General features: G+C 39.3%; 1 protein-coding gene across 2 annotated transcripts; it reads left to right on the top strand.

Annotated features, from left to right (window-relative positions):
• The first annotated feature begins 38,741 nt into the window (after positions 1–38,741).
• LOC147897161 (mechanosensitive ion channel protein 6-like) lies at positions 38,742–50,331 on the top strand. Of its 2 annotated transcripts, XM_087381552.1 has the most exons (5): positions 38,742–40,119; positions 40,364–40,487; positions 48,307–48,600; positions 49,002–49,204; positions 49,693–50,331. In XM_087381552.1, the coding sequence occupies exons 1-5, from the start codon at positions 38,870–38,872 to the stop codon at positions 49,985–49,987; spliced, it is 2,166 nt and encodes a 721-aa protein (XP_087237678.1). In that variant the 5' UTR covers positions 38,742–38,869; the 3' UTR covers positions 49,988–50,331. The 2 variants fall into 2 exon arrangements, with proteins under 2 accessions (XP_087237678.1, XP_087237679.1); XM_087381553.1 differs by lacking the exon at positions 48,307–48,600.
• The last annotated feature ends 21,758 nt before the right edge of the window (positions 50,332–72,089 follow it).

Below are 72,089 nucleotides of genomic sequence, written 5' to 3'. Positions count from 1 at the left end.
ACCATTCTCTAGGTGCTTGCTTAAGACCATAGAGACTCTTCTTCGGCTTGCAAACTAAATGCTCTTTGCCCTTTTCTTCAAAGCCTTCCGGCTACACCATGTAAATTTCCTCATGCAAGAAATCTGTCTTGACATCCATCTACATAAGCTCCATCTCCTCTGCTGCCACTAGTCCAAGCGTGCATCTAAGTGTGGTCATCTTCACAACCGGAGAGAATATTGACAAAACATGTGTGCCTCAGGATCTATGGAGCACTCTAAGGTGGATGGAACCTGTGTGGAAACATGATGAAGAAAGTGCTCATGACATGTATCTCAAGTCAATTAGGTTCCAAGATAGATTAGCTTGGACTCATAAAGAGAATCTTGAGATAGTGCAAAGTGCTTGATTGATATTCCTTCAAATGAACCTCCCTTTTATAGGTGAGGGTACTTACATCCATTTGCTTGCTCACATGTGGGATATCTCCTCTCCATGCCATGTGGCAGCTTATCCTTTGCTCATACCTTTGCTCTACATGTGCTCATGGCACCACAACTCTCAACACCTCCCCTTGGTGCCATAATCCTTTGGCTACTGCAAGGTGGTCAGATGTGAGTTACAAATCCATCACCTCCCCTTAGTGCATGCATGCTACTTAAGGTGGTCAAGTGTGGCTTCTACATGTCAATACCTCCCCTGGGTGCTTTCATAGCTACTCTCAGGTGGTCAGGTTTGATTTACAAAACATAGGCAAGGTTGGCAAGGTTTTTGTTTCTCAATACATTCCATTGATGTCACCTTTTGGCTCATGGCTTGATGACGATACGTTTGCTTCTTTGCTTGGTGTAGCTACCTGCATGATGCTTTCTTCTTCCATGTGCCTTAATGCTTTGTGTGTGGATGCCATGTTTCGGGCTATGGTCATCTCATGCACTTGTGCTTTTGGCATGCTTTTTACATCGATGTTTGCATTCATGCTTTGCTTTTTCCAATGGTTGCAAAGGTCTTACCAATTGATTTCTTTCAATATTGGCAGTGTCTAATTGCATACAATGATTCTGATCTGACAAGCGCGTAGAGCTCGAAAAGACGATCACTTTTCCTTTTTGGAGCATGTCCAAATTCTTCCTGGATTGCAAGTTATGGCTTGTTGAAGCTTTTATGAAGAAGAGGGGGGGGCCTTGATGATGTGGCATAGACATTCATATGCAGAATTGAAACTGTGCTTACAAAGGGACTGTGCTTGGGTGGCACTTAACTAAACCTGAACTTAACCCAGCTTTAAAAAAAAAAAAAAACTTGACTAGTGAGTTAATATAACCAGACATACTCAACCAAGGTTATAGACACTCAACCATGGTTACTTTCTATCTTGCCACGTGTCATTTTGTGGTGAGACCTTGGAGAAGAAAGAAAGAAGAGCATGGAGCCTTCTGCGACGACGGCGACGCGGTGGAGATTCGGAGAAGGCGACGCTGTTTCGTTGAGGGAGATGCAGTACAGGTTGTCTGTTCGTGTTGACCATCATGTTGGCGGGGAGTCACCTATGCTTGCTTTGATATAAGTTGTCGTCGTCCGTGTTCTTGTAGGTCATAGTTAGACCGTCGTTCGGAGTTGTGGCTGTCGTGGATAGAGGAGCCGTGCGTGGGCTGATTGTAGCTGTGTAGCATGCGGGCTCTATGTGATGTTGCTGGAGCTTGGAGGCCGTAGGCTGATGGAGAGGCTTTTGTAGTCAGCCGTGAGTGCCGTATGAAGGCTGAGGCAAAGATTGGACCGTGGCTGTAGGAAGCGGTCGTAGAAGATGCTGTTGGCTTGCTTCAGAGTAGTTGGAGATGAGCCGCGGAGGTCATATGGAGTTGCTGTGTCGATGGCCACTGCTAGTTGCACGGGAGGCACATTCATCTAATGGTCACTTCTGTTGTAGATACAGGAGTCACCGGGATGCAAACGGGTTGGAGGTCGCTGCTCAAAAGTCCTGTGGGCTGTTGCTATTGTAGTGCTTGCTGCTGCTGCAAGATGCTTTGATCGTTGGGAATTGAAGCTACCGCGAGTAGAGGTGTGCCATTTGATAGTCAGAAAGCTCACTGTTTGTACTTGCTAGCAGAGAACAAATCCATATCTCTCTTTCTTTCTTAGACTGAATACCTCTCTCTCAAAAAACACAGAACTACTTTGCACTCTTCATATTTCTCTCCTTGGAGAATTGAATCCCTCACTATGGATCTCTCTCACTTTCTCAATGACGGAATTCCCTCAATGCAATGGAAGGAATCAATGGACGGAAATTTCAAAATCTAAAACTAAAACTAACCTAGGAGAAAAATATGAGTTCCTAAGGCATGCCTACAACTAATCTAGGAATGGAAGCAATCCTAGTGAACTACTAATGAGCTAAACTAGGATAGCTAAACCTATGCTCTGATACCATGACAAAACATGTGTGCCTCAGGATCTATGGAGCACTCTAAGGTGGATGGAACCTGTGTGGAAACATGATGAAGAGAGTGCTCATGACATGTATCTCAAGTCAATTAGGTTCCAAGATAGATTAGCTTGGACTCATAAAGAGAATCTTGAGATAGTGCAAAGTGCTTGATTGATATTCCTTCAAATGAACCTCCCTTTTATAGGTGAGGGTACTTACATCCATTTGCTTGCTCACATGTGGGATATCTCCTCTCCATGCCATGTGGCAGCTTATCCTTTGCTCATACCTTTGCTCTACATGTGCTCATGGCACCACAACTCTCAACAAATATCTCATCAAAGTCGACACCCTTCTCTTGCTTGAACGCTTTAGCGACCAAACGGGCCTTGTACCTAGGCACATCATCACCTGTGACCTTCATCTTGTAGACCCATTTACATGGCAATGCTTTCTTTCCATGTGGCAAAGAAACCAAGTCACAAGTCTTATTCTTCATAAGTGAACTCATCTCTGATTGCATAGCATACTCCCACCGTTGATCCTCGCGCATCATAGCCTCTCTGTAGCAAGAAGGCTCCTCGCAATCAATAAGCATCACATAGTCTACCCTTGGAACAAACCTATCAGGCAGTCTAGACACTCTAGATGATCTTCTCAAGGGCATTTCAGCTTGCTGTCCCACCTGCATATCAGCCACAATTGGCTCATCATTTCCACTAATAGATGATCCATCATCTACCCTTGATTGTATACCTGTGGGAGTACTTGGTGTTACCATTTCTTGCACATTTGATACATGGACAGCTTGCTGTCTATCAACATATGCAGGTGGATTCACATCCTGGAAAGTGATTCTCCTCATTTCCACATCCCTCATGGGTGTCTTATGCATCTTCTTCTCATTGAAGACTACATCATGGCTGCGTATGATCTTCTTTGCTTCTGGATCCCAGAGACGATAGCCCATCTCTCCACTTTCACCATAACCCAGAAAGATGCATTTCCTAGACTTAGGATCTAGCTTCTTTCGAAGCTCTTTTGGCACATGTGCATATGCCTCACACCCAAATCTCACCCAAATATATGCAAATCAGAGTAAGAGGGCTTCTTGCCACTCCATGCCTCTTCAAGAATACCACCATCCAAACTCTTACTAGGTGATCTATTGATCACATGCACTGCAGTCTTCATTGCCTCGGCCCAAAAACCACCAGAAAGAGAAAGCATGCATTTCAACTTTTCTTGAATAGTACGGTTCATCTTTTCTGCAACTGGATTTTGCTCTGGAGTACAAGGGGATGTGAGCTCCCTCTTAATCCCATGTGTATCATAGAAATGCTGAAAGTCATGAGAGAGATACTCTCCACCATGCATTTAAGTGTTCTACCTGACTGATTCTCAACCAAGGCTAGCCATTTCTGAAATACCTGGAACACCACTCTTTCGAGCTATAGCATAAGCCCACACTTTCCTAGTTGCATCATCAATGAATGTCACATAGTATTCAGCCCCGCCTAATGACTGTGTAGGCGTGGGACCACATATGTCTGAATGCACCAAATCAAGCTTTTCAAACTCTTCCTTACCCCTTCTTTTATGGGCTGATTTAGTCTGCTTCCCATAGAGACATTGCTCACAAAATTCAAAATCAGAGAAACTCAAATGCGGTACATAACCCAAACGGCATAAGAGTCTCATTCCATTCTGGCTCATGTGCCCCAACCTGCAATGCCACAAAGAAGTGCTTTGTTGCTTGGTTATTGCAACAACATGATCAAATACCCCTGATACATGTAAGGGATACAAAGTCCCACACTTGGCACCCCTGGCCAAAAGCATAGAGCACTTCTGAATTTTCCAACTCTAAAAGCCAAAAGTGGTGTGAAAACCAGCATCATCTAGCTGACCCACTGAAATAAGACTCTTGGTCAACTTAGCACATGTCTCACATGTTTCAAAAATAAATGCAGACCCATTTGCAAAAGAAAACTTTATGTCACCTACTTCCACTATGTCACATGCATAGTCATTTCCAAGATGCACACAACCTATCTTTCCACTGTCATAGGTGGAGAACCATTCCCTATGGGGAGTAACATGGAATGAAGCACCAGAATCCAAAATCCAATCCTAGGAATATGCATCATCTGAAGTGATAAGCAACTTTGCAGATAAACTAGACATGAAGAGAATGTCATTGTCACTATCATGTGTGACTGCATTGATCTCCTCGATCTCCACTTTTCCTTTGTCCTCCCTTAGACTCTCTTCCTTTTGATTTGCACCCCAATTTGCATTCTTTTTCTTATCCTTTTGCTCTCTTTTCAGCTTGTAGCAATCCTTTTTCATATGGCCCTTCTTGCCACAGTGGTAACACTCAATGTTCCGTGCCCTGGATTTGCTACGAGACTTCCCTCTTTCTTGGGACTTCCCCCTAAATTGTGATCTGCCCCTTTGCACATTTAAGGCTGCATCCTACTTATTGCCATCCATAGACTTCCATCTAATCTCCTCGGCCAACAAGCTACCCACAACATCATCAAATTTCAGTACTCCATACTGACAGCTATACAGAAGGTATCCCATGAGGATGGCAATGAACATAAGAGAAATATTGCCTTAGTCTCCACATCAAAATTCATCTTCTGAGCCTGAAGTTGGCTGAAAATAATATTGAATTCATTCAAGTGAGAAGCAATGGAGACCCCTTCCTTCATCTGTAGCTCAAACAACCTCTTCATGAGGTAAACTTTATTAGAGGCAGTTTCCTTTTCATAAGTGGCACACAGTTTCTTCCACAAATCTTCCGTAGTCTGCTCATTTACTACTGTGAAATAAACTGACTCTGCAAGATGAAGTCTAATAGTAGATTTTGCTAATGCATCCAACTCATTCCAATCATCCTCAGACATATTTGCAGGCTTAGCTTCAATCCCTGCCAAGGGTTTAATCTGCTTCTTTTGAATAAGCACATCCCTTATTTGTTCTTTTCACAAAGAAAATTTTGTCCCATCAAACTTTTTAATGCTAAAAAACTCCTTTTCAGACATGGAAGAGGATGCCATGATGCAAATGAAGCAAAAATCCCAAATGCTAGTGCCTACAAGAGAGAATCACACAAAATACCAGGTGCACCCAAATGTGTATGCCAAATAGAGTGAAATATCACCCAAACTCATGTCTCAAAGCATCTGACTCATGTCCATATACTATGCATCTATATGAGCAAATCTGGCCCAAAACAAAATGCCAATTGCAATGGCAATCCAAAATGCCAATAAGTGCCAAATGACTCAAGCATAAACACCGTCCATTGGCATATGCATTAATAATATCTCATCCAAGAGAGCATAGCACTATCAATGCATCACCTGCAATGTGTCAAAGCTGTCCCTCAGCATAAAATAGCATCCATGTGCAAAGCATCCATTAAAATAGCATCCCACAAGGCAATTTGGGCCTATCAGTGCATCCAATAAGGACCACAATGCATCCAAATGGCCTATAAGTCATCCACTGCAACCCAATGCACACCACGAATGAGCGCACACTGCTCAAACTACAACCAGAGTGATCTGCATAAGGTATGCTCAAGTAATCATAGTCCCATGGTAATGACCGATTCTAAAAATAGAACCTGAGATGCCTCAAAACATGGGTGCCATTGCATAATCAGACTCAACAAGAAAATCTGCAAATATCTCTCTTCTGCTGGAACTCCAAAATCCCAACCGATGAGTGAGAAATGGGAGTCAACACTTATCCACTGCCATGTGGCATAAATCTAAGGTTTCAAAACCTTAGAATGAAATATGCATAACTGAGAGATGAAATCGAATACACAGAGATCTATAACTCTAAAAATCCTCCATCGAATCACGTAAGAACTGATAGGTAGGGGTTTTTGGGCGTCCGAAACGCAATGGGATAGACAGTTTTGGAAACCGTGGTCTCAATCACTAGGTCCAGCACACGGACTGAAAATGAGCAACATAGAAGTTTTAGGACCTCCTGAGTCCACGAGAACTGACAGATCTGCAAATGGTTGCTCCAAACTTGAGTTCCAACACCCGGGCAGAAAAATGCAAAAACTAACACAGTGAGTCAGAAATCCAATGAAATGATCCTAAATTCAAGAATGAAGGTGTTTCCAAGCTCCTAAAGTGAAGTGGACACTGAAAGCAAGTAATAGTTGCCTCTACAAGTCAATATGGAGTCTCTGTCATCGAACGGAATAGGGAAAAGCTCAAAAAATGACTTTTTCTTTGAAAACACTTAACAGGCTCTCAAAACCACTTCGCAAAACCAAAGTGACGTTTCCAAAGGTTCCTCCAAGGTCTTGACACACTTGGATGCAAGTAAAGTCACCCACAAAGCTTCCCACAGAGCTTCTCCTTCCTCCCACAGAGCTGTTAAGCTTCAAGCATTCACGCACACTCAGCTAGATCACCTGTGCTTTGATACCAGTTGAGAGTGCTCTCAATGGAAGCAAGAACGGAAGAGGGAGAGAGAGAAACAGAGAGCCACACAAGTTTTATTGGGTGCAAAACCACCCTAATCTTCTTTTTCATTCATTTATATATGTGTTTGAGTATTGTACATAACCGGGGTAAAGGCACAGTGACCTTTAACCCCCACACTCTCAACCTCTCAATGAACTATAAGCTCTCCATCAAAGAATAGGATCTCTCTCTCTCAATGCTAGAAATATACATCTTATCTAGGAGAGCTATGACCTAAGCTCTGATACCATGTTAAAGTGCATGGATCGAGCTCTCCTATGGACGCTAATCTACTCTAATGATAGCACTACTCTAAGGTGGATGAATCCTAAGAGTGATCATGATCTATAACTCAAGTCAATTAGGTTCCAAGATAGATTAGCTTGGACTCATAAAGAGAATCTTGAGATAGTGCAAAATGCTTGATTGATATTACTTCAAATGAACCTCCCTTTTATAGGTGAGGGTACTTACATCCATATGCTTGCTCACATGTGGGATATCTCCTCCATGCCATGTGGCAGCTTGCCCTTTACTCATACATTTGCTCTACATGTGCTCATGGCACCACAACTCTCAACAACATATTCCCATGTTTATTTGCAAAATAACTGTGACTAGAATGTCCACCACGATGATTTCCTCTTTCATGGAAATTCCCTTGATTACTGCTAGATTGATTGCCTTGGTCATACTGCTTCTTGCATCAATCTCTTTCATAGTGTCCAAATGTATGATAGTAGTTGCACTGGATGTTTGACACGGTGGATACATTCCCTCGTCCTTGGAATCTTCCACGGTTGGAATAATTTCCTCTTTGTTGATTCTGATGTTGTTAAGGATGATGATGATGCTGATGCTGTTGCTGATGATGACCAATTCACTGGAATGATCTACCTCTACCACTGCCTTTGCTTCTAACTGAAGCTGTGAATGCCTGATCATTAGAATGACCTTTGCATGCATGAATGGACTGAGTCATGAGTTCTTCAACAAGTAAGACTAACTGAAGTTCTTCCAGTGTTAGAATTTGCCATTGAATGGCAATACTTTGGACTAGATTCTTGTATCCCTCTACTAGTCCATTCAGGATGACTTGAACCATGTTTGTCAGATTCATGGTCTTTTCTGTTGTTGTGAGTTGATTGTTGTAGTCTTTGATTGGGAATACATAAGCATGACCAGTTTCATTACTATTGTGGAAACTCTAGTGGATTTGGTTTCTTAGTGTGAGAATCCTGGATGTGTTCTTGGACACATAGAGAGTTGCAAACATATCCCATGCTTCTTTTGATGTCTTGATTGTGTTGAGCTGTCCTAGCATGACATCTTGCTCATTCTTCTTGATCAGATGATATGCGTACTTATCTTTCTTATCCCATTCTGCCTATGTTCAGGCAATGGCAAGATGTGCTACAGGTGCGAAGACTATTTGTGTAGCTTGAGATCCCACTGCTCCTAGTGCTGTGACAATAGGTGGAGTAGAGCTACTATTGGCTGGATCGTCCAATGGTCTAGGTGTAGATCCATCGACATACTCCCATTTGTCTTGAAGTACAAGAATGGTCTCCATTCGGTATTTCCATGTGCCATAATTGGAGTTGCCTAACTTAGCAAATGCCTCCAGATTGAGGTTTCTAGTCGTAGACATGGTGCAAGAAATGTACTCAAAGTGTCGTGAAGATCACTATCTGAATCAACTACAAAACATTGACTGTAGCAAGTGAAATCTGAACTATCAGTGAAGGTAGAACTATAATATATAATCCGATCTAAATTACAAGGCTTGTAACAATTGATGTTAGAAATAGCCAAGAGGCTTTACAAGGCTGAAATGATGTGCACAATGCCGTGAAATAGCCGAATAGGCTTTACAATGATGGCATGTGTGTGTGAAATCAAATCATGTGCTATCTACCCATTGATCAATTGGCAATGCCTCTAAACACTCTGAAGTCTGCTCACTGAACTGATGAACATCAAGTTTCAGGTAATGTGATGATGTGAAACCGTATGTGGGCGTAGGGAATGGCTCCAAGTAGGTACTAATCGGGAATTTTGGGCATGACTTAGATTGGCAACTTGGGGAAATTCAAAGCATCCCCCTCTATGGAGATCTAGTCTACTCTGATCTAGATCTATACCAATCGTCGATTGATGAAAGAATAGCAAATAATTTATTTTCTTTGGTTCTTTTTATGTGTTGGGTCAGATGTGTCGATGTAGAGGCTGATGTGCATGTAGGAAGTGGATTTGTTGGGGAGGCAAAAAAAAAGTGATGCTTGCATCACAATGTGTGTCTAATATGACCAATACGTAGAGCATGAAAAATCGAGCGATTTTCCTTTTTGGAGCACCCTCAAATTCTTCCTGGATCAAGAGATATGACTTGATCTAGGTGGAGGGGCAAAAGGAGTGGAAATGTACTCAATGATGATGTGGCAGTAAGGGGGTCACATGCAGTGACTATGCCTAGCAAGGACTATGCCTGTGGAGCCCTGTGCTGAGGTGGTAGGAGTGGTCACATGCAGTGACTATGCTTAGCAAGGACTATGCCTGTGGAGCCCTATGCTGAGGTGGCAGGAGTGGTCACATGCAAAATGCCAAGTGTGCCAAGTAGGGCCTTGTAGGGGCTGTGTGCCATGTGGCACTGATGATTGGATTGATGATGTGGCATTGATGACATAGACTGTTGACCTGTTAGTCCTAACCTAGCTGGTCCCTAGTCAATAATGATGTGGCATGCTAACTAGGCTTTGATGATGTGGGGGATAAGGCTGATGTGGTGCTGATGTGCCATGTGTCCCTACTGTTGCTGACGTGTGGTGTGACCCTGGGTGGATAAGGTTTATGCCACGTGTCAATTTTGTGGTGAGATGCTAGATACTTCTTATCATGCCACATGTCATGACGTGGGAAGCTAGAATCTTGAGGATTGATACAGAATCTGAGATTCCATCGTCTTCTGTAAAGGTATGGAGGAGAAGCACCAAAGTGACATTGTTCATTGCCCGTGCATGGGCACAGTTGGAGCTAAGGTGCTAGTTGGTGTGAGCCCATGCGTTGTGGTGGCAGTTGTTGTTGAAGTGTCGCCCTTGGAAGCTACAGGGTCATTGGAATGCTGTGGTTGGACTGCTGTTATAAGATTGGCCATTAGCGTTGTTGGAGACAAGGCTACTTGAAGACGTTTTGAGCATCGACTAGTTGGGTGGAGATCTGTGCGCAGTTCTTTTGTAGACATAGCTGAGGTTGTCGGGAGCCGGGGAGTTTGCAAATGGAAACTTTGGCATTGTTGCGAACATAACCGGTAGATAGCTAGGTCTACTTCTGTTATTGTGGTGGCTAGTCGAGTGTTGGAGCTACGGAGTGTTGGAGGCGATGGCTCTTGGCGGTCTAGTGCTATTGGAGAGCCTGTGAGCTTATGGCTCTATGTAGCGAAAGTTTTGACGTAGAAAGCCAGTTGGTCGCAAGAGCTTAGAGCAGTGCAATTGGAGTTGCAGGGTCGTCTACTGAAGGTCACTCAGATGTTGAGGAGCTGGGAGATCCATTGGCAGTCATGTAGCGTGGGTTGGCGGACAACGTTGAAGGTCTTGTGGGTTGTGCTTTAGAGCTTTGGCAGAGAAAAGCTGGTGTTGGAGGAGCTTGAGAAGCCTAGTTGCTATCGTTCGTCTACTATTAGAGGCCCATCTGATTGTAGAAATTGCTACAGGTGCATTGTAGCCTTGGGAGGAGAGGCTGGCGAGAGTCATCTATGGAGTCGAGTGGTTGGCAGTGCCTATTAGCCTTTGAGGGAATAGAGCTGTAGCTAGCTGTAAGCTTTGGCTGGGACTGAGAAATCCCTCATTCCCTGCACGAAGAAGGAATGGTCGAAGCGTTGCAGTTGGGTATGGAGAAGTAGGCTATAGATCAGAGTAGAATTCCTCCAAATGAACTCTCTCACAAGAAAATGAAGCTATATATATCTCTCTCTCTCAAATGAAGCTATCTCTCTCAGAATGAAAAACAAATCCATATCTCTCTCTCAATGAAATTGCTCTTTCTCTCAAATCGAGCGTGAAATTTCTCACAAAATCTCTCAACAATGAAGATGTATGGACAAAAATTTGTTCAAACGAACGGAAATTTTCTCTCAAAGGAATGGATGAATCTCAATCACTCTCTCACAAAAGAATGAATGGAAATCTCACACATGAAATGAATGAAGTTCTCTCAAGAACTCTTGATCTCTCAATGGATGGCGCCTCAACGAAAGGCAAAACCATGCTCTAATGCCATGACAAAATATGAAGAGGGGAGAGGAGAAGGGTGGAGATGAGGAGAGAGGGCACAGCTAGATAGCACACCACAAATGACTAACTGTACACTAGATTTAGTTAAAAATATAGAATATATACAAACCCATTTAGGGTTAAGGTTAGGGCATCTAACCCTTTCCTTTATAGCACTCTATTGGGTTAGGCTATGCACATATGATCACATGATGTTGAGTGTGATCTCTCAACACTCCCCACCCCCCACCCCCCACTTAATTCAAACTACTCTAATTTTCTTTTTTACCTCTCAAAAATAAAAAAATTCTCTCCCATTGATTTCTAGCCCCCCAACCCTATCTTCTTCTTCTATTTCTTGTTATAAACTCTTATTATTAGATCTAAAACTTATAAGTCTTCCCCTCCTCAAAAGTTTCTTTCTAATGCTAAATTCATTTTTATTTCTAATGTTTTCTTCCCGCCCCCCTATCCCTTTACTACCCTTCCATCATTAATTTCCTCCCTTCTTTACTTTCAACTTCTTTTTACCAAATTGCCAAATTCACCCGCTATCATGCCTAAATGTAAAACTCATTCATGGTTACTCCAATCTACTTGATGTTTATAAAATTAATGACTCACTTGATAGGTTTGTGGTTATGAGTTAATTTTTATTGTGACCCCGATAACAAGGGAGGGGTGTTTATGACACTTGTCTTCCCAACTAAGGTTTAAGCAGGCTCTCACCACATTTTTCTTATTGGATGTTGGTAGGTATGCTAACTAGGACTTATCTAAGCTCTATTTTTATGCAGTTGTGCAAAATCATTTTTACAAAATTGCCCACCGATTGGCAACTTTTAGGGGTTCACCTACTTGTTCAAATTCTTTTCCTTTAATGCAATAAGTTCCTCTTTCTTTTCCATTATCCAGCTTCACTCTTTAGTCATTTCACTATGCAAAGGGGTGTTGTCAAGTCTTCCACACACACACACACTTCCTATCCCTTCCCCCCTTTACATTGACTTTACCCTATTTCCTCCCCCCCCCCCTTGTTTATTTTCCCACTTAAATCCCCCCTCCTTTAATGCCTTGTTTTCTCCTTTAAATCCTCCCTTAAGGTATTTTAACCCTCCTTTAATCTTTTTTTCTTTTTCTATCCATTCTTATTAATTTTTTACTTTGTCAAAAACTTATCCTTCTTATCTCCTACATTAATTTTTTATTATCCTGATTCTCCTAATCTTTCCCTTACTTCCCCTCTCCTATTTTCCCATTCTCCCTTATTTTTCCTATTTTCCCTAATTTTTTCCAAATTTTCTCTTCCGAATTTTCTAACCTTTTTAGTCGAATTCCCCCCCCCTTTAATTAAAGCCTTGTTACTCTTATATTCCTAATGTTTATTGGCGCTACTTAATTTTTTAAATTTCATTATTTAAAGTTCCTCTTAGTTTACCTCTAATTTTCTTTACTTCTTTCTTACATTTTTCTCTAAATAAACTCTTTCCTTTTTACCATTTCCTTTCTCTCTCCTTATTATTCCTAATCTTTCCCATTTTACCCTTACTTCACTTATTTCTCTCTTAAACCCAACCCCCCCATCCCCGCTACCCCTTGACCCCTTTGTCTTCTATCTACCTGACTGTCCGACTTCTCCCTGACCTCTCCTTATATAAATGCCCCTACTACTCATGTACCCCTACCTTATGCTCATTGCTAAGCTCTCTAGCCTTCTCCCCGAAGTGACCTCATGCCTGTGCAAGTCTTTGCTTGTCTACACCCATCCCCCAAGGTGGCACTATGCCGGCTATAGTCTACATCTCTGCTCCCATTGTTCCGTTATGCAGTTCTTCCTAGATTGTGCCCTCTACTGGTAGTTTGCTTGACTGTGTGCTGACCTCAATGCTCTGCCTCATCTGCGGCACACTGGTCCCGGGCTATCCTCCCTGCCTCACTCGTGTGCTCACTTCTATTTCTCCCTCTAAGCCTTAGTAGTTATTACTACAGCGGTGTCTTGAATAAATCCCAAAAACATATTTGTACTGATGTATAGGGTTCCTCTATTTCTTTATCTATTGTTTCCATTGGAATACCCAAATTTATTCCTTTAAGTAATATGTAATTCATGGAGTCATTCCAGAACAACATATTGGTAGCTTCCTCTTGTAAACTGATAATTTGTCCACATTGGACTATCAAAACAATTTTACTAGAAGTTGGTCAATGCATACATGATTTCAAAATTGTTTACTGATTTAAGACAATACCAATATATCAATATATACTGGTAATGAGTTGATTTACAAGAGAGAATGAGAGGCCCTGGAATAGAAGAAATATATGGTTAGTCTATGCCATTCTTGGTTGTTATGCAATAAGAAAGAAATGGAAAATTTTGCAAAATAATATTTTGCTATTGTTGGACTTCTTCAAGGCTTATATATATCTTCTAATATATACTAACATTCAAGACACGTTGTGAAGGGAAGTAAGGCCTTAAGTGATGGTGGCATCTAAATTGAGTTATTTTGTTCTTTTGGGCTGCTATGCAATCCTTAATATGGGGTGTTGTAAGGACTTATCATTACTATAAATGATGCAAGTACATCATGAACTAAGTATGCTACAAAATGCCTCATACTTATCTTGGATGCCCCTTGATATGCATGCTTTTTGAATTGTAAATATGGGTATATATTGTAATAATTAGATCTAATATGGCTAGCTTTTTACATATCAGATCTTGTATGGCTAGTATGATTGAGATGAGGATTAAAGATAGTACACTATTATAAATGCAGCAAATTACTGCAAAGATACGTTCCGCAATCATGAAACATGATAGCTTGCTTTCATGATTTCATAAATATCGTTATGTCATAGATATTAGTACGTTATTCTGAAAATGGTCATGAGTGCTTATATAAAAACACTATATGGATTGATAAGTAAAAAATTATAATATACCTATGAGAAAAATATGGTCATGTCTAACTGGACATTACGACTATAAAATAGTTAGGACATACTAACTAAATTATTACTCCCAATATATCAATTATTTTTGCACCAATGAATGCTGGTATATGTATGACCAACTTGACAAGGTAAAGTAGTACATTCTCTATAGTTTGGAGGACTAACTATGATAGTGTTGCATAAGTATAAACCATTTCTAGGGTGGCTGCTATGATAGATATTATTAGATTGTTTGTAGAGTAAAAGGAAACTCCTACAATGATTTATTCCAAATCCAAAGATACTACTATATTGTATTCCGATGTTCCCTATTTCTCCTAAATTCTGACATAGCTTAGCATATAGTAGGGCATTACTTGTAACTCTAACTTTTTGTCATATACCATTTCTGATAGATTTTAAATGCAAAAGTATTCACCCCATCATAGCTAGTATTTGGTTGTAGAGATGCTTTGAGTAGTGACAACTTGTGCCACTTTTTTGCAGGAATTTTTGTTCATGTAAGACATATTTTCATTCACTATAGAGACATGGTAAATGATCATAGCATATTGTAAAACATCATTAGATGGTCCTTGCCACTCTAGTTTGCTCTAATATAGTCTTAGAAGTAGAAAATTTTCTTGTCATGCTATAGATGGGAAATTGTTAGATTTTAGATGCAAAAGTATTTACCATAACATCTAGCATTGGTTGTAGGGATACTTTGACTAGTGACAACTTATGCCACTTTTATTTACCATAACAACTACCATTTGGTTGTAGGATGCTTTGAGTAGTGACAACTTTTGTCACTTTTATTTTACCATAACAACTAGAATTTGGTTATAGGGATGCTTTGAGTAGTGAAAAATTTTGTCTCTTTTATGCATGATTTTTTTTTCACATAATTTATATTTCATTCACGCGTGTCTCATGATAAATAATAGCATATAAAGGACATCATTAGATGGCCAGATGACTCTAGCCTAGTCTAGTATTTTCCTACATGAATTTTTATCATGACATTGCAAATGGGAATCATTCTAACTAACAATTGGTTATAAGAAAACCTTGAGCGGCATTTACCTACGTCACTCTTATCCTAAAAAAATTTTTATAAGTCATGACTGACTTCTAGATCTAGTTGGTTTCGCTTTAGTTTTGTCTACGGTGATAACAAGCCGAGTTGTACAGCCATTACCTATTTTCCCCTCTCAAACCTTTATGTGCTAACATTTTGCCTTTTTGGGATGGTGATAGGTAAGTGCAACCCACCGATACAAAAATCGTAGCAAAGAAACGGATCTATCATATGATTAATGCTAGGATAATTACATATTTGTATTTGTAATCAGAAATTTGTATATAAAAAAATTGGTTCTTCTTCCTTCTATTAATTTTTACATTGGTCTAGTTGGGTTATGTTGTTATCTGAAATTTATATATGAAAAAAAGTAGTTTGTCTTCTTTTTGCTAATTTTTCTATTGGTCTAGTTGGGTTGTTATGATTTGCAATTTTGAGCACACACACATACATGCAAAAACACACATACACACACACGCGCGTGCGCGTGCACGCGCGCATGCATGCACGTGTTGAGAGAGAGAGAGAGAGAGAGAGAGAGAGAGAGAGAGAGAGAGAGAGAGAGAGAGAGAGAGAGAGAGAGAGAGAGAGAGAGAGAGAGGGAGAGAGAGATATGTGTGGAAATGGTTAAATGTATAATGTATACAAGATTTGGAAGAAAGATTTATTTTGGGAGATTTTCTCAAGAAAAAGTAAAGGTAAAAGCATGTTATTCTAGTTTAGGTAACACTCTCTCTATCTTGTTGCATTAAATAATAGTAATTATTTTATCCTTTTCTAGCTTTAAGGGGTTTTAAGGCACCTATTCTTATATATTTTATGGTCAATATTATTCCCTTAAAGTTTCTCAAATTAATTTTTCTCATCATATTTGACTTGTTTGCCTTAATTATCTCCTTTTTTGTAAAAAAACCTCAATTACATCCTTGATAGGACCAAAATGTCTCCTTCTCATCCTAGGCCACTTTCATTGTCACTATTTGATAGTGTTTTGTCTTTGAAAATCACTAATCTAGCCCTAGAACATTACAACGTTGGATTTGGAAGACTTCTTGTTAAGATCACTGAGAGTTGTATACTAGAACATCATGCATTCTTTGATTATTAAAGCATTTACTCCATCACCCTATGATGAACACCAAATGGCTTGCAAGTGTGCATGCATGGTATCATCTTCAATAAGGAAATAATCAATTATATCAAAGGAGGAAGATTATTGGTAAAATTAATTCTCTTATCCTTACAAAAAATAAAATCATTTCTCTTATATAAGTCAACAATGTGTCTTTCTGAGCTATGTAGCTTGTTTTTCTATAAAAGTGGCTAATATTATGTCCCCACTTTAAGAAGATAGTTAGCTTGTGGAGAGTTTCAAGATCTTCCTTTGTATATTGGGTTGAAATTTTACCTCATCAAAATTCTTGCATCATCATTACTACTCATGCTTGCCACTTGATCACATCATCCTCTTATGTTGATCACTGATCAAATTTTGTCCAATAGATAATTATGAGCAAATAAGTGAGGGGCAGCCATGAGTGGATTACGTTTCTCAAATAATGAGCTCAAGTGATTATTAGTTTTTGAAAGGAATAGTAAGTGGGCCATATATTGATATGATATTGAAAAGGCCCATAAGGAAATGATGGAGAAATATTGTTGCATCTTAATTTTATGGGACAAAGAGAGTGGTTTATGATGATAGGTGTGTTCATACCAAAATTAATGAAGCATAATTTGTTTATACGTTGTCTATGCCTTTTTAGCGATGTAGATTTATGCAATTTTGGCACCCACTATGAAAATGTATATTTCAATCTAAAAAATGGACCAGGCATGCGACCTTCTCATTTTAAGGTTGGAAATGATTTAGAGATACATGTGTTAAATGCTTAATCGCTCTCATTAGTGGATATCTGATTAGCCCCTCGAGGTTAAAGGCTCTATTTAAGTGATTTCAACTCCTTGATATCATGTGTCCTCTTATATTATAGAGTTTCTTCACTTGTTTGCTTGACTCAACTTACTCTTATTATATGGAGTTCCACTTTATTTCTTGACTCATGTTTCATAAAAACAAAGTCAAATGTAAAGATTATATCTCCTTTTCCTTAAAAGACCTTTAATTAAAGTTGTTTTTAAATGACTTCCCCACATGCATGTCCAATCATTAATTTCCCATTAACTCATTTTCATAAACATTTTCTTCTAGCTTTTTTGTACTATTTGGGCCTTCCTTGCTAGGTGTGCTGCAATCTTGTCTCCTCCTCCCCTCCCCCCCTGTCCCCCCCATTTTGCACACACACATCTTACAAGATATAAAATGATGTCCTTTGAAATATTTAGAGCATTGGTGCCCCTACTTGTAGCATACAACTTGTTTTCATGTAGTGAATGATAGCATTTGTGTCACCCAAAAAAATTAAAACAATCATAAACATGAGCTACTGTGTGGGTCATTAGTGCACCTCTTAAGTGGTAAGTCACAATGTTGACTTGTGAGATAACAATCCCCTCATTTTAGAAAACGCTTCCATCTTCATCACCCATCAAGCCTTGTTACCATTTAATGCAAATTTTGGGTGCATATGATTTGCCCATGAGTTGGAGGATTAGATTTAGTAGAATTGAATTTGATTTTGTAAGAAAACACATCAATGGAAAATTTGGGTGTTGTCCATGTTCCCTTCTTTAATAGTTGTCCTCTCCTCTCCCATTTTTCCAATATACCCAAATAGAGGAAATCTATTAATGAAGTCCCTTTGCACTTCCAATTATAAATCTAAAGTTAGGTTCCTTTTTTCATGCCCCCGGTTACAAACAAGGACATGTCAAAGAAGAAGTCCATGATTTTGTTTGAGTATGGCTAATTATAAGCATATATTTCTATGTCCTATTTAAGGACGTGATGGATATACTATTACTATCATTACATGTTAATTCACATTATTTTCCACTTGGTCCATCATACCTATCTATCCATGGGCTAGGCATGTTTTCATTACACATTAGTTTCCATTTGGACAAGGCACCCATCAATCTTTGGTTTGGGGCATGTTTATAGCACATATTTAGGGCAAAAATGTAGAAGTACTTGAACTCTAGACTTCATATCAACCACATAACCTTACCACTAAGGTAAGGGATGTTTGTTTCTTTAAATATTGGCCCACACATATATTAAGCGTACTCAAAGCTAGAAGGGGCAAAGTCATTCTCCAATGGCACTATGAGGTATATCATTACATTTATGCTACTGTGCCAGCAAAGAGGAGGGGACTCACTCATCCCCTTGCTCCTTTTGAAAAAAAATTCTTTTATTGTACCATCATGTTGGGAACCTATGCCAATAATATAGATGATCAAAATCATAAGGAATTTATAGGCTAGCAAGTTGTGACCTCAAGATCAATGATGGCATTACTGACATTATTTATTTTCATTTGAATTTACTACCATTTTTTATTGTGGTAAAATTTAAGGGATTTTTTGTTGTTAACAATGCTTATAGACCTTACTACCATTTTATGTTGTGGTAAAATTTAAGGGATTTTTTGTTGTTAACAATGCTTATAGACCTTACTACCATTTTTTGTTGTGGTAAAATTTAAGGGATTTTTTGTTGTTAACAATGCTTATAGACCTTACTACCATTTTGTTGTAGTAAATTTTAAGGGATTGTTAGTTGATAATGCTTATAAAGTTGAGCTCCTAAGACTTGATTACCATTTTATGCTAGTAGTTTTTAAGGGATTGTTAGTTGTTAATAATGCTAATAAACTTAAACTTAGTAAGAATCTTGACATACATAAAAAATGGTTAAGGTACTAATAAGCCTTGCAAGTGCTTGTGAACTAAACTTTTTAGCGAGCAAGCTCATCTCAAAAGGTTTATGGGCAAGCTTAGCTAAAAAATTTACTATTAAAATGGAGAACCGAAGGTGATCTTAAAATAAGACAACGCTCGTAAAAAAAATTTTGCATGGGAAAGTGCCTAATAAATGGGCTTAATCCATTGGGGTTGAAATTCTTTGTACATTTCACTTATACATGATGTCTTGATTAATGAAGGCACGGTAAAAACTTATGTAAAAATGTGGAAATACATATGCTAAATTCCATGATGTAAAGTCCTTTTTATTCACAACATCTCACATCCAAAGAGGCCTTTAATATAGCATTTGGGTAGACCCATTCCAAGTGCATATGTCATTGTGAGTTGGTTTTTAAACATTCTAGAGAATACATGAGTTGGCTTTAGTACCCTCATTTTTAATAGGATCTTTACATTGGCCTATTATGAGCTCTATGACTCTTTTCTAAATTCAAATATTGATATCATTTGTGTTAATAGTTGGACTAAAAAGGGCATTGATCTAGTGAATTCAATATGCTATCTTGCTATTCTCTAGTAACCCTATTCTTCCATAAATGCCATTAACACATGTAGGGCACATGTGATTCTTCAATATAAAAGTGATTTAGTGCCCTAAAAGTGATTTGGTGCTCACAAAAGGGTAAACTAGCCTTACATAGGTTGTATGGTTGGGAAATGTCAATGACACATAGGCCCTGCCTATGGAAGTTTTGGGAAATTGAAGTTGTATTTACTTGCTATTTTATGCTAAAATATATGTAATAGAGTGGTCTCCGACTATTATTTTATCTAGTGTATTGTATTTGTAACGATTTAGTATATCTTCTAACATGCTTAAAAATGTGTTTATTGTTGAGTTTGGTAGTCTATAAATCGCTATAATTAAGTATTCATGTTCTAATTTGTAAATAATAGCTTCTATGAATTCTATTCCATTGTTTTGTTGTATTAGTTGGTGTTTCAAATGAATAGTTTTGTTTCATAGTATGCATGATCCACATGATGACAATATGTGTAATGCTTTGAATGTGTTGAATGTTAGTTTGTCAAATTGTCTTGTTCTAGTTTCTTGTAAGCATAGGATATCAGATTTCATAAGTTGATATGTGTTTTGTATGTCAACTTTGTATTTTTGTAGTGATCTTGTGTTTAAGGATTGGATGTTTATGTTGAAATCAAATTTTGGTTTGTTCTATTCTTTTAATGTGTGCCATCTCTTTGATGTATGAAGTCTTTCCATTTCTTGTTGAACATCTTTCTCCACATGAAAATTTTCATGTTAATTGGTTCTAGCAAGTAAATGTTTTCAATTTTTATGACTCTGGAGATAGACGTGCAAGCTAATCTGTGGCGTCTTACTTTTTGAGTTGAGAATGCCAAAGGTTCCATTGTGAGACCTTGTGATCTATGTATAGTGCGACCTGCAGCCGGTTGAATTGGAAATTGCTCTCTTGTTAAAATACTTGTTTTCGATGGACCTAATTGCACTTCCTTTGTAATTCGATATATTGGTGTCCAAGTGGGGTCTATATCCTTTGTGTAAGCTTGTGTGTTGTTGGTTCTTGCTTTTTTGCCTATTTTGTTACTTTCAAACTTTATCCAAACTATGTCTTTATTATTGAATATAGTCATTCCTTGGAAGACTCCATCTGTTCCATTAACAAGGCCATCATGTTGATCTAGGTTTCTTGAACATAGCTCTACAAGCATTCCTTTTTTAATTTGTATATTTGTTATGAGGCCATCAATTGCCCTAGGATCCGCTAGAAATTTTTGATTTTGCATGCTGACTTGCTAAAATGATCAATTGATCTTTGTGCTATGTGGAGTATTGAGTCATTGTGTGCATTCATTTGTAGGTTTGTGTAGAACAAATGTGGGAATGTGTGGTCTTGTGGTGGTTGTCGAAAACATTTTTCATTTATGTAGTCTATTTGATTTTGATTGTGTGTGCAATTACGAAATGAATTCAAAGTATTGATGAAATTGTTGTCATTTCACCTCATTGTTTTTTTCAATTCATAGCATTTTATTTTGGTTGTCTAGTATGTGTTAGCTAAGCCTTCAAGGGTATCCTTATTGTCCTTGAAAACCCATGCATCTTTTATAGATTTGGCTTGGTAAAAATTGCCACATGTAATGATGTCTACATCCCCAAAATAGTTCTCGTAATTGTGCTTTAATGCTCTCATTCTTAGATCTAGAAAATTCAATGTATGTCTTCCCACCAGAGAAATTTCATCAAATACAAGGAGTTGAACTTGCTTGTAAAGGTTTGATAATATGTCTAGTTTTTCCCTAGAGAGAGATGTTAAATCTTTGCTATGGACAGGAAGGTGCAATGCAGAGTGTATTGTTATACCGTTGACGTGTTGTGCTGCCTTGCCGGTGTATGCAAGTAAAAGTGCCTTGGGTAAATTGATGTCATTTGATATGATGATTTGATTGTAGTGCCTAAGCAATCCTTAAACGATCAAAAGTAAAAGATATGTTTTCCCAGTACTAGCACCACCTATAAGAAACAAATGTAAATTTTCATGAGGTTTTATTCTTTTTTGCAAAAGGATGTCATCAAATATTTCACGTTGCTCTTTGTTAAGGCTCCTAATACGTATGTGGTATTCCTCATTTGGTAGAAGAATTATTTGTTTTGTGCGTATTATGAAATTATCCACACGTTGTTTTTTCCTTTGTGGTGGCATATCTAAGTTAATATCATAATTGTTGTATATTTCCTTGACTACCTCATTGCTTGGTGTTATATCTAAGTTTTGAACTTCTCTTAGATCCTCCATAGTAACTCCCTCTTCTAGTATATTGTTGTAGTTAAAGTTAAAGATGTTGTAATTTTTTTGTATAATGTCTTCATTTGCTTTATATGCATCTTGCCATGAACCGAATGTTTTGAGGGGATTTAGCTCATCTATCTTAAAAGGACAATAAAGTAGTACATGCTCTCTATAATAGTTAATTGGATCTTTTACTTTGTTGAATTTGACATACCTTATGATTTTAGGGTTTCTCTTCATTTTAGATTGATTTGTCCAGTGGTTGTATTCTGAAGCAAAGGATGCTAGGAAAATATTTTCCATACCCTCACGTTTGGTGAATTTTTCTATGATGGACAAACAAGCTATGCTTTTAGAGTTATCATCCAACTTTTCAAGTTAATGCTTTCTTTTCAATATTAAAGCTCTGTTGTTGGGCTCATTTGTATTGATAAATTGGAATTCATGTGAAGATTTGTATAATGGTAAGGAGAAGGATATGAAAGAAGCTAGTTGTGCGCTCATTTGTTGAGCATGTAAGAAAGCATTTCCTAATTTTCTCATTCGGTTTTGTGTATATGTACCTTCTTGCAAATATTCCCTCATTGTATCTTGCAAGTTCTTTGTTATTGTATTGTCTATTTTTGTGATGTAAGATGTGCAATGCGATGCTGCACCATAAGGATCCATGATGTATTGTATGTCGATGTTTGACTGCCACAAATATGATATCTTTTTGTTAAAAGCATTTGTAAAGATGTCTTTTGGATGTATTTTTAAGAACAATGTTGGATTTTTCAATTGAGATCTAATTGATAATATGTATATGTCTATATCCAACCCTTGTTCTTGTATCCATTCCTCAGTTGATGTTGTGATGCTTGAGGTAATGTTGTTTAAACTACCTTGCACCTTTTGATAATTTTCTTTATGTATTGTTGTATTTTGGCTTTCCAATGGTAAAAGTAACATAGTTTTATGCAAGGGTGGTTTTGGGTAGTTGAAATGACATTTTGAGTTGTCTTTTTTAGAGGATGTTGATGTGTGTTTATGTGTTTGAATATCTCTCATGTTGTTGTTGATAAGGTCTTTATCACAACATATGTACTTGTCAATGAAGGTACAAACACTTTCCTCATTACTTTTGTTAAATATTGGAGCATCTTCAACCAAATTAACCCATGCTCATGTTGGCTTCTGCTGCTTTGGAACTCGGTTACAAAGAAATAATCTTTAATATTTCCTATTATTCCATTATCTTTTTTCATTGTGTTGATCATTTGATCAAGCTCGTGATTGTAATACCTTGCACAAACTATTGGGTTCTCTCTAGTCAAACGGCGCACATTTGTTGCCTCTGTTTCATTATTGGGATATTGTATGTTTGTGTTGTAGCTTGATTTTAGGCAACTCACAAGGGGGTCCCATAATCTTTTAGTGCAAGAGAATGTAATAAAGAAGGTTGGTGGTCCCAATTGGCACATCATTGAGAATGCTTCTTTTTGGAGTTTCTCTTTGTAATCTATAGTTGTTCTTAATGACTCAAAATCTCTATATCCTATGTTAGATTTAAGAATTCTTTCAATGTTAGTGTTTCCTCTAACATCCCTTGCAGTGAGATATTTGCTTTGAAAAGTACCTTTGTGTAGTCGAACCCAAATGGACTGCATCACTTGTTTGATAAGTACTTTGATTGACTTGAAAAAGAGATTGGGGATGTTTTGGCTAAACTTTAAAGACTTGTGCATAAGTTCCCATTTGACAATGTCCATGTATGTCAATTTTTTGTTACCAATTTCCCTTGGAGATCCAAAGAATAATTGTGTTGGAAAGTTGAGTTCCTCACTATGCTTATCATGGAATAGTCCTAGTGGTTTTTGATTCTCACATGGTGCAACAAAGTGAATTGTGTCTTGGTAATCTATAACTTGCTCAGAGGAGATAACATTGTGAATTAATGTATCTGTTTCTATGTCATTTTCTTCTAGATTATCTCCCTCTTGGCATTGACTCTCATTTTCATACTCTTTTGGTTGTTTTAACATGTTCATGTGGTTGTACGATTCTCTATTTAAGAAAACGTTGTTGGTTTTATATAAGGAAGTGTCAATTAATTTATACATTGCACTCATTAAAATATTGGGGTGTACATGTCCAATCATATATGAAGAATTGTATTCCATTTTCTTTTTTATTCCAATTAGCATGTTTGCCTCTTCATCAATGAAACATGAAAAAATTTGTTGTATTTTTGTAATGTCTGCCATAACGTTTACTACACTACCTTTTACTCCTAATTGACCATCAAAAGATGGTTCTCAAATTTGTGTGAATGCTATACGTGGGGAAACAAGGCTTTCCTCAATATCACTCAAAATAGACACTTCTGCTATTTCTTTTAACTTTAATGTGGTTAGATGTGAAATATTTCGGAAGTTTGTTGCTTGAAATTTCTTTACGACACTCCTTACAAATTTGATAAAACTTTGTTTGAAATTGTATGTCATTTTCTTCTTGATTGTGCTATATCCAATTGAACATGTCCTTTTTCAGGAAGATTGTTTGTTTCTTGAAAAGCATACATTCACAAGAGTATCCTTTATTGAGTTTAGATACTTGAGAATGAATTCAGAAGGGTGACCAAACAGAGCACTATATTCATCCTTGTTTATATTTTCATCAACAATTATATGTCCCTTAAACTACGCTTTGGATCCTTCATGATTGTATCTATTAATGAAGACACCAAATCAGTTGTCCAAAATTTCTTTTTGTTAAATGCCTTGCTGAATGTGCATGGAAATACAAACATTTGTGTATAGTAAATAACAAGTTGAGGTACATTTAGATTAGCATTAGAACTATTCATGTACTTTTGATAACTTGTGTTGTTGTTGTTGTTGTTATGATAAATCTCAATTTGAAAGTTGAAAATTTCTACAATAGATTTGTAAAGCACGCTATCCAAAGGAGATAGATAGATTGATTCATATTGAAGTAATTTCAAGTAATCTTGCAAGCTTTTAGTGCCTGGTTACCGGTTTTTAAACAATGTACTTTCTTTTCTTGTTTTTTGACAATCTGTTGGTTTGTTTATTTCAGCTAGGATCTTTGTTGTCATTCTTTTAATGACAACTTCTCTAATTATATCATTCGTTACATGATAGTTTAGAGAATGACTTAAGCACTTGAAAGTGCACTTGTTCTTTGGATGAACTTCAAAAAAAGAGTAATTCAATTCAAAATCATCACATGATGTAGGGACAACCATAATCAGATTCAAATCTGTATTTACAACTCAGTTAAATAGTATAGCTATGACAACAAGACAAAGCACCTACAGACGCACACACAGACGCATTTACTCAACTTAAAAAAAAACTTACGGGCGCATCTATTTGCACATCTATTTGTGTGTCTAGAGACCCGCGTCTAATGACACATCTATATAGCAGACAGACATGCCTATAGATGTGCATATAGATGCATAAATAGATGCTCTGCTTGAAAATTTAAAAAACAGACAGATGCATCATTAAATGCCTGTATAGGCGCATTTATAAACGGTCTTATAGACGCTTTTATTAGATGCTCCTTAAACAGACAGATGCATATATAGATGCATTTATAGACGGTTTGATAGATGCACTTCATAATATTTTTTAAATTTTTTGTGCTTGAACAGAATGCTATGTATGTTGTGTATGCTATGTAGTTACAAGAATCCCATTTCCACATTGTGTAATTCAATTCTTACAGCCAACCACATTTTAATTAGCACTATTGCAAGCACGTCCATAGCCGACAATTACAATTCTAAATAAAAACATTACAACTCCAAAACGTTTAGTTCACAAGGTATTAATTGATAGAACGTTGCACAAGAAAATTGAAAACTAAAAAAATAAAAAGAGTATATAAATTCATAGCTCAAAAAGTGCTTGTATGTACATATAGCATGAAGCTAAGCCACGTCCTATGGCTTCAAGTACCAAAAATAAGAGGAGTGTATATACAAGAGGCACAAAGCCATGCCAGTGGCTTTAAGTACAAAAAAGAGTAGCTAGCACTACTTCTATGACTAATCTAAGTTCTCCACATCTTCACTCCCTTCTATGCTCCCTTCTGTGCTCCTTTCTCTGCCCCCTTTCTCGTCTTCTTCCTCATCTTCTTGTGCAGGGGCCTGTAAACAAGGGACAACATATATCAATGTATGAAAAATCAAATCTTTACTTATAATATTGACATTATTTAATTACTTTCAAATACCTCGGGGAACGCTCCAGTAGCCCGGATATACTGCTCCTCAGTAATCACCCATCATTATAGAAGTGCTTCCATGTATCTCCTCTGCGATGGTGGCAGTGGTAGGCTATCTCGACAAGAGTAGGGTACCTGCCCACGGTATCAAGCTACAAGATGACACAATTTGCAGAGGGGTTAGTACAAAGAAACAACCTCCTAATAAACTACATAAACAATATAATTTGAGATCGATACTTACGAATTGGGCCTCCCATGATTCAACACCCCTTGCTCCAAAAAGCATGCTTCCATATTGCTCCATTTGGATCCTTCGTGCCTCCACGTGCTACAGACTAGGTTCCTCCCTTGCTGACTTCATTGCTTTCTTCCACTCATGCTTGTGAGTGGTGTGGGGTGGGCCCCTTGGTGGTTGACCTCTCTCGAGCCTGGCAAGCTCCGCTAGTGCCTGCCTCTTAAGCAAAGATCTTTTATTGCCAAGTATCGTAACAATCTTTGACTTGGCCCATTTATCTGTGAACTGAACATTGGGGGGGTTAGGATACCTAGAGCGAACAGCAACGAGGGTCTCATCAGCCAACCTCTTTGGATGGTCTTTGTAGTGGATAAAGCAATCTCTGTAATTGTTAGCAATTATAGAGTGCATGAAGGCCATGATGTCCTTCCCCCGTGCATCCATCAAGATGCCTCCTGTCTAAGTGATGTCATAGAAGATTGTACCATCACCTAGAGGAATGTCTAAATCATTTGAATCATCCTCGTCCCCACCACCACCCCTCCCAAAGCATTGTTCCATCCATCCCCCACCACTCTCCCCGCTACTACACCTGCTACCGTGTCGTGTCGAGCTAGTACACTCGCCACTCATAGCTGGAGACTGCAGGGGACTATGTGGACCACTCATAGCTAGAGAACCGAGTCTCGACTGCATAGGAGTATGCCGATGGCTCTGCGAGATAGAAGGACCTCCTGACGGCATGGGGGAAGGGGCAAAAGACGACATGGGTGAAGGGGCATAAGACGGCATGGGGGAAGGTGCTCAGCTGTGTAGCCGACTGGGCTATGCTGAGTCCGCTGGGGTTATCTTAACTAGTGTGGGGTTGGGGTGGTTTGGAGTCTATAGTGCCGACTATTGGGGGGTGTTTAGAGTACCCGTCATGTAGCCATATAACTCCCCAGGACTGGGAGGGTGCCCCAAAAGGTTATATAACTCCCAAAATATGGTCTCCCGAAGATCAGGTGAGCCTAAAGAGCTTCCTGGCCACATGATGAACTGGAAAAAAGAAAAAAAGAAGATTATTGATGAGCTGAGAAGAAAAAAAGAAGAGAAAAAGAGAGAGAAAAATTACCATGAAAAGAGAGGGAAAGAGAGGATAAAAGAGAGAAGGAAAGAGAGGCAAATATAGGAAAAGAGAGAAGAAAAGAGAGGCAAATCCTTTTCTTGGAAGTGGAAGTGGAAAGGGAAAGGGAAAGGGAAGAGAAAAAGGAAAGGAAAGGAAAGGGAAGGGAAGAGAAGAGAAGGAAGGGAAGGGAAGGGAAGGGAAGACAAGGGAAGGAAAGGGTCTAAAACTGTCAAAGCGTGTTTATAGATGTGTCTAATTAGCGCATCTATTTTGGCATATAACAGCGCATCTACAGACGCTGCTATCTATTCTGAAAACAGAGTAGATGCATCTATAAATGTGCTTGTAGATGCGGTTTTAGACGCCCTCTCAGATGCATCTATAGACACGCTCCGACAGACGGACTATTCTAAAATCTCGAAAAGGACATGCGCCTGACACAAAAGTGCAACACTGATACCAAAAACATTTGTTTCTTGGATACGACAAAGGACGAATCCAAAGAGAGCAACTTTCAAAGAAGATCAACCGTAAAGAGACTTACCTTGGATAGAGGTATGGAAGCTTCTTGTCCTTCTTCAAAGTTGCTTCTCTTCCTTGTTCCCCCTTTGCTTCTCTTTCTTCTCTTCCTTGTTCACCCTCTTCTCTTGTGTGCTTGGAGATGATTGTGTAAGCCTAGAAGTAAATGTGGGTGCCTGGAGATAAGTGTCGGAACTGTGGATCTATTAATAGCAAAGCAAGCAAGCTGCACGAAGCTTAAGGTATGTGAAGAAAAGCAAAGCAAGCACGCTAAAAGTAGATTTGAAAACCGCATCTATAAGCACATCTAATAGTGCGTCTATACACATGTCTAAATACACATGTAATTGCGTGTCTAAATACACAGAAAAAACGCAGTTTTAGATGCGCCTATAGATGCGCACCACAGAACAAACAGATGCGGTTTTAGATGCACCTTTAGATGCGCCACAAAGTTTTAAGATTAAATATTTGATACAAGAGCAAATTTTTTGGGTTGTTTATTTGTAGGATGTCTTCATCTTCAACAAGTAGCTCCAGTGAGGATGAATCCCTCCGTATCCACCATCGCGAAATGTGGTTGGAGCAAAAAGTCAAATGTATGTGTGATCGATGTCAAGGAAACATGTATCATGCATGCAAGATTACACTCGATCACATCTCAAAGTATGGAGAATGGGATGCGACCGTAAACATGGTAAGTGTTAAAAAAATAAGTTTGATTGAGATACCTATGGGTGTTCATATGTTAGAGTTATAATCCCGTTTTAATTTGATATAGGATGTAGTGCCACACCAGCATATGTTGCCTTATGCTCGTCATGAGGAGGAGAAACATCGACGATATGAGGTGGGATCTTCAAGAGGGACCGTTACGGATGCATGGAGTGATGGTGATAGTAGCTCTCCGCCATTACCTCATGAAGCCATGGAGGAGGAGGTGTTTGATGAAATGGTGCGGGATTTATATGTCCATCAATCCGAAGGGAGGGATGATAGCATGGAGCAGGACGATCTTTTTACCGCAGCATCGACTCCACTGTTTGAGGGGTGCACATTCTCTGTTCTACGTGCCTCCCTTGAGTTACTAAACTTGCAAACCATCTATGGATGGAGCAATGCAAGTTTGAATGCATTACTCAAGTAAGCTTTAAAGTCTATTTTGCAAACATGGTGAATTATGCTAGTGGGTCAATTATTCGAATGCTTTTCCTCATTTATGGTCTTCACGTGCAGGCTACTGTGTAAAATGCTTCCAAGGGAGAATAAATTACTGACCTCAAGAGATATGGCAAGGCAACATGTGACCTTGCTTGGAGAATTAGATTACAAGAGCATCCATGCATGCGTCAATGATTGCGTTTTGTTTCGTGGACTACATAAGGATGCAAGAGAGTGTCCTACTTGTGGAGAGGCAAGATATAGAGCAGATCTCAAAACTTTGGATGTGCCTTGTAAGGTTCTCTGACATTTTCCCATAATCCCTCGCATCCAACATATGTTCAAGTGCAAATCCATTGCAGAGCTCATGTCATGGCATTCCTCCCATCGATCAACCAATGGCAAGTGGAGAACTCCCGCAGACACTCCTACATGGAAGCATATTGAAGACACATGGACAAGCTTCAAGGAAGAACCTAGGAGCTTGAGACTTGGATTGGGTATGGACAGTGTGAACCCATTTGGTCTCAGAAGCACCTCTTACAGTGTATGGCCAGTGATATTGGTGAATTATAATCTTCCACCCTCTATGGCGATTAAGAAAGGACATGTTATGTTATCCCTTCTAATTCTAGGAAAACATAAAGTCAAAAATCCTGATGTTTATTTGGAGCCTTTGATTGATGAGCTAGAGATACTTTGGAGAGGTATCGAGGTGCATGATGTGAACAAGCCTCCCTCGTCATGATACTTCAACTGCAAAGCAATCTTGATGTGGATGATGCATGACTTCCCAAGCTATGGCGAGTGTTCAGGTAAGCATTGCACTTCTAATTATGAGTAGGCAAAGTATGTGGCACCCTAAACCCACCTTCACCTCTTGATTGCATCTATTGTTTAGGTCTCACTACATTGGGTTGCCATGCATGTCTTGTTTGTGGTCCTTCGCTTATTGCCTCACGGGCAAACGCATTGAATAAGGTCATCTATGAGAATCACCATCGATTTCTCCCACCTGATCATCCTAGATATGTTGCCCCTTGGAATGAAGTCCTCCCACAATCACTCACTGTGGGAGATTGGATGAGAATTTGGGATAGTTCCACGATCCTCCACCACTTGGCATGAGCCGGTAAGGGTTTGTAACTATTGTGTGCTATATTGGCTAGAAATAAAGATTGCCCACTAACACTAGCTTTTGTTTAGATACTCCATCTTTTATCGTTTACCATATTGGTCCCACCTCAAGATCAATCACTTGCTTGATCCCATGCATATCTTCAAGAATGTGGCATCTACCATTTGGGAGCATTTGAATGGGACACGAGATTCCGCAGGTGTAAGGGAGGATCGACGTACCACAGGGAGGATGCATGAAGCTTGTCCACAAGAGAGACCAAATGGGCGTGTTTTTTTATGTTGTGCACCGTGGAGGTTATCAAAGCTAGAGATGGCGATGGTGAAGTGTGCTATTACTACAATTCGTACTCCCACTGGATGCATGAGGTGTTTGAAGGGGGCCTTTACAAAGAGCAAGAAAAGATGTGTAGAGCAATTATATGGCTTGAAATCTCATGATTGGCACAAGATGCTCCAAGTAAGTATTTTATGTGCATAATATCTTTTTCCTTTCAAATTTGTGAGTGAATAATTATAAGCAACTAATCAACCACCTCCTCGTGGGTTCAGTTCATACTACCTACTAGCATTTCTCGTAGTGCATCAAAGGACGTGAAGGATTGTATTTACAAGATGGGCGAGCTTGTGAGGTACTTTACATGATACAAAATATGATGCGTATCAATGCTCCATACAAGGTGTTCATATTGCTAATATGGTGTACTTTTTCATTTCTAGGTATGTGAGCTCAAAGGAAATAGATCCCACCATGCTTGAGAATGCTCGAGTTATGTCAGTGGAGGTGGTTTGTTTAGTGGAGGAGACATTTCCACGTTCTATTCTCACAAGCCAACTACATCTCATAGTGCATTTGGTGGATGAGATTGCTATATGCGGTACTATACATGCACGATGGTTGTTCTTCCTCGAGTGCTTCATGAAGACCTTGAAGGGATTCGTGAGACAAAATACAAGACCCGAAGGTAGCATGGCCGAGGGTTGGTTGGTACAAGAGTCACTTGTATATATTTCTGAGTTTCTTGTTGATGTGGATAGCTCTCTCCCACAACTATGGAGAAATAATGATGACCTAAGGATGACCTCTATTGTGCCTCAAGGGAAAGGACGCAACAAAGTAATAGACACGGAGTTGCTTAATAATATCAACCTCTATTGTGTGCTTAATAGTGATGTGATGAAAAGATGGGTGACAAGATACGAGGATGCAAAGGCAAGAAGACAAGAAGAAAGGGCCCTCTTTCGTACATACCACGGATCTCATGTGCCATACCCTCAGTATCTAAGAGCACTTCCAAAGGATATTCATGTGGATTGGCTACTTGACAAAATGGAGAAAGCAAAGAAAGACAAGGGGATGCATATCACAATGGAAGAATGGGAGTATGCTAGGGGATGCATGAGTAAGGTCGGTATATAGAATGTTATGCATAAGTTAGGAGCTTTCAATAATTTAGATTGCTTATTTAATTGATTTTTTCTTGGTGTAGTGCACTATGTTCAATGCTATATGGTGTGAGGGCAAGCATTTTTTAACACAACAAATTGATGATAAGAGAAACACACAAGATTACGGCATCATTGCTAGCTTTGAGGGAGCCAATGGAGCCATGGGATGATTATTGTGGCATAATCTAAGATATTATTAAGCTTGACTTTTGACGCTTCTTTGTGTATGTTTTGGATGTAAAGTGGTTTAAGGACATGGTGGAAAGATGCCCTAATGCAACAATCAAACGCCATGCAAGTGGCTTTGTAGCTATTGACTCCACAAAGTTTTAGCAAAGTAGGAAGGACACACTAGTACTATCGCAACAATGTGAACAGGTACTGTTCACACATATAAAAATACTCGCTTTTAAATATTTGATATATTCTATGCAAGGAAAATAACATGATTGTATTTGTGTTTGAATCAGGTTGTCTATCAACCAATGGTGGATAATAATAGATGGTGGCATGTCATACCTATTATGCCACGTTCCAAAGTGATGTATAGTACATTTACTAATATGGAGCATATGGAGGATGATCATGGCCATGGAGGTGACGATGACCATGATATGAGAGAGGAGGATGATCATCATGAGATAGGAGATACAGATATTGAGGCCATTACCCGTGAGGATGAGCCTACCATTGGTGATGCTGATTTCGATGAGCACATGAGTAGCACAAGTAGTAGTAGGTTGAATGTATTTGTAGATTTAAACACTTGTTTGGATTTTGAAGTAGATAGTTTGGCAAGGGTTGATCTCATTGAGGATAAGATTGAACCGTAGCCCATCATTGATATTGGCAAAACTATTTTACATATTGTCTCATTCTCCTCACCTCACTTAATTCTTATATATGTGGGCTTGCAAAAAAACATTAATGTTTTTGTTAAAATTATCTACTTTGGTAATCATGGGCAATGTTTGGAAAGCAGTGATGTACACCAAAATCTCACTTTCTGTATTCTCTGTTTTGCATCTAAATATGCGTCCAATTCTTAGTGTAGATGCGCTAATACACAAGCAAATAGACGTGTTGACAGACACAGTGTTAGACGGGCCCGTATTTTCTCAGTGTAGATGTGCTAATAGACGTGTCAATACATGCACAAATAGACGAGCTATTAGATGTGCTATTAGACACACCCATAATTTCTCTACTCAAGCAACACCTATAGATGCACCTGCTATTTTACGTGTCTATCAAGCGCGTCTATAGTTGCTTTGTGTTATTGTGTATATGCATTCTTTGGTAATTTGAAATGTAAGCAAGAAGACTAGTAAATTTGGATCTTCAATCTATGAGATTTTTGTAACTTTCTAAATGACAGTTAATCATTTGATATGATGTATAATTAACACACTTTATAGATCATACAAATATATGGTGAGTTTTGAACAATTTAATTGAATGCTCCAATCTACTTTACACACAGTAAACATGAGCTGAAATAGTAAAATCCAAAGGCATTTGTAACCTGATGATAAGTCCAATCCAAAATATTATAGCATAGATTCAGGAAAGTGAGACTCTTGGGAATTGTACATCCAAGATCATTACAAAGATAAAAGTAAAAGATGCTTGAGGAATGAAAAGCCTTTACTCAAGATCATTTTTGGAAGGAATAAAACTAGTCACCATCCCGAACATGTTGGTTAGGAAGTGCCCTTCCACCTTCTTAGCAAAATGTTGTGACATTAAATACTGAGTGTTTTCTTCAAGTAGCTGAATGAATGGAGAAGGTAGCTGAAGGACTTTATCCACTATAGCATCTTTCAAGGTTACTTCTATGTTTGCTCCTTCAATGGTAGTAATCACTCCTTTAATTTTGGGGATCTTTAGCTCATCTTTAGAAGGGCAATGAGCTTGTCACATGACATGCAAAACACCTTGTCCAACTGCCGGGAAATCTTTCCTTCTTTACAAGCACCACAAACAAATTCATAAAGAGTGGAATTTATGCCATGAGCTGTTAAAGCTCCTATTACCTGCAGATAGTTGAGAAAATTTTAGAATAGCTGTCACAAACATACTATTATGCTGTTATACTTGCTGTATGCAAAATTTTGTTATAACAGCATAGTACACACTGCTTTTTTATTTTTCAACTATCTACTTGATAGAAATCAAAGGGCAAAGTATTTAACTGTATTAAACAGACCTGGTTTCCATATCCAATTTGCTGTATATGGGTAAGAAAAACCCTTGACAGTTTCACACAAGAGAAGGATCTTTAATTGGAGCTATAATTGTAACATCCAACATGTTGAGTGCAATAGGTTGTGTATTCCTCTTAACCCCAACATTTCTTAACACAAACTGATATTCTCCAAATGTTTTAAAACGATCTGCAACCTTCAAATAGTCTGACCTTCTATTGCTCCAAAAGCTAAGCTAAAAAAGGAATAAGTGACAGGTTATTTCAGATGAAGTGTAAATGTAAACAATTCAAGAATGAACATAAGGGGAGGACACTTATAGTAATAAGATCATCAGCCAATGCACCATCGCCTATAATGAGCTCATCTCTTTGCTTGAAATAGGTCCCCAACTTGATAATGGTGACAGCCAAGGTAGCCAATGGCAATTGATTGCCCTCACCTTTATTTTATCAAGTCCTTGCATGTTTCTTTATGTTTAGAGATGGAATGCTCAAGAAGGAAGTATGGCTCTACCACAAAATTGGAAATTCTTTTAAGGCGAGTAGAGGGATCAAAAGTCAAGGTATAATCTAAGGTTCCTCCATCATTTCTCACATTCTTCACACAGACAGAAAAGTTGACAACACGGACATAATCCCCAACATTCAAAGTCTTGATAAAGTCAACAAAGTATACCTCATCTATATGCAAAGTTATGCATCCAAAGCCCTTTCTATCTACTAGGTCAACTTTGAGAGCTTTTGGGTAACTGACATTTTGCAACATATAAGTTCCATATTTATTCAATACCTTGCCCTTAAATACCCCATTCTTAATACACAAATCTGTCTCTTGAACAAACAATGGCCTATTATTACAAGGCAATAATGGGGCTAGTTTCTCTTCTTCAACCCAATCTAGAGGAGATCCAATAGGTGGCAAAGGGTCCACAAGGAAAATTGGATTGGATGTTTCACCCACAAAATGAAGAGTCCTTGTCTTCTTATCTTCACTACAAGACATTTTAGGGGAGGACCTTTTCATAGACTGCCTATAGTTTGGGAAACGTATAACAGGAGGAGGAGGAGATACAACTAAAAGAGAAGCAACACTATGGAGAACAGACGGGCTAGTGTTATGATTTACAACAGGTGAGGACTCATTGGTCAAATAAAGAGTTGGTTTCTCCTCAACAGAAATCTGATCTGCTAGATAACAGTAAAAAAATTTTAAATTTGAATTTTATATTTGAATATTGTTTCTATTTATTTAACTAACCACATAATCTCAAATAATTACTAACAACATTTTCATTCACAGTTATCTCCACTATCATAAATAAAAAGTACATAATGTTGAGATATTGAGCTCCACTCGCGATATGCCAGGGTGACCGTTGTGCATTTATGTCACCGACTTGTTAGCTACAGATGCCGTTGGTACACCGCCCACGAATAATAGCTGGATGACAACTATCCTTATCTACTCTAGTTTGTGGCTCAGTTAGTATGCCACCTTAGTTAGTTGAGTTTGGATTGAGACCCACATATAGGGTTCTTCTATTTCTGTCTTGAGTTCTTTTGGCTTTTACAACTAAGAAGAGGAAAACTGTTTTCAGCCTCCACCTGTGTGTGTATTCCCCCATTGTGTATGTGAGAAAGCCGCAAGTGAGACTCCTTCCCTCTCTCCCACTATCTTCACATGGTATCAGAGCCTTGTTCATGGTAAGGAGCTCAATAAAGCAAACCAAGTTCGCGGTGTCCCAGTAAGAGGACCAATGTTGCTTTCCTATTTCGAGTTTGGGAGCAAATCTCTACAGGTAGCACAGCCAGAAGTGCAAGAGTGCACTGTCTCATATTGAGACACCCTTCGCGGTGTGGCGAGAGCGCAGTATATGCTGCGGGAGGGAGCGAAGCCCTTAGTGACGTTATTTTTCTGATTCAAGGCCATTTTGAGGCCCTTTTTTAAGGTGGAAGTTCTTCGGAGGCACTCTGAAAAAGGCCCTGTTTTTGCTGTGCGACCACTGCTCGGCTGGTTGGTGAAAAGTTGCCACAGAAATTGCATCGTATGCCTGTGTGCAGAGATATTGGGAGTTGCAGAATCATGCTTGTTGCCTGTTGATGCAAAATCATCAGTAGGAAGTGACTGTGTGGTCAAATACCACTTTCGTCAGTTTTGCAGATCTGCCCGTGTGAGGCAAAAGCTATGTTTTTCGCAGTGACAAAATATTTTACAGTGTTCTGTAATGGCGTCTGATTCTCTTTCACAGATTGTCACTGAAAAGCTTGACAAGAACAACTTCCAGGCATGGAAGTCTAGAATGAAGAATTTCCTTATGGGAAAAGGCTATTGGGAGTTCATTACAGGAAATGAAGAAGAACCAGTTCTTCCTAATGTTCCCAATCAACAGGAAATGCAGGCATTTAAAGGATGGCATGAGAGAGCCAGAAAAGTTATGTACTGGCTGTCTATCGGTATTTTGGATTCTATGATTGTGCATATTCAGGATGCAAGTATGCCAAAGGAGGCATGGGATACTTTGGCAAAAATGTACAGCACAAATACGCAAGCCAGGAAAATACAACTCAAACAGGAGTTGCACAATGTGCAGAGAGAAAATTTGAGCATAAATGACTACCACATGAAGCTGAAGAAAATTGCAGATGCACTTGCTTCCATTGGATCGCCAGTGGAAGATGATGATCTAGTTTCTGTGACCTTGAATGGTCGGGGAAAGGATTATGCATAGTTCCGAACATCCATTGCCGTCCGTGAAAAATTTCTTGATTTTGAAGAGTTGTTTGCTCTTCTAATTTCTGAAGAGCAGAGAAATGGGGGTGCATCTTCTTCAGGAGGAACTTCAAAAGAAACTGTCTTCTACTCAAATGCTGGAAGAGGGAGAGGCAGAGGAAGAGGAGGCCGATCTGCAGGCCATGGTAGAAATTAGAATATGCAGCAAACTTAAGAAAACCAGTCCTATGGAGGAGGACGTGGTAACTCTAGAGGCAGGGGGAGCCAAAGAGGCCGTGGTGGATGGCAGAGAGGCCAAAATGCAAATAACAATGTTGAATGCTACTACTGTGGTAAAATGGGTCATATGGCTAAGGACTGCTACAAAAAGCAGAATGACATTATGAATGGAAAATTGCAGCAAGGCAATTATGCATCTTCTCGTAGACAGGGTGATGACAGAAATGAGTATCTATTTATAGTGCAGCACATGAACAATTCTGTGACAAGTGCAGAAGAACAAAATGATGTGTGGTATGTCGACTCAGGCGCGTCAAACCACATGACAGGTCATGCAGAATGGATGCAGGATGCAAGGAAAATGGAAAAACTAGGATTTGTGGAGACTGGTGATGATACTGCACATCCTATTCTGCAGATTGGTAAAATTCCTTTATCTATGCAGGATGGGAAAAAGAAATACGTGTCTGATGTATTTCATGTCCCAAACATCACCAAGAACCTGGTTTCTATTGGTCAAATGGTTGAGTAGGTCAGATTTAATCCTCATGGATGCTTTGTTGAGGATATGAAAAATAACGGTCGCTTGATAGCAAAAGGAAAGAAGAAAGGCAAGATATTTACATTGGATGCGGACATGCCTGAATTGAGTGCAGCAATGTTTGCACATGGGACTCGTGTAGTTGCACATATTGATATCTGGCATAAACGCATTGGTCATGTTAATATACAGCGACTTAAATCAATGCAAGCCCAAAATATTGTTGCAGGATTGCCAAAATTCAAGGTTGCAGAAATGCATAAGGTTTGTGAAGCCTGTCAATTTGGAAAACAGGCAAGGAAACCATTTCCTAGGCATGTTCAAGAGAGTAAAAAGCCATTGGAATTAATCCACTCTGATGTGTGGACTACTAAATTAGCTGCATCTATTGGAGGCTGCCACTATTTTGTCACTTTTATTCATGACTTCAGCAGAAAAGTTTGGCTGTATTTTATGAAAAAGAAAAGTGAAGTGTTTGGGCACTTCATAATAAGCAAGAAGGTAAGAGGAGAAGGTTAAAGGTGGAAGGAGAGATGAAAGAGGAAGGAGGGGAGGCGGCACAGAGAAAGAGAGGTAGAAGATGGCATGAAGATGAAGAAGGGTAAAGGAGGAGCCGCATTCTAACACGATGGAGGGTGAAGAGGAAGGGTTATTAGGGTTCAAAAACTAACCTAACTCTTAAATACCTATACTGACACAACCTAGACATTAACCACACTTAATATCAGCTAGTTAAACTAACTAAGTCAACATAACTTTTAACACACAGCTCTAAACATCTACACAAAACACACCGATGTGTAAAGCAGAGAGAGAGAGAGAGTGCGAGTGCGTGCAAGCTGAGTGCGCGACGTATAGTGTGATTGAGAAAGAGCAACTAGCTAGTCAGCTCTGTTGGTCACGTGTTTTGTCCATCGACGCAAATACAATTTTCATTGTTTACACTCATTGATGAATGTGCCTCTTTTTGCTTTTATATTGAGTGGCATTGTTCCTGATTGTTTCCTGTTGGCAAAGCGGACTGTGTGGGTACAGTCTGATTGTGATTGAAGAGAGAGGCTACACATCTCCGTCAGAGTTTGTCATGTATGCAGAGTTTTTTTTTTTGTCCACAATAATCACGGTCGTTGCGAAGCTATGTAGAAGCGTAGATGCCACAGAGAGTGCACGAAAAGAAAGCGAAATGGAAAGCTTTTCTCTGCAAAGAAACAGCTCTGGATCGGAATTTCCAGTTGTCAAGGAAACAGGAGGTTTTGAACGACGAAGAAGTCCAACAATCGTCTGTCTTCCGAATCCAGATTCTGTAAGCTACTCGGGCGCCATCAAAGGAACAGTGTCGTCACTACAATCTACATTATATGTATCCTTTGCTGCAACCCAGAAATACTGGCAATACGGGCTAAACATAGAGCTCGCTGCAAGTGTCTCGTGCAAGCTAGAAAGAGATGAAACGCAATGGGGATGCGGTTGTACTAAGCGTAGAGGGCAGCACTGAGAGAGTGCCTACTCCTGCAACATTAGAGAGCAGGAATAGAGAAGAATCGAAGCAGAAGCCGGGTACCGTAAATGTTTCTGGGGAGGAGGCCGCAAGTGATGCCAATCTGGGGCATCCGGCGCGGGACCAGAGCAGCTCCAGAACTGAAATACGCAGCGCGTCTTTGAAGCTTCGCATCGGCAACACGAGATCAAAGCTGGCAGACCCCTCTTCCTCTCGCCCTCGCAGTCCTCCAAGGCTCTCTGTGCATACCGCGGGTTACAGACCAGATGTCATCGACGAAGAAGATGATCCTTTTAAGGACGCCGATTACCCTGACCAGTTCAGGCGCGGCAACTGCAAGTTTATCACACTACTGCAATGGGCTGCGTTTTTCATCATCATGGCCTGCCTGGTGTGCAGCTTGATTTTTCCGGTTCTTAAGGATCGGATCCTCTGGGGGTTGGAAATCTGGAAATGGGTTCTGCTGGTTATGGTGGTGTTCTGCGGGAGGTTGGTGTCAGGATGGATAATACGAGTGGTCGTGATTATCTTCGAGAAGAATTTTCTGCTCAAGAAGAAGGTGCTCTATTTCGTCTATGGTTTGCGGAAGGGTGTGCAGAATTGCCTCTGGCTCGGCCTTATCCTCCTCGCGTGGAGCCAAATCTTCGACCTCAAAATGCAGCGCTCAGCCGAGGGGCATCACACTCTTTTTCTCGTTACCAAGCTCCTGTACTGCTTCCTGATCGCAGCTGGAGTCTGGCTGTTGAAGATTTTGCTAGTCAAAGCGTTAGCGTCCTCCTTTCAAACTAACGCTTTCTTTGATAGGATTCAAGAATCCATCTGGGATCAGCATGTCCTCGAAACTCTCCTGTGTCCCCCTTTTATGGACTTCGGTTCCGAAGTGGGATCTCCCAGGCTAGGACAGAGTGCTAGAGTAAGCACGGCGATGAAAGGGGTTTATAACAAAGGAGGCAACGAGAAGCAGCCAGTCATCCGAGCCCATGATGTGCAGAAGTTAAAGTCCAAAGACGTGTCAGCTGGACTGATGAAAAGGTTGATGTCTCTAGTGAATCATCCAGGCCTTGTTCAACTGGTTACTACCTATGACGAATCTGTTTCTTCTGACGAGGGTCCGCAGGAGATCGGAATCAACAGTGAGAAGGAGGCCAAGCAAGTGGGAAAGATGATTTTCAAGAATGTGGCTGTGCGAGATCCCAGGTGCGGTATACACCCTGGAAGTCGAATTCTTATTTTAAGGAAGGTCATCTGAACGTTTGGAAGGGGAGAGAGAACCGGCTGGAATGTGACAACATACCAGACTGCATTAACAGAAAGGGAAGTTCGTCACCCAACGATAGACTAGAAAATTCTGCTCGTTTTATCAATGAAAAACGAGAAGTTAATGTCAAGGATTTCAATATACTGGCGTGAACTCAGATTGGTTGTCGTTGCGATATTGCAGTTGCATCACAGAGCAAGATCTACGACGGTTCGTGGAAGACGAAGATATTCGCAAAGTTTTCCCCTGTTTTAAAGGTGCCAAGGAGACCGGGAAAATAACGAAGGCGGCTCTCAAGAACTGGGTGGTAAGTGAATAATATATACGTAGGAAGGGTGGTAAGTGAATGATATATACGTAGAAAGACATACCTAAAACTACAGAACATAAGGTTGTTGATCCCAACGTTCAAACGTAGAAAAGCAAGAGGAGAAACGATCAGATACATTATCAGAGCTTATATTTTTGCACTCAATTCATGCTGCTAACGTAGCTTATTTCAATTGAATGCTTCTAGTTTCTTCACTTTGTCTCGTATAGAGTCCCGAATGACTCTTGCAGATCTAGCGTTGCTTGCATCCAGAAGTTGCCTGGTACTCTTTGCCACGTATCCTTTGTTTGTAGGGTTGCTCCACATTGTCACGATTTACCTGTACGGTTGCTCTTAGAATATGTCAGCCTAAACGTGTAAGACTTGCGATACATTCATAGATCTTTTGACGATGTGAATTGGTCCTAAGCAACTCATATATGTTCTAATGTTGTGAATCGTACAACTCAATTGATTTCTAATTCATGTGGAGGTTGTAACCGTGATGATGAGCAATACAAGGCAATTCGACAATTCTTCTTTACTTTGCCAACACTAGATAAGTGGCTTATTATTAGCTACTTACAATAGCCCATCTACTTAGTAGTGGGCCCATATACTGGCTTATTATTGGCTACTTACAATAGCCCATCTACTTAGTAGTGGGCCCATATACTTAGCACTGGTCAAACATTCTAGTTGTCTCTTTTCATGTCAAGTGTACTCTCTCTCTCTCTCTCTCTCTCTCTCTCTCTCTCTCCTCCCTCTTCTTACTCTTGAGCCTTTTGCTTGGCAATCATGCCATTCTAACATAGGATTAGATGTTCCTTGAACCTACCCACTCATAGTTGCTATCTTCTTCGACCCTCTAAGTGCAGCAAGGTTGTCTTTCTTGTCGCCTACGATGAAGATGGCACTGCTTATCACGTGACACTCGTTTAGCCATTGGTCATGTTCTCTTCCCTATAGACACCCATCTCACAACCATTTTGTAGACCTTATTCCAAGCCCCTATGGCTCCCATCAAGTTTCAATAAATGTAACCATGTTAGTGTGGGGGTTAAAGGCCACTGTACCTTAACCTCGGTCATGTACAATACTTAAACACATATATATATGGATGAAATAGAAGATTAGGGTGCTTTGCCGACCAAAAACTTATGTCTCTCAAGCTCTCTCACCCTCTCAGCTTCCTTTGTGTCCTCACAACTGGTATCAGAGCTTGGCAGTAGAGCCTGGCAGCAGCGTGAGCAGCCTGGTACAGCCTCTAGCCCGGAGAGAGAGTGGTGCATCCCAGAGATCCTTGTTCAGTAGGGGGAGCTCTAGATTTTGGAGCTGCTATAGCAATTGGAGAGAAAGAGGTAAAATCCTCTTGGGCATTTGTTTTGCTGGGTTGCAAAGTTGAAGGTGCAGGATATAAGCAAATCTTCTCAGATACACATATGTAGTGGTGCAAATATCTAGAGTTAGAGATAGAATTTCAACTTAGAGTTTTCAAGGAAGTTATAGATCAGATTGAGAGCTACATTTTCATTTTTAACATCTTTGTTATTTAAGTTTTCAGTGAAAAGTTATAGCTCCTGCAAAAAGTGACAAAATTCATCTCCTGCGAGGATTTTGTGTGTTGGATCTCCATATCCAAGCCACCATTTGTAGTTCTGACACTCCAAGTCGTGGGTCAACTAGATGATGCTGGTTTTCAGACCACTTTTGGCTTTTAGAGTTGAAAAATTCAGAAGGGCTCTATGGTTTTGGCCAGGGGTGCCAATTGTGGGACGTTGTATCCCTTACATGTATCAGGGGTGTCTCATCATCTTGTTGCAATTATAACCGAGTAGCCAAGTACTTCTTTGTGGCATTGCAGTTTGGGACACGTGAGCCAGAATGGAATGAAACTCTTATGCCATTTGGATTATGTACCGCATTTGAGTTTTTCTGATATTGAATTTTGTGAGTGTTGTCTCTATGGGAAGCAGACTAAATCAGCCCATAAAAGAAGGGGAAAGAAAGAGCTTGAAAGGCTTGATTTGGTGCATTTAGACATGTGGTCCCATGCCTACACGGTTATTAGGCGGGGCTGAATACTATGTAACATTCATTGATGATGCAACTAGGAAAGTGTGGGCTTATGCTATAGCTCAAAAGAGCGATGTGTTCCAGGTATTTCAAAAATGGTTGGCTTTGGCTAAAAATTAGTCACATAGAATGCTTAAATGCCTACGGACTGATAATGGTGGAGAGTATATCTCTCACGACTTTCAGCATTTTTGTGATATACGTGGGATTAAGAGGGAGCTCACATTCCCTCGTACTCCAAAGGAGAATCCAGTTGCAAAACAGATGAACCGCACCATTCAGGAAAGGTTGCAATGTATGCTTTCCAATGCAAGTCTTTCTGGTGGTTTTTGGGCTGAGGCAATGAAGACTGCCATGCATGTGATCAATAGATCACCTAGCAGGAGTTTATATGGGGGTATTCCTGAAGAGGCATGGAGTGGCAAGAAGCCCTCTTACTCTCATTTGTGTATATTTGGGTATGAGGCATATGCACTGAGAAGGAGTATGTTATAAAAGTGCTGTAGCATTTCAATACGAAGGAGGGGAAGGTAGTAAGTACTCCATTGCCTCCATATGTGAAACTGAGTCAAGTAGATAGTCTTAAATCAAATGAGGAGAGGGCCATGATGGCCAAGCTTCCTTATGTGTCAGTGGTTGAGAGTATTGTATATGCTATGATAGCTACTAGACCAGACATTGCATTTGTAGTGGGAGTTGTTAGCCGGTATATGGCTAATTTAGGAAAGAGGCATTGGGAGGCAGTTAAGTACATCATGAGGTACATGAAGGGTATCTGCTTTAGCAGAGGAGAGATGCGTGTATTTGGATACACAAATTTTGACTATGCAGGGCATGTGGATAGTAGGAGATCCACTTCTGATTATGTGTTCACCTTTGCAAGTGGTACAGTGTCATGGATGTCTCGTGCACAGAAGTGCATTGCTTTGTCTACCACAGAGGCTGAGTATGTTGCTGCCACAGAGGGTTGCAAGGAGGCTATATGGCTTGATCAGCTAGTGAGAGATTTGGGGACTCATACAGGTGTACTGACATTGCATAGTGATTCCATGAGTGCTATTCAACTAGCATGGAAGCCGGTCTTTCATGCAAAGGCCAAAGACATTGAGGTCAGGCACCATTTAGTCAGGGAGGTACTTGAGAACAAGCGCATAGAGCTTGTCAAGGTTCATACAGATGATGACTCTGTAGATATGCTGACAAAGAGTTTACCTAGTCAGCGGTTTGAGTATTGTCATGTATTGATGGGTATGGATAGTATGCTCATTGGTTGTTCTCCCTTAAAGGCACATTGGCCTTTAAGTGGGAGGTTGTGGGGGCTAAAGGCCACTGTACCTTAGCCTCGGTTATGTATAATACTCAAACACATATATATATGGATGAAATAGAAGATTAGGGTGTTCTGCACCTACCAAAAACTTGTGTCTCTAAAGCTCCCTCTCACCCTCTCAGTCTTTACAACCGGAGAGAATATCCACACCCTTCTCTTGCTTGAACCCTTTAGCAACCAAACAAGCCTTGTACCTAGGATGACAGTTTCACATGAATCTACAAGCCTGTGTATAAAAATTTAATCAATACTAAACACACATTTTGCAGTCCAATACCACCACCTATTTGAAGCTTTTAAATCTTTCTCTAATCACAAGCATCGTTTCTCTCTCATCTTCTTGCATGGCCCTGCTCTTTGAGTCTTTTGCTTCATAGTCATGCTATCTTAACATGGTATTAGATCTTCTAAAGACATGTCCCTATACCTGCCTACCCAAAACTACTACGTTCTTCGCTCCTTTGAGTGTGAGCAAAGATGCCTTTCTTATTGCCTATGATGAACATGATGCTACTTCTCAACTTGATGCTCGTTGTTTTTTTCTGTAGATTCTCATTTTGTAGCCCTTGCTGACCTTATTGAGGTCCAGATGCCTCTCATCAAGCAGCCAACCCAATAGAGGTTCATGTTTTCCAGGCGAACATTGTTCTAGGCACTATCATAGCTTTATACAATGATCTAGCTGCACCCTACCAACTTGACCCCTCAGCATCAAAAACTTTATCCAAGTATTTGGACAGCATCTTGCTACAATGTCCATAGCCCCACTATTAATCCTTATGAAGGACATGCAACAACTCACCTCAAGAACTCTGTCATCAGTAACTCTATCAAGAACTTCATCAATCGTCCACTTCTTACCTAGATCAGTGTGTCTGACATGGAAATTTCACTACTGTTGCTTTCATTATCTTTGCTGGGCGATGGTGACACCTACCATCTGAATGGCCTTGGTGATGACCTTCTCAAGCATCATGTTCAAGCATTAGCCACTACTTTTGTCAAGCTAAGCTTCATCAAGATTCATGCAGCTACACGTGATGTATCCTTTGGGCTCATGTCATTACGATTGCCTATCTTATCAATGGTCAGTGTGATGTAAAGCTCACATCAAGAATTCAATTGGCACCTTTGTCATGAACATATGTTTTGTACAAATTTTGTGGTACATGTTGTATTTGATGCTTGCTAGATAGACAAACATATGCATGCATATGTGCTCCATATGTGTGACTCACCACACATTAAACATATGGTTGTTACTTAAATTATCACTTAGTTTGACTTTTTGTCTTGTAGGGGAGTGTTGGAATATCTAAGAGTAAACATCTAAGGTGCACAATACATTCACACATCTTCTAACGATGTGAATCGACCCTAAGCAATTGGATTATAACCGTCAAGATTCAATAATCATCTCTCTCTCGTCTTCTTGCATGGCCCTACTCTTTGAGCCTTTTGCTTTGTAGACATGCTATTCTGATAGAGCGATCATGAGCCGCTTGCACAATATATTTTTCATTAAAATAATCAATAGGATAGTATTCCATTAGGTTTGAGAAAATCATTGGAGAAGTCATGTAAGATCACACTAAAACACCCTTTCTAGTGATCATACCACTTCAAAGGTGCTTCAAGGACTCTTTAGTAGCATTAACCTTAATCTATGTGACATTAGACATCTCTCTTTGTCCAAATTAGTCTTTTGCCAAAAACTTTTAATCTCTTTTTTTCCATCACTCTCTTTATAGCACTAAGGATCAAGTGGCCAATCTTTATTTACCTTCATCAAGCACCCTTGTCTCAATAAATCCTTCTAAACATGTCCCTTTGTTTTGAGTCTAAGAGTGTGATTGCTCCCCTGATACCATGTTCATGTGAAACTTAGGAAAGAAAAGATAGAAGCTGCACATGCATGCGAGAGAGAAAATCGATTAATTTGTATTAGATAAGAAGAAAATACATGTAGGCATCAATACAAATTAGTTATTAAGTTGAGGCTACCAGGCCACACAAAAAATTTTGGTGGATGAATCTCAAATCCACCCATGACTAACCTAAAGTGAAATCTAGTAATACTGGAGATAGTTATTAATCTAATACCCCTACTTGACTCCAAAAGAGTCAATTTCTTAAATCTATTCTTCTTTTGTAAGCACAGTGTAGGCATATCACTTCTAGTGAGCTAGCTTTGGTGAGGACATACATGATCATTTCTTCATTACTAGCATACCAGAGAACCAGTAGACCCTATTGAATGTGATGCTTTATACGATGATGCTTGAGATCAATGTGCTTTATGCAATCATTTTGTGCATTATTATTTGCTATTGCTATGCTTGACTAATTATCACAATGGATCGCGAATGGAAGTTGCAATGGAAAACTATCCCTTCATCCAAGGGTAAAGATGAAGGCAAAGCTTTTGTTGCTCCATCTTTGGAAGAGTTTTTCATTGGACCCTAATAAAGCAATCGAATCTCTACCAGTTGCTATCAAAGGCTCTCACACAAGCGATACCTCAATAGCAAACTCTAAGCCTGAGAAGTGAGGCATGGTCTTAAATTCACAAAACTAGTAGAAAAGCTCCCCCCCCCCCCCCCTAAGGGTCACTAAGAAATATGTAAGATAGCACGTTGAAGGGGTTTAATATTTTTATGGAGTTAAAGAAAATACATATCATAAGGAGTTCTTTAAGTCAAAAAGTGAACATTTTCATACATAAGGGATGAAGTTTGTTTTAGGTTCGTTTTCATGAAGTTAAAGGTTCAACATTTGTTGATCCACACACTTAAATGGTTACCATAGGTTGCTTTATGAGTTTGTCCAAGCTTCAATTTGATGTTTTGAGAGCACGGACTAGCTAGATTTATGCAGTATCTCCATATTGAGAATCATGTTGGAGCCAGACTTTGGAGTTGCAAGGACCTCCTTCTTGGTATGTGATTTGCACACCTACACGCATGGCATTTGATTGTTGCATTAGGGCCTCTTTCCACCACATCCTTAAACCACTTTACATCCAAAACATACAGAAAGAAGCATCGAAAGTCAAGCTTAATAATATCTTGGATTATGCCACAAAAATCATCCATGGCTCCATTGGCTCCCTCAAAGCTAGCAATGACGCCGCAATCTTGTGTATTTCTCTTATCATCAATCCGTTGTGTTCGAAAATGCTTGCCCTCACACCATATAGCATTGAACATAGTGCACTACACCAAGAAAAAATCAATTAAATAAGCAATCTAAATTATTGAAAGCTCCTAACTTATGCATAACATTCTATATACCGACCTTGCTCATGCATCCCCTAGCATACTCCCATTCTTCCATTGTGATATGCATCCCCTCGTCTTTCTCTGCTTTCTCCATTTCATCAAGTAGCCAATCCACATGAATATCCTTTGGAAGTGCTCTTAGATACTGAGGGTATGGCACACGAGATCCGTGGTGTATACAAAAGAGGATCCTTTCTTCTTGTCTTCTTGCCTTTGCATCCTCATATCTTGTCACCCATCTTTTTATCACATCACTATTAAGCACGCAATAGAGGTTGATACTATTATGCAACTCCATGTCTATTACTTTGTTACGTCCTTTCCCTTGAGGCACAATAGAGGTCATCCTTAGATCTTCATCATCTTTCCATAGAACGATGTACATATAGCCTATAGGCCTCCATTCAAATCAATTAATCACTTGAGGTTGGAGGGCTAAATCAAACATTGTGGTAAATGCAAACTCATCACATCTACCCATGAGTAACCTAAAGTGAGATTGGCTAATACATGGGTTTATTTATTTCTAATAGTTAATTTATCAACGTTCAACTACAGGAAGGAGAGCTTGAGAAGATTGCTTGACAGGTTACGTTTATCAGCGCTCAATAAGCGAATACATTCTGGTACTCGAGTTAAGGAGCCAATTCATGTCTACTCTAGACGCTACTACCGTAACTTTTATTCAGTTTTATACTAAGTTCCAGAAGTTTGGCTTAACATATTTCTCACAAAGATGAAGATAGGAGCGATATCATTCTGTCTTTATTTGCAACAGGATTTTAATTTGTTGATGCGCGTTACGTATTTCCGCCTTCCTTATACCTCCTAGGATGCTGCATCGAGATAGCGCCGAAGGAAGAACTCTCCCTGGAGATGATCAGATGCATTTGGCCGTCTCTGCGCAATGCAAAGTGAACCCGCGTAGAAATAACCCAAAGCCTGCGCAAGCACAGGCAATAGAGTAGAGCGGCTTGACATGAGATCCTGGTGAAGCTGAGAAGACTAGCAAACTTTGCGATGATAGTAGAGCCCGAGATGAGATCAAGAGTGCAAGCAAAGGAATGACTGAGGAGAAGTGAGTCGTGACTCATGGATATCGTTTGGACTCTGGATTATTGTGGTGCAGGTGAAAGTTTATGACGAAAGACGATCGTTAGCGCATTCATTAAACGATACAAAGACGTCTGTGGACGAGGTGCACAGGGTGGCAAGCGTGGTGGTGGGGTTCGTCATCGTCATCGTATGGCTGTTAGTGCTAGGGATCGCATCGACGCGGCTGCTGCTGGTGGGCATGTCGCAACTGCTGGTGGTAGCCTTCATGTTTGGCAACACGGTGAAGCAAGTGTTCGAGGGCATCATCTTCCTGTTCGTGATCCACCCTTACGATGTGGGAGACAGATGTGTGGTCGACGGGGGTCAGGTAAAGAGTTATGCAGAGTGACTGAGTTGTATGCAGCACGACGGCTCCATAATTACAGAAAATTTAGAAAGTTTTGAGATCGATTCAAAGGTTTTCGTGAATTTCTGCACGGGTGATGATTCGAAAACCTTTCAAGTTAGGATCCTATTCATCCAACGATGACAACGGAGATTCTGAAGAAAGGAACATGCACTGCGTTGAAAAAGCATTTGTTGACTGTATGCGACGATGATAGTGTTGAGGAAACGATTTATGCAAACCAAATGATGAAGAAACAAATTCTGCAATAGATGATACTGCCCTCAAGGGGCAAATTATGAAGCAGAAGATACTGCATTTGAATTGTTCCCTTGAATCGTGATTTGAAGTGTGCTCTAAATCTGAAATTTGAATGGTTGCAGATGATCGTGGACGAGATGAACATCCTTTCGACCGTCTTCTTAAAACCGGACAATGAGAAGGTGTACTACCCTAATGCCGTGCTTGCCACCAAGCCCATCAGCAACCTCAAACGTAGTCCCGAGATGAAAGACACAATCAGTTTTGCAGTCCATATCTCTACTCCCACTGACAAGATTCACAAGCTCAAACAGAAAATCTCAGAGTAAGCAAAGCAAACTCACCTCCATCTTATTAATTGGTAATGCCTACTGCAATTCTCCATACAAGAAATGTCAAGTTTGCCATTCACAGTCTCCATTCTGAAGCTTGCTTCTTAGTGACACAACTGCTATGTTTTGGTGTGAAAGTTGTCATTCTTCTTGTTACTTCATCTCCAGTCCTCTCCATTAATATTCTTACCAATTCATCTTGGTTTTCGGCCAGGCTGCTCGAATTTTCTCGTCTCTTCACTTTTGGTTATATAGGGAGCCTGCTAGAACTTCTTGGCTGTTGATGCAAGGGCTCCCATTTTCCAAATTTCCACCGATTCATTGATCTTGAATTTGATGAATATAGGCTTTTGTTGTGAGGCCTTCCATTTAATTGTTGCTAATGACCTTGATTTTCGTACCTGTTGTTGGTGCAAGAACTTCCATCTGTTGTTCCAAAGCCAACATATTAATCATGTGGTGCTTTTTTCTATGCATCCAGGTATGTGAAGCACAAGAGCGAGCATTGGCGGCCAAGCCCGACCTTGATAGTGAAAGAGCTAGAAGATCTCAATAGTATGAGCATCTCCGTAACCGTACAACACACCATAAACTTTCACTATCAAGGAGACAGGCTGAGTCGAAGATCAGATCTACTCTTGGAGCTGAGGAGGCTCTTTCAAGAATTGGGCATCGAGTACCGTCTACTTCCACAGCCAGTGCACCTCACTCAATTCAATGCTCTTCTTGCTACTGCTACTCAACAGCAGCCACTCGCCTTTCCTTACTGTTTGTAATCTATCCATTGACTTAGCCCACACGTCTTTCCCCCCTTTCACCTCTGGAGTCCCCCCTCGTCCCCCCACAGCCCTCCTCTGATCTCTCTCTCTCCCCCCTGCCCCCGGCCCCCCGCCCGCGCTCTTGCTCTAGCAGCCGCTTTCCCCTTTAGCTTGTTTTGCATTCATTTCAATTGTAAAGCCTTCGTAAATCCCCAAGCTTTTGCATCATTTATGAAACTAGTGACACACTAAGAAGAAGAAGAAGGTGGTGGGAGTACTTATGAGAGTGAAAAATGGATACTACAAACTAGGAGCCAAGCAATTACCAATAACAATGTACATGCCCTTTCTTGCAATATGCATTGATCCAAGGTTTTTTTGTAAGACTGTCCATTCTTCTTTGATGTCTATCCTCAATATTCCACCCTTTTTAATTCTTCCACTATTGTCTATTCTACAAGGAAGACCATAGGTAACCCATGCTAACGTGTTAAGTGTAATATTTTAAAGAAGGGTTCCCTAATCATCCATTTGTGTACTAAATTTATGAAGAGATTTAAGAATGAATTATTGCATTTAATATATAGTATATAATATACATAAAGAGATTCAAGCAACAACATGCTACATCTCCATAAGAAATAATCTTCTATTTGTGTGTAACATGTGTGACTGTGTGTTGAGGGCAAGGGACAAGAAAGTTTTTCATTAAAAATAGAGCCTTCCTCATCTCATCTTTAAGATAAATAGCAATATGAGCATTCCTACCATTACATATGCTCCAAGTTTTATTTATCTACAAGTATATGAAGCATAGATGGAGCACAATCATTATGACCATTTGCACCTTTTTAAATGATGCATTTTTATGTTACTCTTCTCAAAATGAGGGAATCGTGTTGCATCCTCTCATATTGTTGTATTCATGTGTGGTCATATAAATGGTTGCCATGGTTGTCTTATGCATGTATTTAAATTTTAACCATGTGTTAAAAATTGAAATGTGAAATATTATGTACTTCATGCATTGAGATTAAATTTATCCATATACTTGAATTATGTGTATAGAATAACTTTCCTACATAGAGCACCTCATGCATGCATTTCATGCATAATACAACCATTGACCACTGATACACATGTCAAACTTGCAATGTCTTCACATAGCATGATAGAATATCACAAGAAGACAAGCTACTACATGACAATAGAGCTAAAAGAGTGGGCAAGGGACCACTTATAAGAGCTAGAAGAGTGGGCAAGAGACTACTTATAAGAGAGGAGGCCCAAGAGGGAGAGGATTGCAATCATCTAATTCCTACATGCCATAAGCACCTATAGAGTATTGCTAGTGCATCTCCACAATGTTTGCCAAACTCAGTGCAACTCAAACTGGGTGGATCTTGCTTGTTGGCAAGCAATTCTGTGAAATACCATGTGACACTCCTCATCACTACTACACCTTTTTCCTTTTTCGATGTTTAGCATGCACAGGTGAAAAAATAGTTGGTTCGGCTCGCAAGTGAGTTTCTCATCCATATTAGTATCAATATATACCGACGTTAGTTACCAACACTACCTTAATGTTGGTATATACCAACAGTGGTAGAAATCTATATATACCATTAGTGTATAATGGCACTGATAAAAAATTTCTAAACCAATGAAATTACAAAACGTGGTTTGCAATAAGACCCCAAATAATTTTTTGCTACAAGTTGTCATTTGAAGGATTAAAAATAATAAGATTATGTGCACCAAGTTTGAGATCAAAATACTCATGTATTCATGGTGAATTTAATATACAAATATGTACAAATATAAAGTGAAAGGGGAAAATACAAAAAGCCTTGTTGATGGCAAAAGAATCTATTGAAGTAGGATTTACATCAATAGTTTCATCTTGAGCCAAGTCCCGCATACCAAATACGTTTATCTCTAACTATGTAGTCAATTGATATTCACCTATATCATCATCATCTATTGTACATCTACCTAAGACTGTTGGAAAGGTCACCTCCCCATCTATAAGGCCCCATATGAGGAGACAATGGGGGAGGGAAATCTAGGGCATTTTCCTAGAGGAAAAAGCTTAGAGAGGGGGTTGCCACATGGGCAACACCTCACATCAAAGAAAAGAGGGCTAAAAGGGCTACCACATGGGCGGCACATGGGCTGCCATGTGGGTAGTACAACAGCATGTGTGTACAGAACATGCACACCTAAAAGAGGTGCATAGGTAGCGAGACAGAGGGCCAACACATGTTGCATTAATGGCGGGGGGAACCAGCAGGAGTATCAGCCACATGGAGGGGCTGGTTGGGCTGGTTGGATCCAGCCAACCAGACCTTATATAGGCAGACAAATGGGGCTGGGACCCTACCTTGAAAGGGGGGCTAAAGCCCTTGGAGTGTGGTCCAAAGGCCCTAGAAAAGTGAGCCCCCTAGGAGCATTTATAGGTAGACCAGGGTAGGGCCTAGTCGGCTTATTTGGGTTGGCCATAGCCTCCCTGATCGATTTTTGCAATTATAGCCCTTGGGGGCTATACAAGGAGGGCCTCCGAGCCCTCATTCACCATTATCTGGAGCAGCCATTGAGGAGCAATTTGGAGTAGCACATCAACAACCTTTGGGTCTACAATCAAGAGGACAAAGACAGGCTGAGGAAGCTGCAGACCTAGCTCAAGGTGTTGCCCACCTAGGTTGATACACAGGTAGTAAGGTGGAGAGAATCATTTTGGATAGAAAGTCTACAAACACTCGAGGTGGAGCATGCGGGCTTGAGTCTACGGGCTTGAGTCTAGAGGTAGTTGGCAAATAGAAGAAGTACCTTGTGGTAAGATTAAAGGAACACACCATTGGTAGAACTCTAGATCTATCTATGTTGTATTGTGTCCATAGATTTGGATGAAAATATATTATTTTCGTGGTTACAATACATTGAGCTATTTATATATCCAGCAAGGTTTCCATACAATACATCTCCCACAATATATTTCACATTTGTCAATGGCTCAATGAATGGATCTTTAAACAATCCATAAGTCTTCATCCTTGGGAAAAACTTGAGGAGAGATATCCAAGTATCATAATCATACTTTGGACCATTATATGCCATCAAATATTGTTTCTTCTTGATGCTCATATGTACAAAAAGACCATATCCTGCCCTAGGTATTGTTGATTTCTTCACTTCATAATGGATGCCATTCATTTCGAACATGTGATCAATGGGTATGGGCAATTCATGTTTCTATAAACCATTGGATTCAGGATCAAAATTTGTAATAAGACAACTCTTCGACTTTTTAGGACAATCTGCAACACCTATCATGTGTTTAAAATCAAAGAATCATTCTTTTAGTGGAGGAATACAAACTCACATCACAAAGCATAGAGCATTTTTTGCACAAGGTACTAACTCAATGTCTATTAATTCTTTCACAAAACAAATTAAAACATAATGTTTTGCAAATTGAATCTAACCAAATAGAGTCCAAATATAAATCAGAATGTAGGTACAAATGTGTTAGTTGAGCATTTGTGTCTACAAGTCTAATTAACAAGATCACTCAGATTCACTAAGGGTTTTCTATGCAATAAAATCGAATCAAGTTGGCTAAGAATGCCCTTGTAGCATCGGCAGTGATTCCCCTTTCCTTGCATCCAAGAACCATAGCAAAGAGTTTTGCCTCACTATCTTTCAATGGCCCCATTTTGGCAATTTTCCCTAGCATGCATTCTTCCTCTTCATTCAATGTAACATGTTGAGCATGCACCATACTTCTTGTAGTAGGACAAGTCCCTCTCACTCTAGTTTTGGTTATAGGTGAAGTATTACCTTTCTTTGTGTCCTTTTTTGAACTACAAGTAGACATATGAGATTCTACATGCATCTTTTTGAGCACTTCTTTGTTTTTTGCTTTGAATTCAAGGATCACTGGTTGAAAATAATAGAACATATCATGCCCTCAGACAATCAGAGCTTGACCATATTTGTTAGAAGAGATGGCACTGCGCACATCTACTACATCATCTAGCATCTGTAGGTATGGCAATAACTCATCAAGCAAAATCATCAAATTTTGTACGAAAAATGCAATTTTTTGCTAGACTAACACAACTCGTGTAAGGCAAAATGTCAATGAACATTGTTCTTGCTGGTTTGCATTCCTCTTTAAAACAACACCACACTCTCATCAATGGTTTAAACTCCGCTTCGACATTCATCCTATCTGGTCGAATGATTCTACTCTTTGTATGCTTGTGGCATGCCATCGCACCCCAAACCATGAAGAAATGTAAATTTCTGTTAACATGATGCTCCAAAGTGTCTAGCATGTGTTGCACCATGCCCTTTTCTTCTCCAATGGACCGAATGCCAACATGGTAGTGATCGAGTAACCATTGTAGAAACTCTAAAAACCCAAGACAGAGAACAAGCCAATGCTTCCCACTGTGCAAGCTCATATGTTTGTTTGACTTGGAAAAACAACTCTCGAGCAATAACCCTTTCAAATATATTATCACTGCTAGTCTTATTTTTGTTATCATCTCTTTTGACATTATTTCTGAGGGTGACATTACATCTCCTCCTTTACCTTCTAAGATTGCTTCTTGCACCTTGACTTTATACAATGACATTGCATCTTATCCTTTACCTTCTAAGCTTGCATCCACATTTGTCAATGAAACATTAACTCCAGACATTGCATCCTCAACATTTTCATTAATCAACCACGTTGAGCTTGGAACTTGCATGCTAATGTTCAAATTAGGCACATAACGAATCATTGGATCAAGTGTCACATGTACGGGAAATGCTTCTAGCGATGTGAAATTGAGATGGCCAAGATCTGTTGATAAACAAGAAAATGAAATACATAAGTAGAAACAAACTGACAAGAGATTGAGATGGAAAACCAAATTGTCAAACTTTATATTGATGCATCAATAAGTTTTGGTTGTATGGTCTCAATGCAATTTGTTTGTGTGAAAGCATTCATGTTTTTCTTTTTCAAAACAAAATTGAATTACTATAAGAAATGGAAGATTTTTTAAAAAAGAAAACATTCATGTTCATATGCTTAGTATACCCCCTAAAGTTGTTGAATCTATACCCTTTCAAGTTATTTTAATCCCCAAAACTACATATCCTAATTACAATGCCAAAATCCTTTACGTAATAGATAGAGTGGAGTCCAAACATTATCTAGCATTGATCAAGTGTTCCCACTAAGGAAAGATTTGGCTAAGCGGCCAAACCATATTTGAGCATTTATATGAAGTGAAAAAGGATAGAAACTTCAATTTACACTAATTCATTCATCACGATCAAGACTCAACACACTTTTTAACATTTATGAACTCATAAATAAATATAATTTGTTTTGAAGCAAGAACCATCAACTTCATCAATCCTAGAACACATTTGGGACCACTGGGAGGGGCAAGTTTGATCACATTTTTCTTTCAAAGAATCTTGCTCCAAGAATCAGGTACTGTTCATTCATGTAGTTTTAGAATATTTTTAGTTTTCAACTCAAATCAGGGTCTATCAAAGCAACTTGCATGGAGATTCAGGTGAAAAAAACCTTTAAAACAATGCAAGACAATGAAAATAATGAGATTTTATGATGCAACTTTGAAGAAGCTGTTAATTTGTCATTTGTTTTGGTAATTTTGTTTTTCTTTTAATACATGATTTAAAGAGGAAGAAAGATTTTTTTTGTTTTAAAAGATACACTCTTATGGTTGAGTTTTTTTACAGAAGATGGTTAGAAATAGATTTGGAGTTGTTTGGAAGCATATAATTAGTATTGGAAAAAAATCCATCAATTTCAGCATCCTGGATTACAAGAGGGACCATTGAGGAGGACAAGTTTGATCACGTTTTTTCTTTAAAGATCCCTGTGAGGTATTGATCATTCACATAGTTTAACGGTGTTTGATGATAAGTAAATGTTTTTTTGAATTTGTAGATTTCAATCGTTAGATTTTGCATGCAATTGGGGTTTTCATTTTTCCTTGGTTTGATACTTTTCTGAAACATGTCATGTTTGTATATTATTTATTGATGTCTTATATTAGGTGGAAAGTGCATGAAATCATGCAAGCCGCTGGGAATTTAAAAAAGGTGGATATCCATTTTCAAATAGATGTAGAGAATGCACCATTTTTAAAGAGAAATGAATCCTCCTTAGCAAGTGAAAGTGATTTAGTAGGTCTTTGAAATCAAGGAAAAGCACATATGGATTTGTGGTTAGAAGGGAAAACATATCCAGTAGATCCACAAATTTGTCAGACTCCTCAATTCCATGGATTGACCAGCTTAATAAAGTTGCTATGTAAGGGTGAGAATGGTTTGTTAGGATATTATCGAAGGTTGATTGGTCATGGAGCAAGTAGCCTTCACAGCCAATATCAATCTTTGCTTAATGAAAGAGACAAAAAGATCGCAATGTTGGAGGCTTGGAATCAACATTTGGTATCATCTATGCAAGCTACAAGTGTTCAAATGTCTGCATATGATGGCATAGAGAAGAAAAATCAAGAATTACAGGTAAAGTTTCAAATATTAGATGCTTAATTGGGAGAGAGCACTATAAATGCAATTCACTTACAGATGCAAAACACAGCTCTGAAGGATGAGATCAAGAAGTTAGAAAAAACATTATCATTCATGAAGGATACTCCAATGGGTCCAAGACTACGTAAGAGGAAATTGCATCCAATGGATGCAATATCCAAGAAAAGTGGTCACTGGAAGCGTCGAGTGAGAGCTTGTAGGAGTGTTTTAGAACTCATGTCTATCCATGATGAACACTATGGTGCTATGGGTGAAGTGTTTTTAAAAAAAATATCGGAGTTTGTTATACATCCAAAATTCAAAAGTCTAAAATCAGAGATAACATTATATAAGTCAATGAACAAAGTTGTGGAGCATTTCAATGCAACTAGTGCACAGGGAGTTTCTGATACTGCAGGGATAAGTACAAGGGCATATTGGCTCATATTTAAGAGCTTAAAAACAGCATGTCTTTTTGTGGGACTAAAAGTTAAAGCCCCACTTTCTAAACCGACTGATGTTGATAAGGCCAGGCATGCACTCAATTTGGGCGTACTTGATTTAGTCAGTGAGCCCCAACATGTATGTAGTACATTAACTTTGAAAACAAAGGCAGGATAGACTAAAGAATTGGAATTGATAGTCAATAATAACTTTGTGATGGATGTTCGAAGAGTTCTGCAAGCCATGGTGAAGGTTTATGATATGCCTATGGAAGAATGAAATGGTACTCTAAAGATTGTACTAAAGCTTGATGAAAGTGAGGTGGTCAAAGGTCAAAAATTGGAAAGAGTTAGTTTGGCAATGATGAATAGAATACTAGACCTTGAAGTTGAGCTTGATGATGCAAGACAGTTCAGTGTGCAATCAGAACAGAAGATTTGGTGGTTGGCTGCCTTTGAGGTATGATGGAAATTTGTGCAAAAAGACTTAGAATATTTTGAAATAACATGTGAGTTTTTTTTGCAAGTGCCGAAAGAGTCACATTCAATTTTGAAGTGGTTTTTTTACCAAACCGATATCCCAAGTGTGATCAAAGGTCATAACAATGGTGAGCTACTTGAAGTTGAGGGCTATGGATCCTACCGTGTAGAATGGCATCTAGCTGCTGACCTCAAGACTATTGAATGTATGTTTAATGTGGCACATGGAGCAAATACAATCCATCCTTGTCCACTGCGCATGCAAACGAGAGTACTTGCAACGGGTGGTAAAAAGAATCAAAAGCAATGGGCCTTTGAACTTGCAAAGATAGATCAAACTAAGGCACCAGATAGGGATGCTCCAAGGAAAGATCCATCATGGAGCCTAATTCTTGAAATTCCTCTTGAGTGAGTACACATTTGTGCGCTTCATGCTATTGTGAGAATAATTGAAAAGTTGGTGCATCTATACATCATTGATGCATATAACTTGAAGCGCCAACAAGAGAGTGAGAGGATGACTACAATAATTGAAAAGGTTCATTTAGACATGGGACTACACTCTAGGCAAGTAAAGATTACAAAAGATGAGAAAAGATCTAAAAAAACAGGCAATGTTCCTTGTAAGCCAAGCTTTGGTGGTGTCAAGGCTTTAAAATTCCTTTATGCAAAGAAGAAGAATGACAAGCTCAAATGTGCTAATGAGTTTGATGTATGGAGAAAGTTACACAATGCCTGTTGTGAACAAGGGGGGAAGGGACAAAAAAGATTGGAAAAGGTGCGAGTGTGGTTAGCTCTTGATAGCTTGGTACCTTTACTACAAAAGAAAAGATTTGAAGAAGATGATGCATAGTTTTTCATCAATGCTATGAATGACTTTAGCCGGAATATGGAGATAGCTTGGGGAAAGAATCATTTCACATAGTACATGGTAATCTCTAACTTGGACATTGAGATGTGCATATTGAATGGTCCTATATTTACTGATTTGTTTTTCTATTTGGTAGCACATATTATATGCTCATGCACCATACATGGCATGGAATTATGGAAGCATCGGAGTGTGGTCCAAGGACATGGAAAGATTGCATTGGCAAGCACGTTGTGCATATAATAGAGTGACCCAACACGGGGGTGGTAGAACTAAGTCAAGCCCAATGGTTCAATTGGTTCAATGGTGGTACAGGCATATCGAAATAAGAGCAGCTGCAACACTAGCATTCAAAGAGTCCTTAGTGTCCCATGCAGTGCAAGATGTTAACACGGAACGTCGAAGAAGAATATACAACTCAATTGGTATCCAATTCGCTGGATGTTGTTTTTTCAAATGCAAGACAGAATCATGCAAGTTGGCATGCAACCCATCATAGACAAGGGCGCATATGGGTGGAGACAGATGAAAATGATGGTGTAGACTCTTCCAATGTGGATGCCCATGCATAAGTTTCAGAATTTATTTGTAATTTTAGTTATGTGATTTGTAGTAAAGCCAACGTATAATGGATATGAGTTGCAGTATAAATGAGAAATTTTGTGTTATGGGATGTTAATTATAAGTATTTAGCTCAAGGTTGCACTAATTTTACTTTCTTAAGGGTTTTTATTGAAATAAGTATTTTTAAAAAATTAGGGTTTTTGTCCCTATATAAGAGAATGCGTCCTCATTTTCATTTCATTGTTTAAAGAGCTCTCCACTCCCACACCACCTCCCACTTGCCCCTGAGATTTCCACCCTATCTCTCGCACCCTCACCCTTTCTCTTGCACACTCTCTCCATCCCCCATGGCCAGGCCCAAGATCAAGGCACCATGGAGACTGGCATAGCCAAACCCACCTCCAGACTCAGAGACAAAGAGTGATAGCCCCCCCCCTCTCCCCTCGATGATCCCCATAGAAGGGAGAAACTGCCAATCCGGAAGCCAGACAAGGAGCAAGAGGGACAGAGGAAGGCACAAGAGGAGGGACAAAGGAAGGCACAAGAGAATTCTCTGATAGAGACGGATGACTCGGAGAGCACAGAGGAGGAGCATGTGGAAGGGGAACAATGAAGGACAAAGTAGAGGACCACGGCAAGAACAAACAATCGGGGTCCATGCCAACGGGGGAGAGGTGCCCAAGCTCCAAGTGCAGGTCAAAGAGGCCCTCAACATCTAGGAAGAGGCCCTCCACATCAAGGGCAAAGAGGCCCTCCTCCAGTGAGGCAGTACAGATTCAAGCCAGGGACAGTGGCACTTCAAGAGATTAGAAAGTTTCAGAAGTCCATTGATCTACTCATCCCGATGGCCAGCTTCGCAAGGGTGGTACACAAGGTCATGCAGGACCTCAACCCTGGACCTCAACCCTAGCCCAATATCCCGATTTAACAGATGCGGAGTTGTGCAGGCTCCCTGGCGTATTTCTAGAGATGCCTTGCTTGCGTTGCAGCATGCATCTGAGGCCTACCTAGTAGACCTCATGGATGACACCCAACTAGCTGCCATCCATAGGAAAAGGGTCATGGTGACTGCTGCAGACATGCTATTTATTGTACGTCTTAGGAAGCCCAAGGGCACTTAGGGATTTTGTATGCTCCACCTTATACTCTGCCTACGGGCATCTATCTTGTACTCTCCCTATGGGCATCTACCTTGTACTCTGCCTACGAGCATCAATATAATAAAATATCTTATTTAGAATTGTCTTTGCGTGTGCAATCTTAAATTTATTTTCAATGTATTTGCAATCTATTAATTTACTTACATGCACTCTCAATGTATACAAAAGCAAAATGAAATAATAAACATGAAATCTTAATAGAACATGCAAAAGGAAATAATACTCAATTTTACTTAACATAGAAAAGGAAACAATGTTCTGTAAACGGGAAGAGAAAATAATTTGAAAATAGTATTCTTTATTTACATTGAGTAGTATCACAAAGATCGTCAAAGCTTGAATGCCTAAGCTACTCTAGTCTATGCTTCTTCCTGCTTGGCTTAGATCCCTTTTTTGCTTGCTGAAGCAGAGAGGGCTGCACAATTTCATTCTTTATAGCCAAGGGATCTGTAATGCCATCTAACCCTGCAATAGCTATAATACTATGAAGCGGACCAGATCGTGTGTTTGAGAACAAAAATAAAGCTACACTATGCCTAACCAGAACAATGCGATCGGTAGTAGGATTGATGGGCCTCATCTTCACCATCCAACTGAGGACCTTGAACTTCGTGATATTTATCTTTCCATTTGGCGATAATTGTCGATGGAACACCAAAATGTGTTGAGCCACTCTATTGATGTAGTGGCCGATCGACGCCATCGCCCCACCAGAAGACCCTCTGGTTCCACCCTTGCATCTGGTAGACTCATCAACCCATAAAATATACTGCAACCAACATATTACATCAAAATCCAAAGATTATATAAATTAATAAAGTATCATTTTTCAAGAATTAATAAGAATAAGGGTTTTTTTCCAAGTAAAAATCATATCTTTAAGAAATCTGATTTGGGAGGCCACTAGGACCCTAGCAACCATGCCCATCAATTTTATGCCAAAAAAACCTCTACAAGCCCAAAATCTGACATTATGCGACCAGAGCCGAGTTTCTACAGAAACTGGGCTTGCAAGGGTTTTTTTGGCATAAAATTGATGGGCATGATTGCTAGGGTCCCAGTGACCTCCCAAATCAAATTTCTTAAAAATATGATTTTTATCTTTTTGCGGATGTGCATATCACTACCGGAAAAACGTTGTATAATGCGTGATCGACCTCTCCTTTACCTTCTAAGCTTGCATCCACATTTGTCAATGGAACATTAACTCCAAACCTTGCATCCTCAACATTTTCAATCAACCATGTTGAGCTTGGAACTTGCATGCTAATGTTCAAATTAGGCACATAACGAATCATTGGATCAGGTGTCACATGTACTAGCAATGCTTCTAGCGATGTGAAATTGAGATGGCCAAGATCTGTTGATAAACAAGGAGATGAAATTCATAAGTAGAAACAAACTAAAAATTGAGATGGAAAACCAAATTTTCAAACTTTAGGTTGTGTGCTCTCAATGCAATTTGTTTGTGTGAAAGCATTCATGTTTTTCTTTTTCAAAACAAAATTGGATTACTAAAAAAAAGAAAGCATTCATGTTCATATGCTTAGTATACCCCCTAAAGTTGTTGAATCTATACCCTTTCAAGTTATTTTAATCCCCAAAACTATATATCCTTACAATGCCAAAAACCTTTGCGTAATAGATAGAGTGGATTCCAACATTATCTAGCATTGCCCGAGTGTTCCCACTAAGAAAAGATTTGGCCAAGCGGCCAAAACATATTTGAGCATTCATATGAAGTGAATAAGATAGAAACAACAATTTACACTAATTCATTCATCACGATCAAGACTCAACACACTTTTTAACATTTATGAACTCATAAATAAATTTGGATGTGTATCACACTCCGAAGGTATTACAACATGCAAACACATCTTTTCATGAAATATAGAAAATTAAACATATTCAAGAATACATATGAATGTTTGAATTATGACAATGAGATAGAAGAAATTTCCAAGTAATATTAAAAGATCTTTGGAACGAAATTAATACATCATATGGAGAATATAGCAAGATAACATATGGAAAACACGAATACCATATAAAAGGACAATTTCAAGAACCTGTTGCTTCCTCTTCTATTTCCCAAAAATTTAAAGCGTGTTTTTGTAAATGCTCACGCTGCTCTTCATTGAAGGGTTGAAGCGTGTTTTTTGTCCTGGTATGGTATCAATTTCTTTATCCCCTCCACCTTCAATTGTATCATCTTCTTTTGGTACCCCCTCTATTGCCAATATTGGTTCTTGCAAGCCAGCCCATTGTCGAATTTCATGATTACTGTAAGCATACATGCAACATATACTTTCAACCTTTGCCAACTCCTCATAAGTCTCAACAATTGAAACAACACGCCTCTTACAAGAAAGAGACTCTATTGCAGCAAGCCCCTCAGAGAACAAGTCCAATACATACTCATCTTCTCGACAGAAACCCATGATCATGTCTTTCATGATACTTGAACGTTTTCTTTTCAAGGACAATTCAATGTCAAATTCATCATCATCATCCTCGTCGTCATCATCCTCGTCACCTGATTCTTCTGCACCACTTGATTTTCCATATTTTTCATTTGCAACATATATTGATGGCTTACATTGTGCATTGGTATAGCGCTCAATATCATTGAAATGCTTTTCCTTGCTTACCAGTACACAGGCAATTAAGCCATCCATAGATCCAGTGACAAATATATCTGCAGTTTCAAAATTAAGACAACGAAGTGTATTTTATATTGTCCGCATGTCTTATTTAATGCATTCTTCAAACATGATACATGATCCATGGTCAAGAACACCACAAGAAGGAATTGCACTGGGGGAGAAGCGATTGTCATCAAGCTTTTCAACAAACACTCAAAGCGATCCTCGTTCCAATTTCTACTTCTGCTTGGTCCATACATTACATCCAAAAAAGCAACCCCTATTGCCATTGGCTCTTGGTACACATTATGTATAAATTCCATTCCCTCCATGTTTGAACCGACTGTGTAGAACCTCCAAGGCCGAGTGGAATTCGGTCCATGACTTACACCTTCACTTTGTCCCATAATCCACCTCAGATACCCCTTTGCAGCATCAGGCAATGGTGGAGTTTCCTTGCCCTGTTGAAGCTTCAATTTTAACCATGAGTCAGAGGAACCACGAATCCGATGATACAATTCTGGAGTAATTTTAAAATGTAATCTGCACTCATCCCAATTTGTTAACATTAAAGAAGGTCATTCTACCGATATAAACATATAAAGTTCTTCTTGTAGTGCAGCATCTCTCTTGATCTACATAGCTCGTCCTTCATTATCAAGAATCATGGCATCAGTCTTTGTTTTAGCTATGACTACTCTACCTTCCTTAATGTCATTTTGAATTTGACCAATTTGATCATTACTCAATCCACGCAAGCATCTAAACATTGAGACTATGGGCTGCCTAGGCATTTTCCATCTTGTGAATATTTGCCTGCAATGTAATCCTCAAGGATGGAGATCCAGCCATCATAAATGGCATCGCTTGTGATTATCATATGTACATCCTTCATGGCAAAGCTATTGCCCAATGTTACCTTGCCAGTGTCAATGAAAGCCTGCAAAATATATGAATCCATTAGAATGCAATAATTAAGAAAACAGACTTGTAAAAAATTATTCATAATTAAAATTTGTACTTACATCCCAATTCTCACGATCTGGATGTCCTTTTGCAAGCCCTGGCTGTGCTTTCTTGGGTTTGTTAAAGAGAATTAATTGTCCCCTCACCTGCTTAAGTATATCAATGTATGGAGATTGTCTCAAGATATTTTGAGACTCCAGGTTTGCCATCTTTGATATCTCCACACAAAAGCGTGCGGGACAATTGACTACAATCCTCGCCTGGCGGGTGCAGTAGTAGTTCTTTCTTTGGGCCGTGCTGTTATCATCATTAGATGTGCATATTTTAGCAGCATATATTGAATGTTGTCCAGATAGTATCCAGTAGTGGCACCTGGTTAAATCCTTTTTATCTACCCTTTCTAGGGACTGCTTTGTTTCAAGATTGAAAGGCATTAAATCTGCTACAGCAACAAGAGGCCTAGAGTTATAACCAAAGTCTGTAGCAAGCTTCTCCACATGCTCTTTGTTCAACCCTCTATATACATAGCTTGGAGGAGCTTTTTGACATCGTGCAACTGGAATTGGAAATGTTACATGCAACCCAAATGGGTAGTAATTTTCATATTCCACCAAGCCTGATGGTTTCTTTTGCCCTTTTTTTCCTATGACCTTTCCACTTGGCTCCAATTCACTACCACTACTTCTTTCCACAACTGTTAGCATACCCTCTGGAGGTGTTACTTCTTGTGGTACATTAATTATAGTTAGCTTTCCTTTCTTTGCCCCTTCTCCACTACCACCTAGTGCTTGAACCATAGTCGACTTTCCTTTATTTGTTCCTTCTCCACTATCTTCCCCACTCTTACGCTTCTTTGATGTTGCTGAAACTTTGCGATATGATTCAATGATTGTTGTCACTATGTCAATTTCATTTCCATCAATTGATTCAACACTTATCCAGCCTCTTGAGTGCATGTTGTCATCTACATCAGACTTCATACGAGATGCTTCATAATCGCTGGGATCCAAGAGGAATTTCTTATTTTGATTTATAATGATCAACAATCCAATATCTCCCTCTTTTCCAACCACATCTTCTGTGATTTGATGTACCGATCCAACAGAAGTGTATGCACTTTTATTAGGTAACAAAATAAATAACTGAACTCGTGTCAACTGTGCTCCCTCAATACTATATATGTCAAAGTACCAAGGTATGCTTTTTTCTCCAAATCCACTTACAACTTTCTCAACCTTCTTTACATTTGTGTCTTTCCTGTAAAAAACCCAAGAAATATACAAAGTATCATCTTTATAATCTTTAATGTTAGACAAAACATATTATCGATAAACATATTTGAAATAGAATTTAGAATTGACACTAGACATATTAGTAGATTTGAGAAAGCACTAGATTCTAGGGAGATTTGGCTACACTAGGGAGATTTGGTCGTGCGGCCAAATATTATGGGCTTCTTTTAAAGCACTAGAAGGGGAGGTTTGGATGTGTGGCCAAATCATATGGGCTTCTTTCAAAGCACCAAAGTTTGAGGAGATTTGGCCTTGTGGCCAGATCTTGTGGGCTTCTTTCAAAGCACTAGGGTCTGGAGAGATTTGGCCATGCAACCAAATCTTGCTAGCTTCTTTCAAATCAGTCAAATCTTTCTAACTTCTTTTAAATCACTTGGGTTTAGGGAGATTTGGTCGTGTGGCCAAATCTTGCTAGCTTCTTTCTAATCACGAGGTCTATGGAGATTTGGCCGTGTGGCCAAATCTTTTCAAAGCACTAGGGTTTGGGGAGATTTGCATGTGGTCAAATCTTGCTAGCTTCTTTCTAATCACGAGGGTCTGTGGAGATTTGGCCGTGCAGCCAAATCTTTTCAAAGCACCAGGATTTGGGGAGATTTGGCCATGCAGCCAAATCATTTCAAAGCACTAAGGTTTGGGTCTAGGGAGATTTGGCCGTGCAGCCAAATCTTTTCAAAGCAGCAGTATTTGGGGAAATTTGGTTGTGATGTCAAATCTTTCTAGCTTCTTAAAAATCACTTGGGTCTAAGGAGATTTGGCCATGTGGCCAAATCTTGCTAGCTTCTTTCTAATCACAAGGGTCTAGGGAGATTTGGCCATGTGGCCAAATCTTTTCAAAGCAGCAGTATTTGAGGAGATTTGGTTGTGATGTCAAATCTTTCTAGCTTCTTAAAAATCACTTGGATCTAAGGAGATTTGGCCGTGTGGCCAAATCTTGCTAGCTTCTTTCTAATCATGAGGGTCTACGGAGATTTGGCCATGCGGCCAAATCTTTTCAAAGTAGCAGTATTTGAGGAGATTTGGTTGTGATGTCAAATCTTTCTAGCTTCTTAAAAATCACTTGGGTCTAAGGAGATTTGGCCGTGTGGCCAAATCTCGCTAGCTTCTTTCTAATCACGAGGGTCTAGGGAGATTTGGCCATGCGGCCAAATATTTTCAAAGCAGTAGTATTTGAGGAGATTTGGTTGTGATGTCAAATCTTTCTAGCTTCTTAAAAATCACTTGGGTCTAAGGAGATTTGGCCGTGTGGCCAAATCTCGCTAGCTTCTTTCTAATCACGAGGGTCTAGGGAGATTTGGCCATGCGGCCAAATCTTTTCAAAGCAGCAGTATTTGAGGAGATTTGGTTGTGATGTCAAATCTTTCTAGCTTCTTTTAAATCACTTGGGTCTAAGGAGATTTGGCCGTGCGGCCAAATCTTGCTAGCTTCTTTCTAATCATGAGGGTCTAGGGAGATTTGGCCATGCGGCCAAATCTTGCTATCTTCTTTCTAATCACGAGTGTCTAAGAAGATTTGGCTATGTGGACAAATCTTTTCAAAGCAGCAAGGTTTAGGAAGATTTAGTTGTGATGCCAAATCTTTATAGCTTCTTTCAAATCACCAAGGTCTAGGAAGATTTGGCCGTACGGCCAAATCTTGTATGTTTTGAAAGAAGCCAAGAAGATTTGGCTGCATGGCCAAATCTCCCCATTTAAAATTCAAAATTCAAATCTTAAGATTCAAATTTCAAATCTGAAAATTTCAAAATTCAAAATTCAAAATCTTAGATTCAAAATTCAAAATTTTGAATTTTGAAATTTTTAGATTTGAAATTTGAATCTTAGATACAAAATTCAAATCTCAAATTTCAAGATCTGAAAGTCAAATCATATAATAAAGACCCTAGTTTCAAATCACACTTCGAAATTCCTACTTTTACAAGACTCTTTCTTTCAAATCGTGGTGTTTCGAAATGGGAAAAATGGAGAAGATGCAAGAATTAGGTACACTTTCGATTTCTTTCGTTTTCTTACTTGGATGATTAAGTAGCCATTGTTGTTCGTGAGCTTGTGCTCTTTGGATTTCAAGCAATCGTAGGAGCTGTAGAGAGAGTAGCTGTAGCAATTGTAGGAGTTGTCTTTCTTGCTGGCAAACGGAAGAGGAGCCGAAGGGGAGAAGCACGGAGAGAAGAGAGCGAGTCAGTGGGGTGGATGGAGTAGAGGGCGAGGGAGAGGGGAGCGAGGAGAGCGGTGGCAATCCTTCCGGCTTCGGCTGCTCGGCACCTCCTCATCTGGAGCTTCTGTCGGAGGGACGGAGAGGAATACCGTGAGGATAGCAGAGCATGAGCAGGGGAGAAGAGGTCCCGTGAGAAGGAGGAGGAGCGGTGGCGATCCTTTCCGCTTTGGTTGCTCAGTGCCTCCTCAACTGGAGCTTCCGTCGGAGGGTCGGAGAGGAATACCGCAAGGAGAGCAGGGGGAGAAGAGGTCCCATGAGAAGGAGGAAGGAGCAGTGGCCCGTCCGGCATTTGCTGCTCAGCGGCACTGCATCTGGAGCTTCCATCGGTGGGACGGAGTGGAATACCATGAGGAGAGCGGAGGGAGAAGGGGCCCCATGAGAAGGAGGAGGAGGAGCATGAGCGAGGGAGGAGAGGCACCGCGAGAAGGAGAAGGACGAGCGGGAGCGGGGGAGAAGAGGGGTGGAGTTCACACGAGGAGGAGCATGAGCAAGGAGGAGAGGCACCGCGAGAAGGAGAAGGATGAGCGGGAGCGGGGGAGAAGAGGGGTGCAGCTCGCACTTTTTTTGGAGCGGGGGAGAAGGGGGCTCCAGCCCAAAAAAGCATGCGTTTTTGGGGGGGAAGAGGTCCCCAAAAAAAGCATGCTTTTGGGGGAAGGAGTAATCTCCCCAAAAGCATGAAGAGCCAAAAAAAAAAAAAAGGACCTCTTTCTAATCCCACTATTGAGTGTGGAATCTATGGAGAGTTTCATTGGTAATGGAATTTTAAAACTTACATAGTTAAGTACACACTGTTAGGACAAATTTGGGATGGGGAGCCTCCCGGGACCTCTTATTTTGACATAGTTTTGAACTTTTTTGCTTGCAATTAGCTAAGTAAGGGTGGAGGAGTGTTTTCCAAGAACTACCCCATCTAAGACGTTGTCCTTAGGCTCTCAAACAACCCTAGTTACACATTTGAGATCTAGGAAGGGAGAGAACAAGGTGAGCCTAGCACTTGATCCCCCATGAAGATGAATTCAATTCCTTCTCATAGGTTTACTTTTTATGCTTGGTTTAAAAGGTTTGTTTAGCTTTGCCTTTTAAAGTTTTGGTTTTTTAATAGTTTTAGATTTTTGGTTTGCTTTTAAAGTAATAGTATGATTTTAAAGTGTAACAGCATGAATCATGAAAAGCATGTACAATTTTTTTGAAAGTAGGATCTCTAGATTTGAATTTTAAAATTTAAAACGTGAAACTTGAAACTTGAAATTTGAATTTTTTATTTAAATTTTAAAATTTGAATTTTGAACTTTAAATTTTAAATTTTAAAATCTAGATTTTCAATTTTTAGATTTAACGTTTGAAGATTTGGCCATGTGGGCAAATCTTCCTATTGATTTCAAAGAAGCTAGCAACATTTCGCAGCATGGCAAAATCTTCCCAAACCCTAATGCTTTGAAAGATTTGGCCACACGGCCAAATCTCCCAGAACCTGGTGATTTGAAAGAAGCACGCAAGAGGAGGTTGCATGGCCAAAACTCCCCATACCCTAGTGCTTTGAAAGAAGCCTACAAGTTTTGGCCACACAACCAAATCTCCCCAAGTTTGAAAGAATGCCACAACCAAATCTTCTCAGTGCTTTGAAAGAAGTCACCAAGGTCTTGAAGGATTTGGTCGTGCATCCAAATCTTGCTAGCTTCTTTGAAAGCACCAAGGTCTGAGCAAATTTGGCTGTGTGGCCAAATCTTATTGCTTCTTTCAAAGCACTAGTGTCTTAGGAGATTTGGCCATGTGGCCAAATCTTGTTGGCTCCTTTCAAAGCACTAGGTTCTCGGGAGATTTGACCATGTGGCCAAATCTTGTGGGCTTCTTTCAAAGCATCAGGGTATGTGGAGATTTGGCTTCTTTCAAAGCACCGAGGTCTAAGTAGATTTGGATGTGTGGATAAATCTTGATGGTTTCTTGAAAGCACCAGCGTCTCGGGAGATTTGGTTGTGTGGACAAATCTTGCTATCTCCCTTTCAAAGCACCATGGTCTGTGAAGATTTGGCCATGTAGCCAAATTTTGATGCCTAAAATTCAAAGCACCAAGGTTTAGGAAGATTTGGTCTTGCAATGAAATCTTGTAAATCATTTTCATCCTAAGTCACATCATCAGATATCAATATTAAACTATAACAAATGCTATGTACTATGCAGGTGTCACATTGAAAGTGGGAGTTAAAGTCAACTTGCTTGTCAGTGGAAAGATTGTTGCCATTGGGACAATATTCTCTACATCACATGATGACATGTGCCAAGGTGTGCCCTTGGGAGAAAACAATGTATCGGTGGCGATCGATATTTGTATGGATGAAAGTGCACTTCTTCCATTTCCTACAATGGATGCATTCTTAGTCTATGAGGCTTTGGGTAGTGTTGTTCATTGGAAAGCACGATCAATGAGTTTTGTGGACATTGTCAATGGAGCTATTGTACCAATAAATGATATAACATCAGATACCATTTATTTTGAACCTCTATGTGAATATGATTAGTTTTCCATTCGAGAATCATGGAAGGACAAGAAAGTTTTAATATGGGATGAGCAGAAAACCAAGAGCATTGCAGAGGGTGTTGTTTTGTATGTCTACCCATTTGAACCTATAAATTTTGAGATGCTTGGTGAAGGTAATCTAGGTGTGGGAATTGAAAAGTATCATAGTGATGTATCAGGCATCGATACCATCCACTTAATAAAATGGCCCATTGCACAAATAACCTTTTTAGATGGAACTTCATTAAGAATCGATGACACCATGAATTTTCCAAGGGGTTCTGGGAAAAAGCACATGGAAGATGAGGACCCAATTGAAAAATCCACAAAAAAGAGGCGTTACTACATGATAAAGAGGAAAGCTAAAAAACATGGCATGCCATTAGCATCATCTAGACTCACAAGGGATGCAATCAAAAAGTATCTATGATTGATTGTTGTAAACAAAATTGTTGTCAATTTGCCGATCGTCAAATGATATCCAAATTACGCATAGAGTATTGGGGCCAAAGTTTGGAGGCTCGCACCAATTATGTATATGATGCTCTTGGGGTTGCTTGTCGAAAAGATGACAATGGGTAGTTCAAATATGTCTTTTCATTAAATGGTATTCAAGTTTGTTGTAGAGCATGGTATGAAATGCATGGTATTCCAAAAACAACATTTTATCGATACAGGGAGCAATTTGAAATTGGTATACGAAGGTGCATGATGATATTTAAAACTACAAGATGATTTTTGACATTTTTTTCTTCAGTGGTATAGGAGGGATAGATAGAGAAAGGGAAAGAGAGAGAGAGAGAGATTATTTCAAACTGCTATGTTTTTTTCTATTTGAGGGGATAAGTGAGGGAGAGAGACATAAAATAGTCGTTTGTTTCTTCATTAGTATAGGAGGGATAGATAGATAGATAGATAGATAGATAGATAGAGAGAGAGAGAGAGAGAGAGAGAGAGAGAGAGAGAGATTATATTTGAAACTGCTATGTTTTTTTATCTATTTGAGGGGATGAGTGAGGGAGAGAGATAGAAAATAGTCTTTTTTTTCTTTGCTAGTATAGGAGGGGTAGATAGAGGAAGGGAAAAGAGAGAGAGAGAGTTTATATTTTAAACTACTATGTTTTCTTCTGTTGTTGAGGGGATGATTGAGGGAGACAAACCATAGTTTTTGTGGCTTTTGTGTGAGTTGTGTCATTTCAGAAGTGATGGCATTAATTTGACTACATGAATGATGTATTTCAAACTCAAAACTGAATGTTTGGAAGAAAACATGTTGTAAGAATAAGTCTTCGATGCAATAGTAATAGTTATTATGTAGCAATCCTTCCATGTACTAGGAAATGCTTTTGAATTCTGGGTAAAGCTCTTGGAAAAGCTTAGATTTGGAGAACTGTTGACCCCATTTTGTCGTTTGAAATTTAGATTGTTTTGAAATGTTTGTATATTGTAGGTACATTGTCTTTCTTAACACTTCCGGTGTGATATGGAATTTTAGCATGTAAGATATACATAGGAAGGTACACTTATTTTGCAGATATAGTTCGAGAAATTTTGAATCAATATTCATTTGCTCAAAGTAGCGATTGCTTGTCATGTCCATTGCTTTGATTGTAATGTGTGTATGATTATTTAAACTTTGTTGGAAGAGTATGTTTGTAAAAGGAAAAGATTTACTCATGGACATGTCCACATTCTTTTATTATTATAGTTTCACAATTGCTTGTATGTTACGGAACCAAGAAATAGAAAGAGACATGGAAAAGGAAAGTAGGAAATGACTTAGAAGTTATTGCATTTTCCCAAAACCGATCACATGGATTATAGCTGCAAGACTTTGTAGTAAATCCATAAAACTCTTGAAGACTTTCTTGGACTTTCGTATGAGCAATTGGTCAGTAGTTTGCTAAACTACCCTAGACTAGACAGAATTGTGAAATGTTACAGTGGATTGGTGCTTCATAATACTCTAGCATTCTTGTTTAAGGACATGTTTAATTTTAACATATGGAAACAAAGAATGTATGAAAGTGAAAGAATGAGGTAATGCAATCATGGACATAGTATCAGCATTCGTTACAGGAATGCGCAGTACATAATGAGCCTTTTGTGAAGGAGTATTTTAGAAACTTTAATCAGCTACATAGGCTAGTTCATGGAGGAAGCTAGAGTAGATTACACATTTATCAAGCATGTTCTAAAATTTTGTACTATTTCATGATAATTGTAAGTTGTTTTTTTGACAGGAATTATTTGCATGTACTCTAATATATTGTACATAGTATATATTGTAACAGCAGTTATTTCACGTACGTCATATTAATGTGGCAAAAAGTATTTCAACAATGCCATGACTGTTGTCATGTTTGTCTAAAAAAATATGTACTCACAAAGAAATTAGCACAT

This window comes from Dipteris shenzhenensis, chromosome 11 (assembly GCF_047967505.1).
Source record: "Dipteris shenzhenensis isolate YYH24624 ecotype China chromosome 11, Dip_SZ_1.0, whole genome shotgun sequence".
NCBI classification, from domain to species: Eukaryota; Viridiplantae; Streptophyta; class Polypodiopsida; order Gleicheniales; family Dipteridaceae; genus Dipteris; species Dipteris shenzhenensis.
This window is presented reverse-complemented; position numbering and strand designations above follow the sequence as displayed.

Excerpts from the sequence above, each read along its gene's own strand:
- LOC147897161 (XM_087381552.1), top strand. The coding sequence starts at position 38,870 with ATGAAACGCAATGGGGATGCGGTTGTACTAAGCGTAGAGGGCAGCACT. Across the intron at positions 40,488-48,306 it reads CGGCTCTCAAGAACTGGGTG|GTGAAAGTTTATGACGAAAG; the intron begins GTAAGTGAATAA and ends ATTGTGGTGCAG. Across the intron at positions 48,601-49,001 it reads GTGTGGTCGACGGGGGTCAG|ATGATCGTGGACGAGATGAA; the intron begins GTAAAGAGTTAT and ends GAATGGTTGCAG.